This window comes from Arvicola amphibius, chromosome 5 (assembly GCF_903992535.2).
Source record: "Arvicola amphibius chromosome 5, mArvAmp1.2, whole genome shotgun sequence".
NCBI classification, from domain to species: Eukaryota; Metazoa; Chordata; class Mammalia; order Rodentia; family Cricetidae; genus Arvicola; species Arvicola amphibius.
This window is the reverse complement of record NC_052051.1, coordinates 32,415,669-32,481,561: the sequence shown is the minus strand read 5'-3', so window position 1 is coordinate 32,481,561 and position 65,893 is coordinate 32,415,669. Positions and strand designations below refer to the sequence as shown.

The window sequence follows — 65,893 nt, the reverse complement described above, 5'->3', positions numbered from 1 at the left end:
CCCCAGATTCAGAAGAGTGAAGCAAGGGAATAGCCAAACATCTATTTTTAAAGAAACACTTAACATGTTTGGAGCTGGTACCTAGCGGAAACCATTCTAAAGCAATCAGCCCTAAGTATAGGGCAGAACTGACTTCCTTCTGCTCCCATCCCCACGAGTCTGATAAATATAAAACAACATTCTGGTTTGGGGTTTGAGGTTCTCCCATTTTGCTTAAGAGCTATAAAAAGATGAGAAATATAAAGAACACTAACAGATGAGTCCACTGTTTCCCTGACCCCATTCCCCTCCTCAGTGAGACAAACATCAGCATGTTTGGATCTTTCTAATGTATACCTTTATAGATTTAGGACATGGGCTGGTCTGCAGGAATAAGAATGTTTTGCTTCCTTTTTTTAGTTTTTAGGGTTTTTTTTTTAATCTTTTCTCAGTGCTAGGAATTAAACAAAGGCCTTTCATGTTCTGTATGAGTGCTATGCCCTGCCCTCAGCAATTAGTTCTCAAGACCTATCCAGGTTGACCACATGTGAATGTGGTGCATTTCATCATCATCATTGTCATCATCAACATTAATATTACTATTTGAGATAAGGTCTCGACAAAGCTGTGTCTGTCCTGGAATTCACTGCATAGACCAGGCTGGCCTTGAACTCACAGAGATCTGCCTGTCTCTGCCTCTCAAGTGCTGGGGTTACAGATGCATGCCTCAGCCAGCACTGGCATTAGTTTTAAGTACTCTGTGGCGTTCCCTCATGATCACTGCCATGCTAATAAATTATCAAGTTAAGTTTTGACGGTGCTGACAGTGCTTCTGGGAACACTTCTTCCGTGCTTTCCAGTATGTGCAAAGCACGCGCTATACAGTGCAGTAGCTGTATAATAGTGCATTATAGCTGTGGCTCTGTCATTTACTAGCTCTGTAACCATAGGCAAGTTACCCAGGAACTTAGGAACATATATAAGTAAACATGCATGTTATATGTAAACAACATATGTTATATATAACATTTATTTGTTCATGTACCAAAACTTAATGAAAAAAGAGTCCATGAATTTGAAAGAGAGCAAGGAGGGGTATATGGAAGGGTTTGGAGGAAGGGAAGGGGGAAATGGTGTAAATATATCTCAAAAATACAAGAAATAATTAAAATATTTCTCTTCCAAATGAAATTATCAATTTAAACACCCACAAGCAGTGTCTAGTTTTCTGACTTTTCCATATCCCCATCAACAGAAAAGTTGCAAGACTTTCCCCCATTCTGATAGGCTGAAAATAATCCATTTGAAAGACTATACATTCTCTGAGTTCGAGGCCAGCCTGGTCTACTAGAGCTAGTTCCAGGACAGGCTCTAGAAACTACAGGGAAACCCTGTCTCGAAAAACCAAAAAAAAAAAAAAAAAAAAAAAAAAAGAAAGACTATACATAATTGTTTGCATTTAGAACAGGATTGCCATCTAGTGGTGCCCAGTGGCACTGCAATTATGATGCAGGAGCCAGAAATGTAGACCTTCCGGTTTCTCTAGGAATTGGGTGGACAATATAGGTCTGGTTTGGTTTTATTTACCTGTTTTGTTTTGTTTAATTTGTTTGTCTCAGAGTTTCTCAAGCTATCTTCATACTACTGCTCGTCCTGCCTCAAACCCCTGTGTCTACCACCGAGGACCAGCTCTCTGATTGGAACAAGATGGAATGGGTGAGTTTTCCATCATCTGGTCTCTATTTTTTAAGCCGCTGTACTTCTCATTTTTCTACCACGGTGGTAGAATTTTTCTCTAAGTCTCAGACGAGGGAAGCCCTGTCTGCAAACCCAGTCAGGCCTCTTTCAAATGAATGCATCTGGGTCACAGCTCAGACGAGGGATAAATTAGGGATGAGGCCGGCTATTTACCAAGCCAGCAGGGGACTGCAGCTCCCTCCCACCAGGGTGGACTGCCATTGAGCACGACTAACCTGCAAATGGGAGGTTACCAGTAGGGTACAACTCAGAGCTGGCCGCGTTGCCGGAGAATCCTGGTTCGCATCCTTCCAAATGAGCCCCAGCCTATCTGCTGTGAACACTACGTGCCCTGGCCTGAAAGGACCTGGGAGTGCTTAAAACGCTAGGCAGCAATTAAAGGAGGCGCAGATCGAGTTTACGTGTATTTATGCGTTCTGTGTATGTGTGCCCCTGCACGTCATGGCACACACGGAGCAGAACAACTGGAATAAGTCGATTCTCTCCTTCCGCTGTGTGGGTCCTGGGGATCAAACTCAACTTTTCAGCCTTTTCCGGCAGGCACCTTTCCCATGGAGCCATCTTGCCAGCCCACAGATAGAGCTTTTTTTTTTAAAGATCTGTACAAAAATGTTCATGGAAAGTGAGGTGTCAAAAGTGATATTTCCAAAATTCATGTAACGTGGCTTTAAATTCTGTGAATAAATGAATGGGATGCTAGAAGGCTGGGAAAGGAAAGAGCACTAAGTAGCAACTTAGAGCCGTTTGCGATTAGAAACATCCACCCCAGCCAGTCTGAACAGCTCACCGCTAGGCTCATGCAGATTTTGAAACTTTCGCTTGTACTGAAGCCTTTTTTTTTTAAGATTTATTTTCCGTGTGTGAGTGTTAGCATGTATTTATGTGCATGTCTGGTACCTTTGGAGGCCAGAAGACATCAGATCCCCACACTGGCGTCATAGAGGCGACTTGAGCTCTGCCATGTGGGTTCTGGGAATCAAACCTGGGGCCCTGGCAAGAGCAGTCAATGGGCTTAACCACCGAGCCGCCTCCCCAGCCCCTGAATGGGTGCCTTAACTGGAATAACTTCCCGTGTTCCCTTTCCCCAGTCACGTCTGGACTGTGTAAGTATGGTGGAGAACAGGAAGCAGGAGCTGCAGAAGCTGACAGAGGCTCAAATCCTAGTCCTGTAATGGTGAGTCACCTCACCTCTCTGTGCCTCTTTTCTTTCTTTCTTTCTTTCTTTGTTTTTTCTTTTTTCTTTTTTTTTTTTTTTTTTTTTTTTTTTTTTTTTTTTTTTTTTTTTTTTTTTTTTTTTGGTTTTTCGAGACAGGGTTTCTCTGTAGCTTTTGGGGCGTATCCTGGACTCTTGTAGACCACGCTGTTCTCGAGCTCACAAAGATCCACCTGCCTCCGCCTCCCCAGTGCTGGAATTAAAGGCATGCACCACCACTGCCCAGCGTTTGTTTTGTTTTTCGATATAGGGTTTCTCTGTGTAGCTTTGGAGCCTGTCCTGGAACTTGCTCTGTGGTCCAGGCTGGCCTTGAACTCACTGAGATCCGTCTGCCTCAACCTCCCTAGTGCTGGGATTAAAGGTGGTAACCACCCGGCTATCAGTGCCTATTTTTCATTGGTGGTTTAGGTGGATTCTAAACTCAGAATTGCTGGAAATTTAACATGGGAAGAGAAATGACCCTGAGAAAATATTTGTCCCTTTCTTCTAGGAACTGGCTCAGCCCTTCCCTGAACTCCAGGGATGCCACTGTTCTTACACTGTTTCTGCACTCTGCCCTCTGTCCCTGTACTGTTGCCGGGGGTGGGGGGGGGGGTTGGCCTCCCAGAGCATGGGAAATGCCTACAGGGCTGGATAATGCACAGTTTTAGTACATACATGCTGCTTGTTCTATGAACCGTGTGTGTGTGTGTGTGTGTGATATAAAACTTGAATAATGGACAAGCGAGAGGGCTCAGTGGGTGAAGGTGCTTGCCACCAAGCCTAGTCATCTGAGTGCAACCTCCAGAAGCATTCACGCGGTAAAAAGAGAGAGCTGACTCCACACATGAACTGTGAGACACACGTGCACCCCCATACTCACTAGGTAAGTAAATAAGTGTAAAAATAAAGTGAAACTTGAAAAACCACAAAATGTGTCGCAGGAGACAGGTGGGCACATGGTTCAAATTCAAGTAAATAATAGACATAGTCAAAGTCATATAGAACCGTACCTTAAAAGAAAAATAAAAGGGCTAGAGAAGAGACTCAGTGGTGGAGAGTATTGGCTTTTCTTCCAGAGGACCCAGCTTTGATTCCCATCACCTATGTGGCAGCTCACAACCATCTGTAACTCCAGTTCCTGGGAATCAGATGCCCTCTTCCGGCCTCTGAGGGTGCCAGGCATACACATGGTACACAGACATACATGCAGATAAAACATCCATGTCTATAAAATAAGCTATTACAAAAGAAAGAGATAAGAAAATGGACAAACGGCACAAGAAATGGCCCTGCTCCAGGAAATCAGGGAAAGATCTGTAGGCCAGAATTGTTCACCAGATAGTGTATTTAGTGCTGGTCAGGACTTGGGAGGGGCTGCGAACACAGTGATTCAGATGGTATATGCAGCGCTAGAGACCTCAGACAGTGAGTAAGGACATGATGCTGGAAGTCCCGGTACTGTTGAGTTATAAGGGGGATTAGTCATGATTGGCCAGAGCGACAGAAGCAATGGGACACGTAGACAGATATGAAAGGATTTATTAGGGGAATTTGCTCACATAACTTTGGAGGTTAAGAAATCTCATGGTATGCCAACTGTGAGCTAGGGAACCAGGGAAGCAGAACTGTGGTTTAGGTCAAGTTCAGAGTCCTGAGAGCCAGGAAGCTCAGCCTGAGGTTGAGGGTCTGAAACCCAGGGGCCACAGGTGTTAATCCTACAGTCCCAAGGCCAGAGAGCCTAGAGTGCTGATGTAGGACAGAAACTGGTCTTCCATCTCCAGGGTAGACAGTGAATTTACCTGTCCTCTGCCTGTTCCTCCATGCTGAACATCCAGACAACTGGACAGTGCTTCCTACATCCAGCTGCCCCACCCCACCAAACACACACACACACACACACACACACACACACACACACGTAAAGGTGGAACCTCCTTAGCTCACTGATTCAAATGCCACACCTGACAACACCCCTACACAAAACAATGCTTTACTAGCGATCACCAATCCAAATGTCAGCCTCTTACCACAGACCCAAGAATTTACAACTTGAGGATGTTTTCTGGATACAGGTAAGGCCAAGGTCCATGAAATTAGCACACCTGATCAGATCTTTATGTTGCTGTTGTTTGCTTATTTTGAGATGGCCTTAGCTGGCCTAGAGTTCGCTAGGTAGACACAACTAGCCCGGAATTCACCGAGATCTGCCTGCCTCAGCCTTTGGAGTGCCTTTTTTTTTCTCAATTTTTTTTTCTGTGGGAGACTTTTCTGCTTGCATGTCTGCACACCACAAGTGTACCTATAAGTGGGCTAGAAGTGGGTGTTAGAGTCTCTGGCCCTGGAGTTACAGTTGTGCGCTCTCATGTGCTGCTGGGAATCAAATCCGGGTCCTCTAGAAGCGCAGTAACATCCCTTAACTACTGGGCCATCTCTCAAGCTCCATTCTCCCCTTTTCTCTTTAACTTTTATTTTATTATTTCACAATTATCAGTGTTTTGCCTGTATTTATGTCTGTGTACCACGTTCATGCAGTGTCCAAGGAGACCAGAAGGAGTTGGATCTTCTGGAATTTAAGTTACAGACAGTGATGAGCCACTTTGTGGTTACTGGGAATCAAACCCAGGTCTTCTGGAAGAGCAATCAATGCTCTTAATTGCTGAGCCACCTCTCTTGCCCACCTGGGCAAATTTTTTAACTTATGAAAATTGGGAGCCAGTGACTCAGACCAGACCAAACCAGCCTTGGACCATGTTCTTTCTGTGGTCATCCAGAGGTGCCCACAGCAATGACCTGCTCGTTAGCCACCTGTTATGGCCCTGTCTTCTCCTATGAGAGTGCCCGGGACCAAACAAATGACTATATTAGGTCAGCTTTGGGGAACCTCAGATGAATACAATGGGTTGGTTATCGCATTGGTGTGTGGGTGAGTACGCATCCCAGTGAAGACAGAAGCCAACCCGTTGGCTGTCCCCTACCACACAGGGATGCTCCCACAGCGTGTCTAGACTACGCAGGAGCACGTGCACAGCTAACAGTTCTAGCACAGGAAAAAGCACTTCTCAGCTGTCCCCGCCATCCTGCTATTTGTCATTCTATCCATCTGCTGTCCCTGAGAAACACTCACCCACGTCAGCTAAAATGGTACACTGGGCTTGGAACTGGCTAAGGAAATGTCAGGCTGGCAGAAGAGAGGAGAAAACCAAAATAGCAATTGTGTGGACAGTGGTGGCAACACAGATCTGCCCTTCTGGATGGGGCAGAGGGAGCACAGGAGGCCTCTCATGGGGCCGTGTGGACTCGGAATGAGCTTTGGGAACCTAGCTGCTGGCTCAGGGCCTTCCCACCCATCTCCTCCTGGATACCTAGGCACCCTTGGCCCTTTCCTGGAACCAGCCCTTCGCATCAGCTACTGCTTCTTGTACCTCTGCAAGAGCAGGGCTTTTGACATTAGAAAGAACTAGATTTCTTTAAGATTGATAATGACAGGTCTGTAATCCCAGCACCCAGGAGGCAGAGGCAGAAGGATGGTGGGTTCAAACCTAGACTGGGTTACATAGCAGTACCTTACCTCTCCAAAAATAAACAACCAGTTGCTGTTTGTTTCCCTATTGGTTTTCTGGTCAGTCTTCCTTGTAGTAGTTGAACAAAAATTCGCGAATTCTCAACTTGAGGTCAGTTGTAGGAGGGCTGCCCCAGGTCAGTGTGTACCCACTCCAAGGACTGCAAATCTGGTGTTTATCTCTCCAAGGAAAAGGGTTGTCCTAACCACACAGCTGTTTGGATCTTAGGCTAGATAATTATACATTCGTTTCATTCAACAAATATTTACTGAGCTTATTTTGAGCTAGATGTTGCCCAGGCTCCAGCAATAAAGCAATGAGCAAAATACACTAAACTTCCTATCATTTGGGAGCTTCCAGTCCAGCAAGGAGTCAGCAGGTAACAGGTACAGCTACAGATGCAAGGACATTGAAAATGCCGCAAAGCCAAGCGGGGCTGGGGTGTGGCTCAGTTGGTAGAGCCCATGACTAACACGCACAAGGCTCTGGGTTCAACCCCCGGCATGACATAAAATCAGACATCTTCAGCTACACAGCAAATCTGAGAGCAGCCTGGGCTACATGAGACCACATCTCACTCTAGAAAGAAGGGAAGAAAAGGAAGGTAGAGAAGGAAGGATGGAAGGAAGAAAAAGAGAAATTGGAGATCCTGTTTGAGCTGAGGTGGTTGGAGACCTGACCTTCTGCTGGGATGCCACGGAGTAACTGGGCAGGTGGCTCTTTAGTTCCTTGTGGGCTGATGTCACCTGGGTCTTAATTGGCAGTTCATTTACTTCTGAGGTCTTGGCAGAGATGACTGGAAAGTAGCTCAGGTGGGGTTGCAGACCACTGTGTCCTTCCATGTAGTCACTGTGTCCTTCCATGTAGTCACTGTGCCACCTTCCACATAGTCTTAGGGCATTTCCCTTTCTTTGGAGCCAGTCCATGTGGACTTTCTATCAGGGTAGGCAGACTTCCATGTGCGTGCATGTAGGCAGGATCTCATTACATAGACCAGGCTGGCCTCATACAGTCTTCGTGTGTCAGCCTTCTGAGTGCTGGGATTCTAGGCACATATAGCCGCATCTGGCTAGACTTCTTGTCTGGCAGCTCAGAGTTCCCAAAAGTCAAATTTCCTGAGACATCTGGAGACTTCGCCAGGCACTGCCTTCTGCAGTTTCGGTTGGCTAAACTGAGTTACAGGGCTACGCTAGAGTTTGTCTGGGGAAACAATTACACAAGGCAGGCAATGTCCGAAGGCATGGCTCACTCTGTACCAGCCATCCAGAAATCCTCACTGTGTATACAGAGGTCAGAATATGGAGAAAAGCCAGTAAGAGGCTGGGAAGAGGGTCTGCGACAAGGACGTGTGAGGGAAGAGTTGAGTGAGCAAAGACTAGAGGAGCTGGCAATGACGCAGGCAGCCAGGAGCTGGACCACCTTGGCCCTAGAAGCCATGGCAGGGGATGCTGCTGTCAATGTGGCAGGAAACAGGTAGGGAGCTTAATTCTCATCCCCCTCATTGCAGGGTTGAGTTTGGATTAAAGTCTCCCATGGACTGCTCACGAAGATCTCCCAAGACCACCCTGCATCCTACTCCTGTAATTTCCTCTACTTGAAGAGTTCTCCATGGCAGTGGTAAGTACTCCATACTATAAGGATCTGTCTTGTTGGCTGTCTGTCTTTCCCCTCTAAAATGTCAACTCCAAGCAGTCAAGGACCTTGGTCTGCTGCAGCTGTGGGCCCACAACAAATGATGGCCTGACGGACTGATGGCCTGACAGACTGATGGACTGACGGACTGGTCAGCCCCCCCTGCAGGCCCCACTGAGTCCAGCATGGCGTTCAGTGCACGCCACGGCCTGAGCCAATAATGAATGTCTCGATTTGCTCGGCAGCACAGTGGCTTTTAGGGTTCCGCTCAGCTTACACACAAGTCACCTTCCAGTAAGCAATCATACAGGGCAGAAGAAAACGAAAGAAAAGGAAGGCCCTGGAAGCAGCCCAGACGGCGACGAAAGGTCCCAGGACAAACCCTCATTCACCTGACTCAGGTACACTTGATAAGCTGGCTGCGGGACAGCTTAGCCTGGAAAGCCCTTGTTGAAGGAGGCGGGGCCAGGACAAGAAGGAAAACAGCTGCTGCCAGGGAAAGGAAAGCAGAAACCCAAAATGGGAACAGGAGGCGCTCTTTCCAAGCAGGCCTGGGAACCCCAGCAGGTCCGGAGGCTGTGCCTGCAAACTGGGTGGCAACAGTTAACGTCTGTAACGATGGTTACAGCGATTTGTTTGTTTGTGTTCTAGACTGGATCTCACTAGGTAGCCCAAGCTGGCCTTAAGCTCACTGTGTATTCCAGGCTAACCTCAAACTCAGAATCCTCCTGCCTCAGCCTCTAGAGTGCTAGAGGTATGCACCACCACCTGGATTCATTACATTAATCGCAATCAATAACACATAAAATAATATAATGAGAATTTTTCCTTTTATGTGTACATGTGAGCACCTGCATTATGTAGATACACCGTCTGTATACCTGATGCTCCTGGAGGCCAGAGGTGGGAACTGAACCCTGGTCTTGGAAGGCTGCAAGTGCTCTTACAGCTGAGCCACCTCTCCAGCCTCCGTTACACCACACATAAAGGAGCAAACTGTGTTCAGCGTTCTCAGTTTAAGACGAGGGCAGGCACATATTTAAGGGAAAAATATTCAGAACAGAGACAGTGGCTCCGTGAATAGGCTCTTCCTCTGCTGTATGCGACATCATTGAACACAGTCCTGGTCGGGTGTTTTGTCGACTTGACACAAACTAAAGTTATGTGTGAAGAGGGACCTCTGACGAGAAAATGCCTCTATCTGCTTGCCTTCAGGTAAGTTGTGGAGGCTCTTTCTTTATTGTTTTCATTTTTATTTATTTTTTATTTTTGAGACCGGGTTTCTCTGTGTAGCCGTGACTGTCCTGGAACTCGCTCTATAAACCAGGCTGACCTCGAACTCAGAGATCCAACTGTCTGTTTCTCCCTAGTGCTGGTATTAAATGTGTGGGCCACCATGCCAGCTTGGCCTTTTCTTTTTTTTTTTTTTTTTGGTTTTTCGAGACAGAGTTTCTCTGTGGCTTTGGTGCTTGTCCTGGAACTAGCTCTGTACACCAGGCTGGTCTCGAACTCACAGAGATCTGCCTGCCTCTGCCTCCCGAGTGCTGGGATTAAAGGCATGCGCCACCATCACCCGGCCTTGGCCTTTTCTTAATTAATGGTTGATGTGGGAGGGCACTGCCCACTGTCAGTGGTACCACCCTTGAGAAAATGGTCTTGTGTTATATAAGAAAGCAGTAAGCATGTTCCTCCTTGGTCCCTTCTTCAGTTCCTGCTCACAGGTTTCTGTCTCGAGAGCCTACCTTGACTTCCCTGATGATGGATTCTAACCTGTAAGCCAAATAAAGCCGTTCATTCTCAAGTTGTTTTTAGTCGTGGCCTTTATTGCTGCAATAGACAGCAGGCTAGGACGGTCCGGTCCCCTACTGGATCCTGCCACTGCCCTTGCTTTCCTACGGGAGCTCCATCTTTCTGTCACTGTGACTCCAAAAAGGGCTGTCGTTTTGGAAAGTGGAACCTTTAAGAGATGAATGAATCTTAGTAGAGGTCTTTGGGTCATGGAGACAGCCCTTGGAGGGGGTTGTAGAGTCCCCAGATTCTGCCTCTGACTTCCTTCTTGGTGACATGACCCATACACACACTTGCTTCTGCTGGGAGAGAGGACTCCCTCCAGGTGAAAGTAGATGCAGGCATCATGATCTTGAGCCTCTCAAACTTTGAGCTAATGGAACATGGTGGTGCATTCCTTTAATCCGAGCACTGTGGAGGCAGAGGCAGGCGGATCTCTGTGAGTTCCAGGCCAGCCTGGTCTACCAGTCGGATTCCAGGACTACCAAGGCTGTTACACAGAGTAAACCCTATCTCGAAAAACCATAAATAAATAACTCAGACTTTGAGCTAAATTATCCTTTTTAGTATAAGCAGCCAGTGAACTTTAGTCTCGATTATCCAAAACCGACAACCTGGAGCATCTGGGTAGGTCTGTGAGGACATTTCAAGAAGGGTTAACTGAAAGAAGACTCTCAGTGTGGGAGGCACCTTCCATGGCTATCCCAGACACAGAGATATGAGGAAAGCAGCAGTTGCTTTTCCCTGAGTGAGTGAATCTGTCCCTGCCTATTGCTGCTGCGTCCAGCAGATTCCAGCTTTGGCTTCCAGTGTGGACCGAAAACTAGCATCTTCCCAGGAATCTTCCAGGCCTTCTGTGCCAAGTTGGGACTACTAAGGCACCTACTAGCTTCAAGGACAGAGCCGCTACAGTGTTCTGTAGTGCGTAGCCATTGTTGGACTACCCAGCCCCTTCACATAAGTCAGCTGAGCAATCCCCTTTTATAATACATATATACACTCAATGGCTCTGCTCCCCTCAAGAACCCTGCCTAATACACAATCTATGACAGGTGTTTTACTATAGCAAAAGGCAAGCACTGCCCTTAACTGAGTCCACATGACCCTTCAGCTTCTGCATGGTGTGAGTGCAGAGAGCATCGCACTCTGCGCAGCACCCAGACTCCTCTCTCCCCTTAGACTCCACCATCGCGCAGTGTGCTTTTGTGCTGTGAGGCACACTAGCCGCTTGAAAAGCTCTGAGCCTGCGCTGATTCACGACCTCCGTTAACCCCGCTTCGGTCACGGTCATCCCATCTCAGTTGGCGTTGTCTTAATTCCTAGGGTAGCTTCCAGCGGAAGGCCAAAGCTTCGGAGTCATTTTGGAGTCCTCTCTTCTTCTCAATACCAGGGTAACCACTCAATTACATAAACCGGAACTGCCCCCGGACAAATAAAGATGTATGGCCTATCCATTAACCCATATTCAACCCATCAGCAAATCCAGTTCGTTCTATTTTTAAAAACATAGCCAGCACCCGGCCATTCCTCACCACCTCCTCCACCGTCCTCCTAGCCCAGGCGTTTCTTGTGTCCTGCTTTATTTTTGCAAAGGCTCTTTAATTGGTCTCCCCACTTCCACCCTTGCCTCCCACCCCCAAATCTGTTCTCTCAGCAACCAGAGCAAGTCCCCTGCAACACAAACAAGAACATGTTGGCCCTGAGAGCTCTCCATACTTTCGACTCTTGTTTGGATTAGTGTGCCCTGAAGGTTCATATAGAAGAAAAGAAGACTTGGTCCCCAAGGTGGTACTGTGACCCTTTATGAGGCAGAACATTGTGGAAGGTCATTGGGTCTCTGGAACGTTGCCCTTGAGGGGACTTGTAGGACCCTGGTGGTCCTTCCCTTTTAGCATCTGGCTGAGAGGTGAGCTATTTGCTCTGCCACATTCTTTTTATACTTGCCACCCAGCACCCCATCCAAGGCCCAGCTAAATGGGTCCACCTCATCTTAGACTACGACCTAAATCGCCATACCCTGCCTATCCCCACCATGACCTGCTCCCAACCCTAAGACCTACTGTGTAGCCCAGGCAAGCCTTAGCTACCTTGGCCTCCCAAGTGCTAAGACTGCAAGAGTGAACCACCATGTTTGGCAAAGCTTTTCTTCCTTTTTAAGTTAATTAGCTCGGGAGTTTTCTTATGGTAATGTGGAGATGGCTAATAGTTTCCCGATTCATTCAGAAGGAAAGCTGACGTCTGCCTATAGCAGTGATCTGCTCCCCACCCCACCCCCACCTCCCTGCTCCCATCTGTCTACACGACTCCCCATTACTTCTCACTCCACACATGCTCCACTCATCCTCTACGGATATGTCAAACACATCCCCACTGTGTGTCTTCCTGGCCTGGGTCTCTGTTGCTCCCTCTGGCTGGAACTCCTCCCCAGGTAGCCACAGGGCTTCTTCCCTCATTTCTCTCAGGTTAGATGTCCCTGTCCCCCTAACACTACCTCCAGTTTATGCCAGACCCTCTTTGCTTTAAGGTGACAAACGATGTTTTATAAAAATGGCCATTGCAATATACATTTTCCTATCAGCTCTTCAAAAACTGTTCCCCAATTCAAAAGGGTGTGAGCTTCCTCTCCTAGAACAGGGACGGCACATGGTGACATGGCAGGCTTGGTAGCACATACCTTTACTCCCAGCACTCAAAGGTAGAGGCAGGCAGCTCTCTGTGAGTTCCAGGCCAGTCAGGGCTATAGAGTGAGACCCCTGTCTCAAAAAGCAAAAAGAGAGAGAAAGAAAAACGGCAGTGTAGGTAGCAATGATGCAGGACTGGCAAACTCCAGTAACCTGTAATTCAGCCTCTGCCTCGCTCAGCTTTTAACACTGACCCTATCAAGCTGGGTGTGAGGGCACATACTTGTAATCCCAGCACTTGGCTAAGGCCGGAGTATAAACTCAAAGCCAGCCTGGGTTGACTAGTAAGACCCAGTGTCAAACAACAAAAAGTATACCATGTCCCAGATGCTCACATAGATCACACCGACCCCAAGGGCTGACGCATAAGGAAAGGAACAGGAGATGCCACCCAGCAGATAACACTCACCACCGGGTGAGTGACTGATAAAGCCTTCAGACGATGCCAGGGTCCAGCCTTGCAGTCTCCCAGCTAAAGCCCCAGATATCTGAAAGACAGAAAAAGCCATCCTCTGTGCACCTGTGCTGTGCCTTCCTCAAACCCAGACCCACGGAGTCTGTAAATTCTGTCTCAGCTAGTGATGTAGTCATAGGAACCGACCACCTCATTCAGTGTCCTCTACAGCATCCAGTGTGAGATGGACTTGTTTGTCCGTCATTTCCACCCTAGAGAATCAGGGACTGGCATGATGGTGCACACCTACAGTTCCAGCCATGGGGAGGCTAAGGCAGTAAGACTGGCACAAGGCTAGCCTCAGCTACATAGTGATTCTAGACTACATGACACTGTATCTCCAAATAAGCAAAGAAAACAAAATAAATGAAAGGACACTGGCCTGCTTTCTTTTTCTAGCCTTAGTATCTAGAAAAGCCCCTAGCATACCATAGGGACTAGAGAAATATTTGTTGAACAAATGAATCCCTGCTAATTAAAGAAAACTGCTCCTTACTATAATTCGCACACCTTCTGCTGAGGCATGTGACCTTTTCCTGAAGAAAGTGTTCTCTGGTGTGTTTTGGACTAGCTCCCTGTTAAAAAATATCTCTTGTCAGCCATCTGGAAAATGATAAAGTTGGATCCATAACTCCCACTATAGCCCAGGAAATAGTCCAAACAGATCAAAGATTTGTATGCCATAAAATGAAGCCATTACAGTCCTAGAAAAACGCACGGCAGAATTCTGATGTAACCTTGGTGTCAAAAGGCCTTTCTGCCTATGGCTTGACTTCCAACAGCAGCCATAGAAGAAAAAAGATGGGTCCAATGACACAACGTAAAACTTCTGCATGGAGAAAAAGACCATTCATCGTGAGTGAAAGTCAAAGCTAAATGATACTCTAGGAGGAAAAGAATCAACTTTAATCACAAAGGGATGAACTTCCTGGTACATCCAAGCATGCACATAAACAAAACACTCTAAAATATCAAACAGAAAAAGGACCAAGAAATTGGGCGGTAACTGGATGCTAAGCTGCACCCTGAAACAGCTACAAATGGCTCTTGATAAGACAAGACATCCAGCCTTCCTCTCACACAGTGAGACAAATGTCAAATAAAACAACACTGAAAAACTATTTCTCTCCTATCAGATGGGCAGAGAGCCAAAACCACAGCAATACAATGTTGGCACAGTGGCAAGGACATGGGTATACGCACAAACTGCAAATGAGCACCATCTCCTTGTAGGGTAATGGAGCCCTGTTCACCAGTGTACAACACCCAGAAACTTACACCACCAAAGGCCAGCCTTCTTTATATACATATACATATACGTATACATATACATATGATAGTGTTTGCCTATTGGAGGCATGACTCTGGGTTCCATCCACAGCACAGGAAATTGAAGGGGTGAAGGCGGAAATAGGCAAAAAAAACAGGCCAATAACCTGTGGAAAATGGGCACTCAGGCAGTTCACAGAAAAGGGAACCACAAATTGCCCATAATGTATGAAACTGTTAGCCCTGACAATTGCATTTCTGGGAATTTATCCCGAAGACAGGATTGCATTTACGTGAACTGACACATATATAAAGTTACTCACTGTTGCATTCTCTACATAGTAGCAAAACATTGGAAGTCACATAAGTGTCTGTCACTGAAAAACTGATAGCCTACAGTATGGTGCCTCCAATCAACACTAGATAGGGCTTTAGTTTTTATAATATTATCCATTTTATTTCATTCATTCATTTTTTTCTAGAGTGAGTGTGTGTTTGTGCATGCATATGCACACGTGTGCACATGCGCGCACATGCGTGTATGAACACACCACACCATGCCTGTGGAAGGCAGGGAACAACTTGAGGGAGTCAGCTCTATTCTTTCATCCCGTGGGTTCCAGGGACTGAGCTCAGCTATGCAGACTTGATGCGAAAGGCCCTTCCATGCTGAGCCATCTTGCTGGCCCTGATATGTACTGTTAGAAGAGACATTCAGGGGAGGTGACTCAGCAGCTAAGAATGTGTACTACAGTGATGGCACACACCTTTAATCCCAGCTCTCAGAGGCAGTGAGTTCAAGGCCAGCCTAGAGAGTGAGTGCCAGGACAGCCAAGGCTACAATGGGAAACCCTATCTAAAAATAAATAAATAAATACACACATTAATATTTGCCAAAAAAAAAAAACCCAGAAAAGTAACACAAAACGCCAATTTTATTTGCATCCTATTAGAGTTCCATCTATCTTGTGAAATAAAATCCTCTTTCTTGTGGGGGAGAAAGCTAACACTGTCTAACTATGGAGGAGAGACTGGGCAGATGAGGAACCAAAAATTTGGAGGTACCACACTTTCTCCACTATATTATTATAAATATTCTAAAATTAATTTGCAGCACCTGATACACTTCTTAAATTCTAAAAGTAGGTCCTTATCAGAATGCATGTGTTCTGAGGAGGGTCAGAACCTGCAGACCTTAGTTTTTGGTTCATTTTGGTTTGGTTTGGTTTTTTAATCTCTGAGAGCCCATCACTCTGGTCCCACTGCCCCGCCTTGGAGACCTCTGAGTGAACCATATTAGTCACAGTTACTGTAACTGGAAATGCCCTGAGGTCATGCCCTCTGTGTCAGGCACATGTGATCACTGGTCCCTTGCTCCAGGTGGCACTTCTAGGTGCCATTCACGCTCCAGAACCCATTATACCAGACTGTAGCCGGATTTCTAGGGAACCCGGATCTTCAGCTTGTTTCTACTTCTTGTTAGAAGAACAAGGTAGACCTTGTTGCCCTCACTTCCTTATTCCTTTCTCCCACAGCCACCTTCACTACGTCACCTGTCCTAGAAACCCTGTCCCATTCTATGCTTCTAGGAGCCAGTCTATGACATCCATAAAATGAGTCACACTGCTGGGCTCAATAGTAGATTTCTAGCCGGGTGGTGGTGGTGCACGCCTTTAATCCCAGCACTCGGGAGGCAGAGGCAGGTGGATCTCTGTGAGTTCGAGGCCAGCCTGGTCTACAAGAGCTAGTTCCAGGACAGGCCCCAAAGCTATAGAGAAACCCTGTCTCAAAAAAACAATAAAAATAAATAAAGTAGATTTCTTTTTCCAAAATGAACCCCCCAGGATGACAGCCACCTAAAATCAGCAACAGCCAGCGCTGCTTTCATGTATTGCCAGAATACTAACCCAAAGCTGGCGTTGTTCGATAGACACAAAGCAGGTCAAAACTCACAGGTCCGATCCCCACCACCAACAGACCCAAGGCTTCAGAGCCGCCACTACCACCAGGACTAGTCCCCAGGTCAAGCCTGGACACATTGGCTGAATTGCCTGACAACTGGCTGAGCAGGTCAGGCTTGGCTAGCAGGGTTAGGATGAGGTTGGGATCAAAAAGTCAAGAGTGGACTACCAAGCTGAATGTGGTGGGTGCAGGACTGTAATCCCAGCAACTGGGAGCCTGAGGCGGGAGGAATAGGAATTCAAGGTCACTCTGGACTACTGAGACCTTACCTCAATTTTGCTCAGTGGTTAAGAGAACTTGTTCCTCTTGCAGAGCACTGGAATAACACTCATACACATCAAATAAAAATGAAATACTGAAAACAGGCCGGACGGTGGCGGTGCATGCCTTTAATAACAGCACTCGGGAGGAAGAGGCAGGTGGATCTTCATGAGTTCAAGGCCAGTCTGGTCTACAAAGTTCCAGAACAGTTAGGACTGTTACATGGAGAAACCCTGTCTAGAAAAGCCAGAATAAAATAAAATAAAATACTAAAAATAAATTGAGGGGTTGGAGAGATGACTCAGTGATTAAGAGCACTGTTGCTCCTGCAGAGGACCTGGATTCCATTCTCATGGGGCTCATAATTGTAACTCTAGTTCCAGGGGATTCAGTGCTCTCTTCTGGTCTCTGTTGGCACCAGGAGTGCAAGCAGTGTATAGATATACATTCAGGCAAAACACCATACACATACGATTTTATATATATATATATATATATATATATATATATATATATATATATATATAATATATAATGAAAGGGGGTGGGTGGTTTGAATGAGAATGGCCACCATGGGCTCAAATATTTAAATGCTTGGTCCCCAGTTGGTAGAACAGTTTGGCAAGGATTGGCAGGTCTGGCCTTGTTGGAAGAAGTGTATCACTGGGGGTGGGCTTTGAGGGCTCAAAAGTCCATGACGCTTTGTTCTCTCTCTCTCTCTCTCTCTCTCTCTCTCTCTCTCTCTCTCTCTCTCTCTCTCTCTCTCTCTCTCTCTCTCTCTCTCTCCCTGCATCTTACTGTGTAGAAGGATATAAGTTCACAGCTACTGAACCAGCTTCATGCTTGCCTGTCTGTCTGCTGCCATGCTCCCCACCATCATGATGGTCATGGATTCACCCTCCGAAACTATAAGGTCCAATAATCTCTTCCTTCTTTTGGTGGGGGAAGGGGGGTTTCATAACAGGGTTTCTCTGTAGCCTGTCCTGGAACTCACTCTGTAGACCAGGCTGGCCTTGAACTCATAGATATCCACCTGTCTCTGTCTCACCAAGTGCTAGGTTAAAGGCATGTGCCATCACCGCCCAGCATAAACTCCTTATTTTATAAATTGCCTTGGTCATGGTGTCTTATCAGGGTGATAGAAAAGTAACTAAGACAAGTAGTTGGGGAGATAGCCCAGTCAGTTATGTGTTTGTTGAACAAGCCTGAGGCCCTGAGTTCAACCCCCAGCTTCTGTGTGACGTACTGGGATGGTGGCACGAACTTGAAATCCTATCACTGGGGAAACAGAGAGAGGTAAATGATCACCAGAGCTCACTGGCCAGTCAACCTAGCCTAATTGGAATGCTCCAAGTCCCAATGGAAGACTTTATTTCTAAAAACAAGACACTTGAAGAACAATGCCTCTGGCTCACCTCTGGCCTAGACATACACACCTCCAAAAAAAAAAAAAAAAAAAAAAAAAAACCTCTGACGTTTAAAACAATTTAATGATTTATTTTTATTTCATGTACATTAGTGATTTACCCTCATGTGCGTCTGTGTTAAGGTATTGGATCCCCTGGAACTGGAGTTACAGACAGTTGCGAGCTGCCATGTGATGCTGAACCTAGGTCCTCTAGAAGAGCAGTTAGTGCTCATAACCACTGAGCCATCTCCCAAGTGCCGCCCCCGCCCCCTTTTGAGACAGGATCTATGTAATCTTAACTGTTCTAGAACTTGTTATATAAACCAGGCTGCCCTAGAACTCACAGACAGAGATCGACCTGCCTCTGCATTCCAAGTTCTGGACCCCCAAAAAGTATGCTCTACCATATCAGCTGTCCCTCCCCCCAAAAAAAGTCAAGAGAGAGATGACTTTGCCTGTCATGTAAAGACTGAAAGTTGCCCGCCACAATCCATTCCCCCACTTTGTCACAGATAAGCTTTGTTGAGAAAGCTGTACATCCACCCTCAGTTGGTATAGCTACATCCTCCCAAGCATCCACCACAAAGAAGTATAAGAGTCACGTGCCTGTATAGCAAGAATATCCACACAGTGAGAGGAACCTTTTCCAGACACGTACAGAAGGCTGTTTCTGACTGGCCACTGCCACTCTCCTGGGGAGTTGCTGGCACAGCACATATACTTGGCCCGTGCAATCACAGACATTTTGGAAGGGCCCAGAAACAAACACCCTTGGGAGTTCATGGGGTTTCCTCTGCCTACCCCTTGAGAGGGCAGCCAGCTAGGCTTCCTGCCTCCTAGATCTGCAGTTGCCCCCAGCAGTAACTTACCCCTTCTGCGTCCTTTACCAACTGTCTTTCCTTCCTATCACCCTTGCCCAGTGCCTACCCAGAATCAGTTTATTGAAAAACCAAATCCAAGATGGCTACCCACTGTTATATTGGCTTCAGCTAGTATGTATTAGCAACATCCCAGGAATGATAGGGTGACACGAGGAGAAACTGGGGTGCCTGGCATGCCACACAATTAACTGGACATCTCTGTAACAGAGTTGTCTGATTTTTTTTTTTTTTTTTTTGGTTTTTCGAGACAGGGTTTCCCTGTAGTTTCTAGAGCCTGTCCTGGAACTAGCTCTTGTAGGCCAGGCTGGCCTCGAACTCACAGAGATCCGCCTGCCTCTGCCTCCCGAGTGCTGGGATTAAAGGCGTGCGCCACCACCACCCGGCTGAGTTGTCTGATTTTTAAAAAGAAACTTATTTTTTATTTTACATACCAATCCCAGTTCCCTCTCCCTCCCCTCTTCCAGCTCTCCCCACTCCTCCTCCTTCCCCCACTCCTCAGAGAAGGTAAGGCCTCCCATGGGGAAGTCAACAAAGTCTGTCCCATCAGGGTGAGGCAGGACCAAGGCCCTCCCCACTGTATCTAGGCTGAACAAGGCATCTCTCCAAAGCAAATAAGTTCCAAAAAGCCAGTTCAAGCACTAGGGATAAATAAATCTTGATCCCACTGCCAGTGGCCCCACAAACTGCCCAAGCCACACAATTGTCACCCACATTCAGAGGGCCTAGTTCCTACACAGGATCCCCAACTGTCAGTCCAGAGTCAGTGAGCTACCACTAGTTCAGGTCAGCTGTTTCTCTAGGTTTCCCCATCATGGTCTTGACCACTTTTCTCATATTATTGCTCCTCCCTCTCTTCAACCGGACTCCAGGAGTTCGGCCCAGTGCTTAGGTGTGGATCTCCGCATCTGCTTCCATCAGTCACTAAATGAAGGTTCTGTGATGACAATTGAGGTAGTCATCAATCTGATTATTAAGGCCAGTTCAGTTCAGGGACCCTCTCCACTATTGCTTAGAGTCTCAGTGAATCTGATTATTTTTAAATTCTCTCTTTCTGTGTGTGTGTGTGTGTGTATGTGTGTGTGTGTCTGTGCGTGCGTGCGTGCATGCATGCACATGCACACAGTAGAGTAGGTACCAGTGGAGGCTAGCTTTGTGGATGCCAGGAACCAAACTCTAGGCCTGAGCAAGAGCACCTAACATGTTTAACCACTGAGTCATCTCTCCAACCCCAAGCTGTCTCATCTTAACCAGTACACCTGCCCAACATCCATTTTTCCTTTGAATCCCATCACCCTGGTTTTGCTGGGGTGTAGCTAATCTGCTTACTGTACCTGATTTAGGGGCAGTGGGAGCACACGCTTCAGGCCTTGGCCAAGAGAGCAACACGTCCCAGGGCACAGAGATGGTTCAAGGTGGGTCCCAGAACCAAATTTACCACTACCTCAGGCAAAAAGGGAACCTGTGTGCTACACCAGAGCTCCACCTGAACCTCCTACAAAGTCATGGTGTGGGGTGGGATGGGCAGAGGGGGAATCTTAAAGATAGGGGGGCAGCGGTGGTGCATGACTATAATGGCATACCTAGCTGCTTGGGAGACTTAGAATTACAAACTCAAGGCCACCTTGAGCCAGATCCCGTCTCAATGCATAACACAGAAAAGATGGAGGGAAAGGTGCTGCTGCTATTTCTTGAGCACTATATCTGGTCATCCTGACCTTGAGCTTTTGAAAAACTTTGCCCCTATAGGGGTGGGGCGTGTAGGTGCCGTAGCCTACATAAGGGGGCTCAAGGACAGCTGTGGGAGCCAGTTCTCTTCCATGTGGATCATAGAAGGTAATGGGCTTAGTGCGTCTGACTCAGCAACAAGCACTTTTTGCCTGCTGAGCCATCTCAGAGGCCTAGAACCTTAAGATTTGAAGCCCTGATTCCAGCAGGTCTTTCTGAAGGAGGCTTCTTGCCAGATCTTAGTCATGGAAGAAGTATGCAAACCATTGCTAATGCTGTTTTAAACTGGGTCTCTGTTACCAACAACTGAGCAAACTGTTTAATAAAAGACTAGCCCTAATGGTAATGACCATTACCTTATTCACAGTTAAAGGGGCAGCCAGCCACACACTTCCAGCCAGAGCAGATCACTCTGGCACTGTCACCACCTGCACAAGCGGGGCAAGGCTGGTCAGCTGACTTTCAGACTCTGGCAAGAGCTAGGCGCCCCGTCAGGAATGAAGACTGCACCCTGGGCCATATGAAATCCCAGTTCAGCTCCTGCCACTGTTGATGCCTTGACCATAGCTGTTCAACTGTAGCTCTGAAGCTGCAAGCCAGCCACCCATCTGGTGCTTCAGGACGGGCGGGACAGACACCTGCGGGATCTGCAGATGGCTCCTGAGCTGAGCATCCTCAGGCTTCTGGAGGAGTGATGACCTTCAGAGCCGCCCTGATCCCTGTGCCTTTCTCTGCATCGTCCCGGTTGAACCGGAAACCTTTTCTCTGCTTTAAAGGAAGAATGAGACAAAGAGGCGTTTTGCCCAGATCTGAAGGCTTGAAGGTCTCCGCACTGACTCACAGAAACGGGGTTGCTGCCCCCTGGGGTGTTTTACAGATGTTCCAGATGACACCTGCACAGTGAGGGGGACCCAAGTCAGTGCCTGACACATCACTAGGGCTCCACAGATCTCTCTTCCAAAAGCAAAGCCATGGTTGGAAGAGAAATGGTAATGTATCTCGTGTCCGGCCCTTGGCGTAATGCCTGGCTCAGAGCACAGGAGAGAAAAAAGGGGAAGAAGGTGGAACTGAGGGAAGAAAAGGCAAAGAGAGAGGGCAAGAAGGGGAAGGATGAAGTGCAGAGAAAGGAAAGAAGAAAATGGCCCTGTCAGCCACAATTTTCCCTAGACCAAGGAGCCCAGCCAGGGTCTAGAGACACTGGGCAATGAAAGGCAGGGACAACATGTATCATGACTTCCCAGTCAATCCAGGGAGGGTCTGGGCCTTTCCTGCTGCCCAGTGGCCATGGAACCCACCTCCTCACCCACTCAGTTCGCAGCTTCCCTAGCTCCTCCGCTGCGTCCAAAGGTAGGCTGGCCTGTTAACCTTTCCCACATCTAGGAATGGAACTCCAAGGTGAGGAGAATGTAGTGTTGCTCAAGGTGGTTGCATTCCCAGTCCAGCACCCTGAAGGAAACCTGTCTGCTGCCCAGCCTCCCAGCAGGTATGCTCAACAGGTGTTCTTCATGCCTGGGCTAGTTTCTCATGCTCCAGGGATGTCACATGCTTCACCTAGGGCCAGCCTCCAGGGAGGAAGCAGGGCCCTTCATCCAGCGAGTCCTAGGACCACAGGAACCCCTCTGGGGTCATCAAGAGAAGAGAACAGTTGAGTTCTCAAAGGTTGTGCCTCAAGGTTCATCAATCCATGAGCCAGCCACCTGTCAGTTTTATCCCACCAATTAACCATTTGTCTTACCCAACTGACAAGATTGGCCTCTTTAAATCCTCTCCACCAAGACAGAGCCATCAGCCTCTCTCCAGGCAACTGAGTCCAGTGTCACGTCAACCCTCAACGGGAGAGCTGAAGCTCAACTCTATTTTGTTTTTTTTTAAAAGAGACATTTCACACGGACAGTTCATTTATTAAAATAGTTTCTGTAAACTCTTTCAGAAGAATATACATTTTTCCTTGCTTGAGTAGCGTTTCAAGGCACCATAAGATGATGGTCTCTTTAAGAACACCCCTCTATTCATGTCTGAGAATTCCATTAGAAAAAAAATACACATAACATAGACACACACACACACACACACACACACACACACACAAGAACCCGTACGTGATCTCAGCCACCAAGAAAACAGACACACGGTACAGGGCCTGTTGTGGCAGAATGATTGACAACTTTGGGATGCATCTTACCATTGATGTCCCAAAAGAAAAGAGAAGTGGACTGGGTATTTGTCACTAAAAAGAACTGGCGGGGCAGAGGAGAGGTACACCTCAGAACCGAAAGTCCGAGTAAACGTGGCACCGGGCATCTCTCCTCCACTTTCTCTTGCTCTTCACTTTTTCTCCTCCTCCTCACTGAGGGCAGAATTCTCCTGTAGCGGGGACGTCATCTTGTTCTGCAGAAGGGCTGCCAACTTTTTGGAAGTCTTTTTGAGAAACGTGCTACCTGGATGGGCACTGTTCACGTGCAGATACAGGTCCTCCTGGGTGGGGCCCGTATAGCCGCAATCCTCACACACATAGAGTTTGTCCCGACGCTGCTTGTAGGCATACTGCTGCTGCACGCCGTGGATCTTCTTCAGGTGGGACTCCAAAGAGCACCGCTGGGTGAAGGCCTTGTAACACACATCACATTTGTAGGGGCGGATGCCTGCAAGGATGAGGGGCAGACACATCACCAGCTGGTCAGAGCCGAGCCCAAGAGACCCTCCTATGAAGCCATTAAAGTTTCCCATGACCAAGATCATTGCCAATGTGAGGAAAATGGGACCAGAACCATCTACAAGGGTCCTGGCGTCTACACGAACAAACCTAACACAGGTGGGTGCCAATAAGGCAGAACCCAACACTTGACACGGGGAGAGTTATATTTTTCCTACTCACCCACCTTAATGGTTTCATCTTTTAGTGGCAAGGCAAATTATGTAAATGATTTAATTTTTGTCTTTTTCTTAAGATTTATTTATGTATTTTATGTATACGAGTGCTCTACTTGCATGTATGCCTACATGGCATCAGATCACATTATACATGGTTGTGAGCCACCTTGCGATTGCTGGGAATTGAACTCAGGTCTTCTGAAAGAGCAGCAAGTGCTCTTAACCATTGAGTCATCTCTCCAGCCCCCACGATGTTTTCATTTTGTGCACAGTGGGTTTTCCTGGAAACAGACCCTGAGACAAAGATCCTAGATTAACTTTATTGGAGAGGTCATTCCCGGAAGCATAGGTTAGGCAATGGAGAAAGACACAAAAGGGAGGAAGCCAAGCAGGGTGCATTGTGCAGAGCGTCACCGGAGACGGTGCAGAGTACATTTACACGGTGCTGAGCGTTGCAGGGAACAGATGAAATGGACTAGCGGGAGGTGACTGGGGTGACAGACAGCTTAGCTGGTAAAGCGCTTGCTTTGTAAGCAAGCCCAAGATCTGAGCTCCATCCCTAGAACCTGTATTTACAAAGCAAGAGATGGGTGTGGCTGCTGACAGGTTCAAAGGAACTCCGTTTGATTAATGTTAAAACTCTGACCTTTAGAAGAAGTCTTAATATAACAATAACATAGTGGGAGGGAAAGAAATCTGAAACATTTCTCATTTGCTCGGAACTTGTAGTCATGCTAAGTGCAAATGCCATTCGTTTACAATGGCGTACACCTTCAATCCCAGGACTGAGAAGCAGGAGCAGATTATCTGTGAGTTCAAGGCCAGTCTGAGCTACTATGAAACCCTGTCTGTGGTTTCTAGAAATCCTTGCCTGATGGGTGAATCCCTGGCACTGACTGGCCAGCCAGCCTAGCTTCACTGCAAGTTCCAAGCCAAGTGAGAGACCCTTTGTCAGAAAAGGGGGCTGTGGAAGGTGGGCACACAGTGATTGTCTAAAGTAGTTAGCCACCAACGCTGACTGTTTGGACACCAGAACTCACATGGCAGAAGGAAAGAACTGGCGCCCATTAATTGTCCTGTGACCTCCAAATACACATGGTAGCAAGCATAGGCAGGCACACGTGTGCACATATGAGAGAGAGAGAGAGAGAGAGAGAGAGAGAGAGAGAGAGAGAGAGAGAGAGAGGATAGAGGACACCTGGTGTCATTGGCTTACCTCTGGCCACCACATGTTTGTGCTCACATATAAATTATCTCTAAATTATCTTAGTTTTGCTTTTCAAATGAAATGGTGTATGCAGTGGTGGCCTGCAATCCCAGTTAGTTCGTGGGGCTGCCCGGGCTACTCTATAAGGGAGACCCCATCAGACAGAGGTAGGGGGACATTTAAATCTAAAATTAAAATCAGGTTCAGAAGCCAATGCCTATCTCAGTACTTGGGAGGTGGAGACAGAAGGATCTGGAGTTCAAGGCCAACCCAAGTCACATGACTAAATAAGCCCCAGATCTCAATAACAAATAAACAAACATTTTTACAAAAATCTGAAAAGGCCTTCCTCACCTCATTCGTGTCTCATCTAGTCCAGTCAAGAGCTTTTTGCAATTGTTCAAGCTTTATACAAAATTAGGAATACATAGGTACAGGTACATATTACTAAATATATTTTAAAATATATTTAATGGCTCTGCACATGGTCTGAACAAGGACTTCTCAGTTTCCTAGGAGACTCTACAGCCAAGATTGAGCAAGTAGGTTCACAAATTCCTACAATTCTCTTCAGACCCAGCTAGGGCTGGGTTTAGTCTGAGGTAAGAGAGGTGCTTGAGGCAGCACAGCAGAAGTCCTCACCAATCACCAGGAAGCATATGCTAGGCCAGTGGGGCGCTGCAAGCCTGTAATGCTAGCACTTGGGAGGCAGAAGGACTAACAAGGCCTGAAGTCAGCCTGGGCTACATAGTGAGAAGCTGTCTCAAAGACCAAACAAAAGGCAGACTCCCGGTTCTCATTGGGGCAGAGCTGAGAAATTTGTCCTTTGTTGTTGCTGCTGACAGGGCTTCCCCTTGTCACCCCAGTTGGCCTGGAACTCACAGAGGTCCACCTGCCTCTGCCTCCTGAGGGCTGGGACTAAAGGGGTGCATCAATCACACTTGACCTCCATTAGGATCTTTTCTTTTCTGAGTCAGGGTTTCTCTGTGTAGCTTTGGAGCTTATCCGGGAACTCCGTAGACCAGGCTGGCCTTGAACTCACAGATCTCTGCCTGCCTCTGCATCCCAAGTGCTGGGATTAAAGGCATGCATCACCACCACCTGGCTCATTATGATCTTTTCAAGCACTGGAGAGATGGCTCAGTAACTTAGAGAACTGACTGTTCATCCAGAGGCCCCAGGTTTGGGTCCCACATACACAGGATATCTGACGCCCACTCCTGGCCTCCATGAGACCAGGCCTGTGCTGTGCACTACACAGATATATGTGCAGACAAAACACCCCCTCCAAAAAACACCACATACACACTTATAAATAAATGGTTATTTCACACACAAATAAAATTGCTTTGATCCTATTCACACCCAACACTATTAGCTACTTTTCATCCTTCCCCATTGCTTTCCTCTTCTCAAATGGTCCACTTTCTACTTAGAAAAAAAAAAGCCAGTCAGTGGTGACATGTCTTTAGTCCCAGCACTCAGGAGGCAGAGGCAGGTAGATCTCTAAGTTTGAGGCCAGCTTGGTTCTACATAGAGTGAGTTCCAGGACAGCCAGGTCTACACAGAGAAACCCCATCTCGAAAAACCAGAAACAAAACAAAACCAAACAAAAAAACCGAACAAGTCAGATTCCACATAGGAGAGAAAACAGCAATATCTGTCCTTTGGAGTCACTCATTTCTCTTCACACGGGGATTCCCAGTTCCAGCTTCCTGCAGATGATGTAATTATGCTTTTTTTTTTCAAAGGCTATGATACTCCATTGCATATATATGAAAGAAATGAATGCTTCTGTGCTTCTGGCCCTAGGCGTGGAGCTTCCTACTCCAGCAGTGAGCCGGACCACACTGGGCCGAGCCTGTGCAGAACCCCATCACTTTTCCCATAGAATTTAACACACAGTCTGCACATGTCTTCTACAGACAGAGCACCCAGCAAGGGTTAGGAGATTTGGGGGGGGGGAGGGGTCCTGCATCACCTGGTCAGTAAAGAAAGAGTCTGACTAGGAGTTTTTTCCCAAGAGGGTACAGTATAGGCGTTGAACCTGGTTTTGAGGCTCAGTGCCCCATGATGTAGACACAGAAGGAGACAGACCATAATAGCTCTCATTATGACACGTCCACCTTATAAAACTGATCCCCTTATAAAACTGATCCCTGCACCAATGTTCCTGCTTCCTCTTCGGACCCTGGAATCTCATTCCTACAGACAGATGTCTTGGGAATTAGCTCCTTGCTCCAGAGCACTGCTGTTTCCCACTCCTCCAAGTGAATGAAGGCGGACTTGTGTAAGGTGGGGGGATCCATAGTAAGCTCCCCTCCCCTGTCGTCCTCTGTCTAGCAAAAGCCAATCTTGTCCTAGTCAGAACAGGCTGGGAACTGAAAGCACCATCTGTTGCCAGACATAATTAACCTACTGACACCTACCTGAGTTCCAAAGTCCAAGGCCATTGAAAAGCCAGGCACTGCGTGTCTGCCACTCATTAACGGAGTCCACGGTCAACCTGTTAACCCCTCCACAGCTCAGTCTCCTCACCCACAAAATGCAGACAGCACTCACACCCAGGGATGGCTGGTCTAAGGAAGAACTGCGCTGTCCCAGGCACGGGACCTGGTAAACTCAGATACAATTTAAATGTTTGGAATCCAGCAACGCTGTGGAGTCAGCCGCCATATCCCTAAATGTTTAGCATTTGTCCTTCAATTACACCCTTTTTTTATGTATTAGTCTTTCACAACAAGAAAAAAGGATTAAAAAAAAAATGTGTTCCCAGGTGACTAGCAGAGATATCCCTCACTGACCGATCTTTTGAATTCTGTATTCTAGGCCTTTTTTACCAAGTTAAAAAAAAAAAAAAAAAAAAAAGGTCTTTTGGGGGGTTAACAAAGAGTTCTGAGATGTTTATTCCTGACCCTGAGCTGAGCTCATATTCCACATCTCCAGGTAAATCCCTCAGTACCGGAACTTTCTGTCTGCTTCCCTTTCTCAGGTCAAGCGTTCCTTTCCTGACTTTGCTCCAACTGTCAAAAGCAACAAGAAGCTTTGCTACTGGCCTCCCTCTGGGAGGAGACGTTGAGGGCGGCCTCCCAACAAGGTAAGCAGGCAATGCCCATAAACCCAGAATGTTCCTGCCCTTTGGCCCAGTAAGTTCACTTGAGGGAAGCTACGTTAAGAGATGGACTCGCACTGGTGGACAAAGGATGTACAAGAAAAAATCATGGTGGGCTGGGCGGTGGTGGCGCACGCCTTTAATCCCAGCACTCGGGAGGCAGAGGCAGGCGGATCTCTGTGAGTTCGAGGCCAGCCTGGTCTACAAGAGCGAGTTCCAGGACAGTCAGGGCTGCTACACAGAGAAACCCTGTCTCGAAAACACAAAAAACACAAACAAACAAACAAACAAAAATCATGGTGGCATTGTCAGAATAAAACAAAACAGAAGGCGGAGGTGGGGGGAGGGGGATGACAACCTGAAAATGGAACCGAGTACTTCTATTGGGGAACTGGACAAGGACTGTGCCTGTGGTGGAAATTCTGTCGTGATCCTGTATTAAATGGACAGTGATGAAAAAGGATCAGGCACACCCACTGCGTAGACGTCAAGCGAGGCCCGAGGTCTAGTTCCCCTGACAGCAGCTGCGTGCCTTAGAAACGTCCAGGAGACAAGACAAACGGCAGATCGCTTTCAGAAAGAAGCTAGGACTGGCTGGAGGCTGGCCTTGAAAAAAAAAATCGTATTTTCAATTTCCCCCATACAAATATATTATCTTTTCAGCTAAAAAAAAAAATGTAAGTTAAACTAAAAATGAAACCGTTGAGGAGGCAATTCCACAGGCGAGCTGGGGCTGCTGGGGAGCGGATTCCAGGCTTCCTCCGCTAACAGCCCTGCCTTAGACTTCTGATCTGCATTTTTCCCAATCCAGGCAATCCTTCTCCTGAGGCTCCAGACAAAGACACCATTGTCTTCTCGGCTTCAGTCAGGCTGCGGTTTGTTTGCCTTCTGGCCTCTCTCAATGTAGCCCCTGATTTAAGATAAGGTAAGAGGGCCCCCTGTCTTGTGGGCAGCCCCTCCCCAGACCTGACCTCAAATTGGAATTCCTCAGGTTCTCTCTTTGGAACTCAGTCCACAGGAAAGGCATGAGCCTCTTACTTCATCTGGAGGTTCAAGGTTCTTTTTACTTTTTTCCTGTAGCCCAGGTTAGCCTCAAACTCCCTGTGCAGCTGAGGATAACCGTGAACACCTTGGGAGTTTGAGGCCAGCCTGGTCTATATAGTGCATTCTTGGTCAGCCAGAATTACATGGTGAGATCCTGTCTCAAATACAAACAAACAAAATTCCCACAAAATGTATTGTTTTTATTTTATGTGTATGATCCTACATGTATGTACATGTACCATGTGAGCGCAGTGCTTGCATAAGTCGGAAGGCATCAGACCCTTCCCAGCACCTCCTCCCGAAGAACTGGAGATACAGATCCTGGAAAGCTACCGTGCGGGTGCTGGGAACTGAACCCAGGTCCTCTACAAGAAAAACGAATGCTCAGTCTGACATCAAATTTCAGTAATCCTCCTGCCTCAGCCTCTGAGTGCTGGGATTACAGGCATGAGCCACCACACCTTGAGAAATGTGAGTTATCATTTTCCCAGGCCCAACCAATCCTCACTCCAAGACTTAGCAGAACCCCACTCATGTGCGTGGCCTTATCAGCCACTTATGGGGGCTGACTCGCTATAGCTTTTTATGCCATCTGAAGTCTTCGGCCACATAAACCTTCATTTTACCAAATACAAAAATAGAATACTTTCAATAAATACTGTATCTGAACAACAAGCTGGCACTTGAGGCATCGATGTGTGCGCCCACCAACTCCCAGGTGCTGCTGGTCCTCAAACCACACCGCGCAGTGTAGCTGTGGACACCTGGTGTGGGGTGTGCAAGGGCTGGCCAGTAATTCTCACTCAAATACACAGATCTCTCTCCCCCAAACAAATCATGTTTGCCAACAGACAGCCATTCTTAGAAGTAACCTAGCTGGCCTAAGTGTAGAACGTTCTATAAAAGCAGATCTGTGGCATTTTTCTCAGGCTGTGAACTGAACATACATGTTTGTTCCTTTAACGCTCAGGGCTTCTCTGTCTTGATGTGGGTGAGTCTGGCCTCTGTATCCCTGTCCCTGACACTGGACAAAAGCAATCGTCTCTGTCAAGTATACAGAAGATAGTGTTGGCTCCTCACCCAGACCAGCTTCTTGGGCTGATGCATAGCCCCAGTGGCCATGTGAGCTGGCAGCTAACAGCTCCTGGGTGTCCCCTTCTTCAAAGATTGAGCACTAGCAGCTAACTTTCCCAACGCCTGGGAATGAAATGTTTTCAGTATTTCTTTTTTTTTTTTTTTTCAGTATTTCTTTTTTGTTTTTGTCTGATTGAAATGGGTACGGAAAGGTCCCCCACAAACCCGTGCACCGGACAGCACTGAGGTATCCTCCAAACCCCAGAGCCCTCTGGGATAGGGCTGAAGCTAACACATTTTTTCTTTCCCAATCTTGACAAGTTCCTCCCAGGAACCCTTACTTCAAACATCATTTTATACAGAATAGCTTCCAGGGCACAGGACTCAAGACTCCATAGAATGAAAACTGCCACTCATTTACTGCTTTCTGTTGTTGTTAATTCTGGCTTGTTTGGTTTTGTGTGTGTTGGGGGGGGGTTGTTTGTTGCTTGTTTAGAACTCATTTTGTAGCCCAGGCTGGCCTGCAGCTTCAATCCTTCCTTCACCTCCCTACTGATTACAGGCATGTACCACCACAGCCAGCTACCAACACATTTGTTTTTAATGCTATGGAAGTTTTCCTCAGCATCACTGAGTTTATTTTAATAACACCACGTCCTCACTCCCTACTCCGGACACACACACAGACCACAGAGAGACAGAAACGGTCAGAGACAGAGAACCCTATGGTTACTTCTTTCTTGGTAATGTCATACCCCAAATAAGGATTCCCAATCCTTTCTTTCATCTATTTGGATATTAACATAAGACATTTTCAGGCTCTTGTTTCCCTGAGCCTTTCTCAGAAAGTTTCCTTTGTACTCTGAGTCTTTCCTTGGACGCCCTCCCAGCTCCTGGGATGAGAAGTCATGTAGTTGGTGGCGGGTGAGAGGCAAGGTTAGCGCTATGGCCCACTCCTGTCTTTGCTGAACTTAACATTGCTAACCATTCTCTCATGGAGGTTCTTAGGATTCTAGCCAGGTTTTTAAAATGCTAAGGCTGGGTCCTTTTGGACTCCATGCAAACATATCCCTCACTCAGCCGTCTGCTGTGTTTGTGCTGAGTGCCTGTATCTTTGATTCTGGCCTAAATACACTTAGAATAGTCAGTAGCCAAACTGTGATGCTCGCAGCTTATCCAAAGGCAAAGACCAAGTTTCCACTAAATCCCAGGACGATCTTCCAGAGCCAGTGAGATTGGATCACATGAACTAACACACCTGAGAACTTTCCAACGTCGTTTTTTGTCGTGAAATCATGCTGATGGTTGGTAAAGGCCCGGAGACAATCACAGGCCTGGCCTCATCCTCCAGCCCCTAGTACCACCGTTGCCTACCCAGATCAGTGACGACTCGTGGCTATCACCAGCTAATACAAACGTAAGCCCCCAGCTGCTCTTTATGAGCCAGCAGTCTTTGGAGGCATACTTCCCTCAGAGTCTGGTCATGGAAATGGGTTCCAGTCATTCCCATAGTGCTACTTGTTGAATACTTTGAAAGCAAAAGTTACGATTAAAATTCTAGAAATGTCTACTCATCAATTTCAATTATTATAGTGCTATCCAATAGAAATTACAGGGCGAACCACTTTTACTAATTAGAAGTCGTGACAGTGACTCCCTTGGAGGAAAGCAAGTAAGAAGGTAATGCGGGCTAGAAATATTCTGATTTTTTTTAAACTTCATTTTAATTGTATACATCTAGATCTAGGGACCTGTAACTTATGCATTTTTCTGGACATGTAATTTATTTGTTTTTTTTGTTTGTTTTATTTTTTTCGAGACAAGTTTTCTCTGTGTAGTCCTGGTTGCTCTGTAGGCCAGGCTGGCCTCAACTCAGAGATCCACCTGCCTCTGCCTCCCAAGTACTAGGATTAAAGGTGTGCATCACCACCACTGCCACCACTACCTGGCTGGATATGTCATTTCAACAAAAAGTTCAGTTTAGAAAATAATTTTTTTTTTTTTTTTTTTGGTTTTTCAAGACAGGGTTTCTCTGCAGCTTTAGAGCCTGTCCTGGAGCTAGCTCTTGGATTAAAGGCGTGCGCCACCACCGCCCGGCTTAGAAAATAATTTTTTTAAAAAAAAAAGTATAGCCAGGCACGGTGGCACACGTCTTTAATCCCAGCACTAGAAGCAGGCAGATCTCTGAGTTCTAGGCCAGCCTGGTCTACAGAGCAAATTCCAGGATAGCCAAAGCTACACACAGAAAAACCCCATTTTGCTATCTACTCTACCTGGAGAAGCCTGTATCTACTCTACCTGGAGATGGCTGTATCTACTCTATCTGGAGATGGCTGTATCTACTCTACCTGGAGAAGCCTGTATCTACTCTACCTGAAGATGCCTGTATCTACTCTACCTGGAAATGGCTGTATCTACTCTACCTGGAAACACCTGTATCTGCTCTACCTGGAAACACCTGTATCTACTCTACCTGGAGTTGCAGAATTTTGAGCAGAGAAGTGGCATTCTTGTAATTTTCCTCCAGGACTTACTGGGCCAAAGGTACAGACTGTGCCTCAAGTGGAGAAGCCTAAAAGCCAGATGTGCCTAAGATAAAACTAATGAAGCTTGTGACCAATCAGCAGGTTTGCAACCGAGGCAAAAAGTCATCCCCCAGACTCTCTGAAACACACAAGAGGAGGCCTCAAATCCAGACTGCCTGAGTTGGAAAATGGGCTCTGTGTAGCTCAGTGGGGGGTGCTTGCTTAGCATGCACAAAGCTTTAGGTTCATCCCGAGGAGGAGAAGGGAGAAGAGGAGGAGGAGGATCAAGAAAAGTTGGGAAGCCAAGGAAGAGGTCCCCAGGAAAATGCCTGCTCCATCAGGAAGCTCAAGGCAGCTGTTCCCCTGCCTCAGGAGGACCAGGAGGCCCGAATCAGGCTTACTTCAAGAGGTCAGCCAGGCACAGTGGTGCATGCCAGGCACATCTTCAATCCTGGCGCTTGGAAAGGCCAGGAAGGAGGTTGGAGAATTCAAGGCCAGGTCACATGACAAGGCCTTACCTTAAAAAAACAAAACCAAACCAATGACAATAATAAAGCAAGAGTCAAGAAGGAGGCACAAAATATTTGAAGCTGGTCCTAAGCATCCCATTCTGCAGTCAGACTAAGGGGGCTGCGTTACAGTAGAGACTTTCTGTGTTGGCCTCCCTCAAACCTGGACATCGTGCCCACCCTTACAGGTGCAAAACCAGGCCATGAGAGGTGGCCCGCATGCGACAGGTGACAAGACTGGCAGGTGAGGGCACACGGATGGACGACAAAGGAACCGGAAGTGAGCAAGTCGCGTGCGCAGCCTCACCTGTATGTGTGCGAACGTGCCTCTTTAGGTCGAAGGTATCGTTGAAGCCCTTGCCACAGAAGGTGCACAGGTGCCTCTTTACCTGGTTGTGGCACTTGAGGTGACGGTTGAGCATGCGCTGCAGGCGGAAGCTCTTGCCACACAGGTCACAGTTGTGAATCACGGAGTCATTGCACAGGCCTGTGGTAAACTGGGAGCAGAGAGAGAGTACGTGAGATCACAGGGGGCTCATTTGGGAAACCAGACGTGTTCTCTCTAGGTCGAGCCTTGTGGCTTCTGCTCCATCTAAGGGCAAGCAAGCTCAGCTCTGAGAAAGGTGTGAAGACGCCGGTACTGGGAAATGGTTTTGCACAGCATCCTTCCTTCTATCTCCGCACTATCTTAGAGTTTCTCTGTGTAGCCCTGGCTGTCCTGAAACACTCTCTGTAGACCAGGCTGGCCTCAAACTCACAGAGACCTGACTGCCTCTGCCTCCTGAGTGCTGGGATTCGAGGCATGTTACAGCAGCCTTTTAACAAGACACGGACATGTGATCACCTGACTGATGAAAAAGACATCCCCTTAAGGGAGAAGCAAGGTTCTCAGTAGCTAGAGCCCCAGCAGCCTGCACCACGAGGAAGAAATAAATGCTGAGGATGGAAGAACAGAAGGAAAGGGTCTGGGCCCTGTTGTCAAGGGCTCCCAAAGACAGACACAGTCAGCTCTTTTCTCTGCGCCTTTGAGTACTGGTCCAGACTCCAAGAAATAGAAACAGGACTGGAGAGGTGGCTGACTGAGGAAAGGCACTTGCTGCCGACCTTGGTGACAGAGATTGATGACCTGAATTTAACTCCTGGGACCAACACAGCGAAGGTAGAGAGCCAACTCCTGCAAGCTGTCACACACCATAGCACACACACCCCCCCAACAATAAATAAATGCAATTCAAATTTTGAAAAAAGGAATAGAGGAAGGATGGAGATGATGACCAGGGCAGGGTTCATGACTAAAGAGAGAGCAGAAATGATGTGTCAATTCTGGGATACAGGACACCTGGTAGCCTCACTGCCATTTTCTCAAAAGCCAGCCTCCATGTCTGAAGCCAACGGAAGCCAGGTTAGCCATGAAGAGAGCCAGAACCCCACAAAGAGGGCACCGCGGTGCTAGCCAGGCACCTTCTAATCCAACCCAGGGTCACCACTACCTAACCGAGTTGTCCCAGACAACACCATTCAGATGAAAACTGCCTAGCTGGGCCACGCCCCAGGTCCAGATACCCAAACTGTGCACAAATAAAACCATTACTTGGGAAAGTGACTGGGCCAGGATTCCAGAGCTTTATCATCAGTTGTGATCACAACTGAATTCCAGCCTCCAGCCTGTCCCCCATCCTCAGCGCAGGATTCTCAGCCACCTCTGCTGTCTCCCTGGACAAACACCGGACTGACCATCGATGTGATGTGAAACACCAGATCTGATGTGCTCTAAGGTCAGATGTGCCACCAGTGGAGACCCTCGAGATGGTCCGGCTGTTCTGCCAGAACTGCCTGTAGGAAGCCCAAGGATTGGAGGTGCAATTCGGCATCAGGCACTCACCTGGACATGCTGGACCTGCGCTCCAGCCCAAGTACTACCAAAATAAAAAAAGCTGGGCGGTGGTGGTGCACACCTTTAATCCTAGCACTTAGGTGGCAGAGGCAGGCTGATTTCTGAGTTTGAGGTCAGCCTTGTCAGAGTGAATTCTAGGATAGCCAGGACTACACAGAGAAACCCTGCATTAAACAAACAAACAAACAAATAAATGGGGGAGTTAGTGGAGGGGAAGGAAGGAAGAGGAAAGAGAAATGAGGTTGGGTACTCGTCCTTAGAGATCAGTCATCCCTTGACACGAAGATGGGGAGCAGGATCCTGTGCAAACACTAAATCCTTAGGTGCTTAGGCCCTGATTTAAACACTGTGGCGTTGGTTATCCTCCCATCTACATCTACAAGACCTAGACAGATGTCTATAGAACTTTGTACCAACGGAGAAACTTTATGTGACTAGTGTTAGGCTGTACTATTTAAGGAATAGGGACAAAAGACAAGAAAAAGATCTTGGCACGGACACAGTGTTCTTTTCAAATGGGTTGAATCCACAGGATGTGGACGCCCCGGGTATAGAGAGCTGCCTGGACTTCGCTCCACTCCATTCCAGATAGCATATTACATTTACACTTCTGAAGAGTTCATGCGGACTCCTCCACTCAAGGCCCTGAGGACAGAAAGCCCGTGTCCACTCACACCGCTGCCTCCCATTCCCCCATGCCCAAGGGCAGTACCTAGTACGCTGGGCAGCCGAGAGTGACCTCAGGACGCAGGGAGGCCGTAGGATGCCTGGAGAGGCTTTCCTAGGCTGCTTCCTCTCCTGTTCACTCTCACTGGCTCGGAGCCAGTGTCTGCATTAGCACTGAAGTGATCGACGGGCCCTATGGTCAAAGCACCGCCAAAGTGGCTTTTTCCCAAAAAGATGCCATAGTTGCTGGGATGTGGAACACCAAGGGAGAGAGAGGGTGGCAGAGAAACCAAGTCCTGTGGCCAAGCAGAAATGAGAGGGGAGATAAGAAAATGGTGGAAAATAACCATCTGTCTGGTTCAGTGTGAGCTGCCAGGGCCCGTCACAGGAGTGTGGAAAAGGGCAGTGTCCACCTTGGGGACCCAATGGGTAGGATCTACTCCACAAGCAAGAGAGAGCTCTGAAGACAAAGGAGAAAGACTAAATGAGGCCCACTGAGTACTCTAGGCTTCTAAAGGACACAGCTACAGAAGGCAGGGTCACCTGACAGAGAATAAAGAACTCCCAGACAAGACAGAGGCAACTGAAGTGTGGTGGGACACTCCTTTATTCATCTATGGCTTTCGGGGAGGTAGAGGCAGGTGGACCTCTGTGAGTTCAAGGCCAGCTTAGTCTACACAGTGAGCTCCAGGACAGTCAAGGCTACAAAGGGAGACCCTGTCTCAAAAATGAAGGAAGGAAGGAAGGAAGGAATGAAGGGCTGGAGAGATGCCTCAGAGCACTGGTGGTTCTTCCGGAGGACGGTCCCAGCACCCACCCACATGGTGGCTCATACTGTCTGTAACACCAGTGCCAGGGAATCTAATACCTTCTTCTGACCTCCATGAGCACCAGGCACACACATGATCTATGTACATACATGCAGCAAAAATACTCATACACATAAAACAAGTAAGTACTTTAAAAAAAAAAAGTACTTAAAAAAAGTACTTAAAAAAAAAGGAGACAGAACAATTGGCTAAGGATCACTGTCAATAACTAGTTTCTGCCAGATTGTACCACTTCTCATAAGGGAAGGGGTATTTGGTTTGTAGGTGTATTTCAAGTGTGGTGCTTTAAAATTTGGTCTATAATAAATAGCAAGAGACTGGACGGTATGCCTATTAGTATGGGCTTCAAAATAAATGTACTAAGTCCTAAGCAGTCCAGCAGGGGCGTCTACAACCTCCAGAGAAAGCCACCAAGAACTACCCAGCCATTCCACAGATATAGAAAATAGGCTATACAGCTGGGTGGCGGTGGCGCCTGCCTTTAATCCAAAGCTACAGAGAAACCCTGTCTCGAAAAACAAACCCCCAAAAAAAGAAAGAGAGAGAAGGAAACAAAATAGGATATACATTATTTTAGCTACTCAATTTGGGTTTACTTGCACAGAAGAAATGGATTAGCTAAAACAGTAACAGTGGGCTGGAGTGATGGCTCAGCAGTTAAGAACACATACTGCTTTTGCAGAGGACCTGAGTTCAGTTTCCATTACTCATGCTTGACAGGTGACTCACAACCACCTATAATTCCAGCTCCAGGGTATCTGACCCTGTCTTCTGGCCTGAGGGCACCCGCAATCATGTGCACACGATCCCCATATGCACATAATTGAAAATAAATTGACTGGAGAGATGGCTTGGTGGTTAAGAGCACTGGCTGCTCTTCCAGAGGCCCTGGGTCCAATCTCGAGCACCCACATAATGGCTCACAACTGTGTGTAACTTCAGTCTCAGGGGACCTAAGACCTTCTCCCGGTCTATATGGGTACTAGGCACTCACGTGGTACACAGACAGCCACACAGGCAAAATTCCTATACATATATAATAAATACATTTAAAAAATAAATGAAAATAAAATCCTAAAAATCAACAACATATTTTCTTCCAGATTATCAGTTTTGTCATACTGCTTGCATTTTTTCCTTGTTAACTTTGGAGCTGGAGATGGAACGTTGAGTCTTTGTACATCAAAAACCCATTCTTACCACGCAGCTGCATCCCTAGATCCGACGTGCCATGTTTCTCAGTCCCCCCTCCCAGGACACAGCAGACATGACTGATTCCTGGACCAGTCCTCCCTCCCCAGGTCCTGCGTCTGCTGTCTGGGCTATCTTTATTATGCTCCCACAGGTTTACAACTAACATTCTCTCTCCTCAGTGTTCAAAGCCGAGCACTCTGATTTCTTTACTTGGCTCTACAGGTAATATGCCAAACTTACATCATGAACCAAAACTTAGACCAAAATTACATCTTAACCACGTTAATTATAAAATGACTGTGGCGGACGGGGGAGCTAGCTCAGTAAGCGAAGTGCTGACAAGCACGGAGACTTGCGTTAGAGCCTCAGAACACCTGAAAACGACAGATGCCGTGGAATATGGCCGAATCCCGGAGCTGGGGAGACAAGAGAGAAGGATTCCAGTCTCGCCTGGCTGGTGACCTCCAGCACAGGGAGAGAGACAGCATCTCTGAAGATGACACCCAGGGTTTTCTCTGACCTCCACGGGCTGAACCCACACATACGTGAACAAGCTTGCACCACTCCCACAAATGCACAACAAACAACCACAGAGAGGCAAGAAATGCCAAGAGATTGAATAGATCTTTAGCTCTGACCATCTGTGTGACATGAAATTCCATTTAATACCTTAGATCAGAATAGGTGTGTTGCAATCCCAGCACTCGGGAGGCAGAGTTGGGGGATTTCTGAGTTCAAGGCCAGGCTGATCTATACAGTGAGTTCCAGGACAGACAGGGCTACAGAGAGAAACCCTGTCCTGAAACACCCAAACCAGAACCCCAGATCAGCTCCTCTACACGTAAACACACTAAGAGGTACCACACAGTCTCCTCAGGAGTGTGAGAAGCTAAGAGCAGAGCCAGTTTCCCGGCTTCCCAAATTCAACACGTTCTTTCCTTCCCTCAACCCGAGGATGTAAGCAAGCAATATAACTTCTCTCCGTCTTAATTTTGTCACCCACAAAATATGAATAATGGCATTTGCCTCTTGGGAGTAAATTAAAGAATTAAAGAGAAGAAAGCTACTTATTTTTTTTTTAAAAAAAAAAAAAAAACAGTAGCAAAAGTAAGTCTTACTACACTCAGAGCGGTTCCAAATTTCTATAATGCTAAATTGAAAGTGTCTGAGGGCGAATGAGAGGGCCGGCTGCTTTTCAATTTTGCTCTCTCTCATGGGAGAGAGAATTCTCCTTTACTGTGAGCCATAAGCCCTGAATTCTTCACCCAAAATTCTGCAGCTAGCCCACATTGGCTTCGACAGGAGGTGGTGGAAGCCTTTAATCCCAGCACTCAAGAGGCAGAGACAGGAGGGTCTCTGTGAGTTCGAGGCCAGTCTGGTCTACAAGAGCTAATTCCAGGACAGCCAGGGATATTACACAGAGAAACCCTGTCTTGAAACAAAATAAAACAACAAAAAACAAACAACCCTCCCACCCCACCCCCCCAAAAAAAAACAAAAAGCTGTGGTAGAATCTGACCCCAGCAATGTACAAGAAACACAGACTCTGTTCCCCTCAGGGTCAGCATCATTTGTTCTTCAAAAGGATTTAATTATTTAATTTATTTTTTTATTATTACAACACTGCTTGGCCTATTATTAGCTCATGCTTCTTATTGGCTAGCTCTTATATCTTAAATTAACCCATTTCTATTCATCTGTGTATCATCAAGTGGTTGTAGCCCACTGGTAAATTCCATCTGGCATCTGTCTCCTGCAGCAGCTACATGGCTTCTCACTGACTCCGCCTACTTTTTCCTCTATCTCTGCTTGGAATTCAAGAATTTACTTAATTAAAAACGTTTTTAGATTTATTTTTTTAGTCTTTGTTTATTAATGCTTTGCCCACGTGTGTGTCTGGTACTCTTGAAGCATACAGAAAAGGGCACCACATGCCCTGGAACTGGAGTCATGGAAGTTAGAAGTCACTTTGTGGATGCTGGGAACTGAACCTGGGTCCTCTGCAAGAGCAATGAGTGCTCTCAGCAACTGAGCCAGCCCTCCAGCCCCCTACTTGTGTTTGAAATGGAAGCTATTAATGCATTTAACTACTAGGTGCTGTTTCAGGTCTCCAGGAGGGGGATCTTCTGGAAATGCTCCCCAGCCTCACCTTATCTGAAGTCAACACTTTGCTAAGGCTTATTAGTGAAGTAGAGAAACTGCCACAGAGGCTGGGAAATGACATCAGCCTGGAAATTAATTCAGAGCAAGATAAAGAGAGGATGAGCGATTCGCCAAGCCTAGGACTTGGCTTGTCTCTGCTCACAGCCCTGTTCTCTGTTGGATCTCAGCTTTCATCTAATAAAAGAAGCCAAATTCCAACTAAGTTCTAAAAAGCAGGCCTCTCTGGCCAAAAACAAAACAAAATACAAAAACAACAACAAAAAAATTCAACCCACAACAAACCAGTTGTTATGTAAGGACTGTCTGAAGTATCAGCAGCATCCAGGGAGGCAAGGACCTGAGCTGGAATGACCAACTTCCCAGGTGTCTAAGATTATTGCCTGCCAAACTTCTAAGGGAAAACTTACCCAGAAGGGAACAGCTCTTTATGTTCTTGGGATGCTTCCACCGACCAGGCCACTAAATTAATGCTCTTGTGTCCACCGGAGAATTCTGAGTCCTGGACACTTTCTGGTGGCCACTTGGACAAGATTTCCACTGTCATGTGTGTCCCCTACACCCACCTGCTCAAAACATGCTAATTACGTTGCTCCAACTCCTTTGGGACTCCTGGGTTCATGTACCATTCATTACCTAAGGCTCCTCAACTTCTGCACACGACAGAATGGACCTCCTCAAAGGACACGATGATAAAGGGAATAGAAATGGAGCCAGAGAGATGAGATGACCCAGTGATCAAGAGCAATTATTGTTCTTGCAGAAACCCAAGGTTCAGTTCCTAGTGCCTACAAACTGTCTACAACTCCAGTACCTGATGGTACTGCGTCCTCTTCTGATCTTTGTGAGCACCTGCACAGACATCATGCACACAAACTCACACAGCCAACACACACATGAATAAAAATAAATAAAATCAGGAAGCCAGACTCGCAAATAAATAAGAAACCAAGACTTTCCGGGCACTGGTGCTAGACACCTTTAATCCTAGCGTTTGGGAGACAGAGGTAGGCATCGGATCTCTGTGGGTTCAGGGCCAGCCTGGTCTACAGAGTGAGTTTCAGGACAGTCAGGGCTACTAAGGGAAACCCTGTCTAGGAACAAACAAACAAACAAGCAAACAAAAACAAGACTCAAGGATATGGGACTGACCTGTGGCTACACGGTTTATAGATGCCAAATTAAGATTTTCAATTTCTGCTCCCCCCAGATTCTGCGCACACATCTTCCTCAAGACAAGGGTATGGGTCTGGCCATAAATCCTCATTTCTTATCTCGTATCACATGAGGAATAACTTCATATTCCTTAACCTATGACTCAGATAATAGCTCAAGCGTCCAAGTTACACGTCGACTATGGCAAGGCACTACCGTAACACTGAAAAGACCCCTGCCCACTAACAACTATCAGGAACTTTGCGAAAACTCTCTGGGTTCTACAGTTCTTCCCTGGAACGAGGGTCCCCACAGGATAGCCTCCGAATGGCTACTCTCAATATATACACCAACTCCCTTTTGCCAGCCTTCTTCTACTGCAAGGTTACAAACTCCCTTTCCCAAATTCCCTCGAACCTAGGATCTGAAGCTTAAGTTGGGCTCTATCAGCTACACAACTCGGAAATGATGTGGATTAGGCCCCGAGTTAACCGAGCAGAGGTAGGCAGGAGTGAAGTATCTGACCCTGGATTATTAGCAAACGCATCAAATTGCAGGGAGTTGGGGGGGTGAGGGTGGGGCAGAAGAGAGAACCCTAACCCAGCAGCTGCCTCAGAGCTTTGGTTCTGCATTGTAGGCTTCTGAGTCATTCCTTGGAGTTCTACATCCCTAGTTCATGTAGTGCCGTGTAATTACCCATTCTTTACTTAAAATAGCTGCAGCGGATTCTGTTTTCTGCAACTAAACCTGCAAGGTCTCTTCCAATAATAAAAATCCACTTCATCTGCATTCAGGTTTAAAACTGTGGCAGAGGCTAGAGGTATATGTGTCTGCCTAGCATGTCTGATGCCCTGATTTGAAGTCCCAGCATTGACTCCAATTCGTTCGTTCATTCATTCATTCATTCATTCATTCATATTTCTCTATTTCCCTGAGTTTATCAAGCATTTCTTCACATTTCCCTTTTCTTCTTGCTTCCTATATTACTCCCTGTATATGACATAACTCCTGTCTAGGTGTCGTGGCCTTCTTCCTTCCAGGTCTGTATTTTTGTTTTCTGTAGGCTGGTGTTCTCCCATGAGTCATTCACTTAACTGAGTGCTGAGGATACAAGTCCAGAAGGCCATGTTCCTGACTTTGCCGAGTTTGCTCTTAAAGGAGTTTGGTTGGCCGAATGTGCAGCCAGGAAGGTGCTCAGAAGCCCAGGGAGACAGGACAGGCAGCGATTCTACCTACATGCAGTTTTCCTTCTCTTCTGAAAAGTAAAGCGTTTTCTTGGTTTTTGATTTTTTTCGAGATTTTGTTTTTTTCAAGATACGGTTTCTCTGTGTAGCCCTGGCTGTCCTCAAACTCACAGAGATCCACCTGCCTCTGCCTCCCAAGTGTCTCCCACTGTCCAGCTAAAAGTACAATGATAGTTTTAACTATTTAAATAGATGATTCAAAACAATATTTAGAAATGATTAATAATTAACATGAAAATTCCTTCATGAAACCCAGAATTATGAACACTCATTAATTAAAAGAGAGGGAAAGAGAGAGAGAACATCAACAAGATGGCTCAGCTGGTAGAGGCGCTTTCTCCCAAGCCCGAGGACCTGAGTTCAAGCTCAGGACCTATCTAACAGGAGAGAACTGTCTCTCAGAGTGGGCCAAGGCACGCACACATACACAAACTAAACAGAAATATGGATCAAAGCAATTGTTAAGAAATAACCAAGATTACTGAAGAAGCCAGGCGGTAGTAGCACAGGCACTTAATCCCAACACTTAGCACAGGCAGAGACAGGCAGGTGGATCTCTGTGAGTTCAAGGCCAGCCTGGTGTACAGAGCGAGTTCTAGGACAACCAAGGCAGTTACCCAGAGAAACCCTGTCTCACTTCGCAGGGTGTTGGCCGTTTACGCCTTTAATCCCAGCAGACAGGAGGGTCTCCACAAATTCAAGGTCAAGCCAACAAAGTGAGTTCCAGGACAGGCTCCAAAGCTACAAAGAAACTCTGTCTCGAAAAAGCAACAAAAAAAGACACTGAAGAATTTGTCGATCAGTTGATGATCTTCATTCATAAAGGAAATCAACAGTTCTCATTGTTGGGTTTTCTTTATTTGTTTTTTGGTTTTGTTATTACTTTTTCCTTTTTTAAGACAGGGTCTCACTGTGTAGCTATGGCTGTCCTGGATCTCACTAAGTACACCAGGCTGGCCTTGAACTCACATAGATCTGCCTGCCTCTAAAATGCTGGGGTTAAAGAGTGCACCACTGTGCCCAGATATATATGTGTGTGTGTGTGTGTGTGTGTGTGTGTGTGTGTGTGTATACATATGTGCATATATACACACACACACATATAAACATAATTATGTGATTACACAGCTTGGCTTGCCAGAGACTACTGCTTTCAGCTTCCCAGGTGCTGGGATTATAGATAGCCTGGGTGCTGAAGGTGATAGGTGTGCACAATCGCACCAAACAGGAATCAATTTATCTGACTGTCCTAATATACTATCCCTATGAAACCAAACAGAATGTGAGGGAAAACTCTGTCTCTACAGAAATATGCCTTCTTCTGGGTGATGGTAGTGCATGCCTTTGGTCCCAGCACTTGGGAGGCAGAGGCAGACCCATCTCTGTGAGTTCGAGGACAGCCTGGTTTACAGAATTAGTTCCAAGACAGCCAAGGCTACACAGAGAAACCCTGTCTTGAAAAAACTAAAAACAAAACAAAGCAAAGAAATATGTTTTCTGGAGGTCTCTTAGGGTGTGACTCAATGGGAAGGCACGTGATTAGCATGAGCAAGGCCTCAAGGTCAATATCGGCTACAGCTAACAGATGAACAGAACTGGAATATCACTATTTTGCAATGCCAAAATATTTATGCCCTAAGCATCAACAGCTCCTACCATCCCAGAAAGGTAACAAACATGCACTGCCTGTTTATGGAACCCAACCCTTCACCTTCTCACACACACAGTGACATGTTCAAGCCAAAATCAAATAGCTGATCAAGCACACAGAACGGTGCTGTCATGTGCAGCTTTCTATGATGGGAAATCTCTACCCAGAATTGGCCAGTTCAGCAGCACTAAGGACTTTCTCTATGTGACTTAAGCTACATTTAACAAGGACTGTCCTGCTGGATGGTGCGCCCTTATCCCTAAAATCCATTTGAAGTTAACGGAGACTGAGAAATGCCCAAGGTAACTAATTGAGCAAAATCCAGTGTTGGGACCTCTACAAAGCAAAAGACCCCTTGCTCCAACAATTAACCTCCAAGTACATAAAAACGGGGAGGAAAAGGTATGTAAATTAAAAGCAACTAAAGGCCATGCCAAATGTCAATCACAGCGTGTGGACATTACAGGGACCTGATTAAACAAACGGGAGGAGGCGAGTAGGCATTTACAAGCCATTTAACAATGTGAACACATAATTCAAGTGGGTGTGATTGGGGCACATTTGGAACCACTTATAATTGAAATACAGTCAGCCATTGCTTAATGATGGACCCATTCCGAGAAAAGCCTGCTTAGGCAATTTTACCACGGCATGGACATTACAGAGTGTATTTACACAAGCTGAGCCGGCTAAGACGTCACACAGTATTATAACCTCACAGGACCACAGTTCTATGTATGGCCCGTAGTTATGTAGAACATGACTGTAGTATATCTGAAAACCGCTTCAAAGTCTTATATGGGAAGGTGGGGGACAGAAGCCAGTAAGGACAGGCTGGGACGAAGTGACAGATATTTTTGTCCTTGAAACTCTTCATAATTAAAGTTGATAGGAAAAAAGGACACACATTTGACACATACTGTCACCACCCACTAGAGAGCCAAATAAAAGGTGGAATACTTTTTCTTTGTTATTGTAACAAGGTCTCACTCTATAGCCCTGGCTGACCTGGAATTGCATACGTAGACCAGGGTGCCTTTGAACCCACAAAGATGGGCCTGCCCCTACCTCCAGTGCTGAGATCAAAGGCTTGTGCCACCAGCCCTGGCTATACTTCTGCAGAACTCACAAGGGAGGGGAAGGCCAAAAGAGAACAGATTAGGATGGGGTGAGAACAGAAATTCACCTGCTAGTCCCTACTTGCACCAGGGTCCTGCCAGTCACAGTGAGTCAACTCACCAAGTTTGCTCTAGACTTTTGTTTGGGGTAAGACTTATAGACAGAGGGCACCTGTATGCCCAGGGTTTGTCTAGCCCACAGTTAGGGATCTGCAAATGAGGTCCTTGACTGGAACCCCCAGACAGATGCATCTCCCCACCACAACCTGCTTTTTTTTAAAATTACAGAATCCTTAAAGAGATCACGTCACAACCTGCCCCAAAAGCCTGCAATGAAAGGTCGGACAAGCAGGGATGAGCTCCATCTTCCCAGCGTGGTTCCAAGCCTTCTTCCTAGACCATTCACCACAGCCAGCACTACCAGGTGGTCAAACCCCAGGTGCCCGGTGCAGGGCAGTGCAATAACAAAACCTTCACCTCGGGGCTGTCAGATGACTTCCTGTGGGGCAGTCAGTGAGGGTACAAGAGTGCTAACGGCTCCCCACTCTGTTTATTCATTTAACTCACACAGTTGTTCACAGTGGCTTCGAGGAGTAAGATGTCCCCAGTCTTCCCTCCTCAGAAACCTTCAAAAGCTGCTCCTCTGCCCATGTAGGAACCCTCTTCTTGGCTTGACCCTTTGACCGCTCTTGTCTTTTCCTAGTCTTCACTCCCAGCTCCATGCTGCCATCTTGTCCCTGATCCTAACTGGCACATTTCCTGTCCATTGCTCCCCAGAACACTGATTCCTTACTCAAGCACAGGGCTCAGCCCACATCACCCTAAGAGCAGCCCCTTCATTTCCACAGCCCTCGATCCGTATCAGAAACCCTTCCCAGCTAAGCAATGACATCTTTGCTGGCTTTTCCCGTTTGGTCCTCATTCTCCTCTACAGAGGGGCTGCAGGTGTTTCCCCGCAAGACCAGAGACCATCATGGTGAGCGAGCATACACTGCATTGCACCCTTTGCTCATTAGGCAGACAGCACGAATATCTTCATCTTACAGGTAAGGAAACCAGAGCCCAGAACAATGAAAACCTCCCAAGCTTGCACAGTTCTGCAGAACTTACAGATGCAGTCCATAGACACGTAACCACTACTGCTAGCGTGTTCTGGAAGGTACACACTGGAATAGGGGTGTTTTATCTCTTGGCTGTCTTGCACACAGCAGACATAACGTATGCTGCTGGATGTTTTACTGTGGTTTTTTTTTTTTTCCTCTCTGGGTAGGGTACAGGCTCAAACCTGCCCTTTCTTTGGTCCTACAAGCCCACTGCCCAATGTGTGTTTTCAAGTCATTAAAACTGTACACATGGCTGCAACTCAGTTAGATGGTGCTTGTCTAACACGGAAGGTGGGGACGATCATCCTCATTCTTGAATGGCTTTTTCCTCTTCCAATCAAAACAAAAACAAAAACAAAAAGCAAGCTTTTTTGTTTGTTTGTTTTTTGAAACAGGTTCATTCTTTGCAGCCCTCTCTGGCTTGGAACTCCACGATATAGACCAGGCTGGCCTGCAACTCAGAGATCCATCTGCCTCTGCCTCCTGAGTGTTGGGACTAAAGGCATGGGCCACCCCACCAGGCTAAGAAACTAATTCTCAGAGAAATTCTTTGAGTTCTGTATCCCGGTGAAGTAGTCACATACTGTGCTAAGAGGTGGGCAATTTGATCAGTCATTTGAAAACTGTCCATACCAGGGCAGATATTTTCAGTGGCTTTGGCAATCCTAATACCAAAATGTCTTCAGTGCTGGCCTAGAAAGGAAGGGTAGGAACCGGACCACTTTCAATGAATAAAAACTCCCTAGGAAATGGAAAAGTGTGAGTAGGGAGCAGGTTGCTTGTTAACGGTCTGCAAATATGCCCCAAGTCCCTCCCCCAATACAGAGGCAATTTATCTTAGAAATGACGGGTTTATTGACTCCCTTAATCCAAAATTCCAACACTTGTGTCAGCCCCAGGCAGAAAAGAGATCTTCCAAAAATCTCATGAGACTGGCTTCTCTCCTTACCGAGATGGCGATGGAGGAGGGGCAAGCTAACGAACTACTATCCTTCCCCAAACAACCTTACAATTGTCTTTCTAGCCTGGCGATAAATATGCAAGTGGGGCGCTTTGTAGAATTTCCCAAAGGGCAAGAGCTATCCGCTTCAGGAAAACTTTTCCCTCTCACTTAACCCCGCCTGGCCCAAAAGCCTCCGGACCACTCACCCTAAGCCTCGGCGCACTCTGCGAAGTATAGTCGTGGCTCCCCCGCCCTCCCCCGTCCCCCCACCCAGCTCGCAGCATCCTCAATCCTCAAGTCTTTCCGGTGCTCTGGCCTCAAATCCTAATTCAGAACCATATGCTTCCCGGCCTACCCCTGGGGAAAGAAAAGACTGCTTTCTCTATCCCCAGCCTAACCCTTGGGCTCACCCTTCCCTCCCTGCGTCGGCCTGGGAACCTGGATAGCCGATACTCTGGGGCACCCTAGAATTATGGCTCACTTTGTACAAGGTGGCACTATAGCCGGCCAGGCTAGGACCTGGGGTTTATGCAAAAACCCTGCTGCCTCCCCTCCCCCTCTAGCTGGCCGTGAGTCAGCGGGGCAGGATTCCTTAATCCTGGGGGTAGCGGATACCCTTGAACAGGTGGTCATGGAAGTTCCACCCAACAAAGCGCTGATGGCCACCCAGATAAGACGTTGCCTTCTATAGCTTTTGAGGGGGACATTCCAACCCACTAGGGTAGGAACGTTTAAAAAAAATTCTGCAGGTGAACCCTTTCATCTTTTACCCACTAATTCAATTCTTGAAGATTTGAGAGAAAAGGCAAATCTACAGTGCCCTGCACAACCAGCTTCCAGTCTAACAGGCTCCACCACCAGGGCACTGGGAATAGCGGTGACTGCGAGGCTCACTGTGTCCCAAAAAACAAGGAGGGAAACACAACTCTCAGGACCTCGAGGTGCCAAGGACTGCGTCCCAGAGGGCATCACGTCTAAGATCTCGGGTCGCGCTCCTTCTCCACCCGAAATCTTGGGTCGCCTAGTTAATAGTCTGGCTTTGGAGACAAGGTGGGCATCTGAACCCGGGTAGCTGGGCCACTGCCAGCGTCAGACAGGGCCACCACCCTGGGGGCTGGATCCGCTTAAGATGCTGGCAGCCCGGGCACTGTGGCACAGAGGACTGGTCGCGCGGAGCCTGGCTGCCGCCCAGGGGCAGGTGCAGGAGTGACGGCCGGCGTGCGGCGCCTGGGCCCCCGTACGCGGGCGGGCGCGGCAGGGAGGGGCGCCGGGGCTCCGGAGCCGGACGCCAGGGCGTGGTGCAGGTGGCGGCGGGGGCAGAGTCGACACCCTACCTTGATTTTTGACCTGGCAACCGGGCGCTGCATTGCTGCCAGGTGTCCATCGGGGCCTTCGGCGTCGTGGAGCTCTGGAGTTTCAGGCTCCGGCGCGCGCGGGGACGAGCTGCTCTCCGTGCCTCCGGGCTCCCCGGCGCTGCTACTGCTGCTGCTGCTGCAACCGCTGCTACTGCCGCCGTCGCTGCGGCAGTCCTCGGGGGGGTCGGGGAGCAGACAGCCCAGGCTCACTGCGGAGGGAGGGGGCCGCACCCCGACACTCAACCACACGCGGCGTCACGCCCGGGCGCCCACGGCAGTTTGACCTGCGGGCGGTGCCGCCGCCCCGCCCCGGACCTGGGCACCTCGCCAAGTGGGCGACGTCCCGAGGGTAGACGAGTCAGTCGGGCGATCGGCCCCTCGAACTAACTTAGGGTGCCGGGAGAGCGGTCCTTAGGCCACCCCGGTGCCCACGAAGCACCAAGGGCCATGCGCCGCGGAGAACCCCGCGCGCCAAGTTTTCTCTCGCGCCCGCGGAGGCGGGTGTGCCCTCGCCTTGCCTAGCTCCAGAGAGGTTAGCGGACCTTCACGTGCGGTTTAGAGGACATAGGGGGCAAAGAAACCCTCAATACCTCCCACCCCCTTTCAGGGCCACCTCGGCCCGAGCTGCAGCCAACGGTCCCGCCGCCAGGCAATTAGCCCTGTCTAGGGAGAAAGCACCGAGCGTCCCAGGTTTCCCAGCCTGGTCCTCGATTCTTCCTCCCGCAAGAACCCCCACGACCCCAGTAGAGAGGGGGAAGGGGTAGGAACGTCAGCCCTGATCGCGAGCAGGAGGGCCGCGGCGGTCACCCTGCCCCCACCCGGGGAGCCCCGCAACCAGGCCGGGACCCCACGCTCCTCACCTGGGATGTAGGTGTCTGCCCTTTTGTCATCCGGGAGCTCATCCCAGCTGCGGACCGAGACTCCCGGGCTCCTCCTCTTCACCAGAAAGACTTTGGGCATGGTGGGATCCCCTCTCCCGACCGCGGCCCCCTCCTCCCCGCTGCTCCCCGCTAGTGGCGGTGGAGGCGCCTGGATCCCCCGGCTCCCGGAGTCCGGAGCCCACCTTCCCGCCTTGCCTGCCCTCTTCCTGCACCCCCCGCCGCGCTGCCTCGGCCTCTCCCCTCTCTCCGGGTGACTCGCAGCCTCCAGGCTCGGCGACACCTATGCCTTAAATCGCCCGTTGAGACCACGCCGGGGAAAAAGTTTCATAAGGTGGAATAGAAAAGGCACCAGGAAACTTGGGAGTGAGCATGCGCCCTGCAACATAACGGTGTCAACAAGCTCGCTACCTGTCCGACCGGTTCCGGCGGCCGGGGCTGCCTGATCCAGCCCTACCTTAGGCATGAATGTTTGCAAAAGAATTTAACGTCTGATTCTTCCCCCCCTCCTCTTTTTAAAAAAAGGAAGAACATTTTTAAAATCAACCCTCTGCCTCATACCTCCATCACGTGCACTTTATAAAATAAACTCTTTAAAACAAGCCCCAGGTCCACTGCCTCGGGCACCCCTCCCACGAGTTGGGGTCTCCCACGAGTTGGCCCCCACCTCCAAAGTGGATTTGTTTCGGTCAAGCAAGCCAGAAATTGGCTCTGGACCTTGTGGGACTGTTTCCAGGCTTTCCGGAATCTCGGTGGTCGGATATGGAAGGGTCCTCAGGACGCTTGTCAGGTAAAGGGAGGGGTGTTGAGAGCTTAAGTTTCTTATCATCTGGAACACCCCTCAATAAGAAATCTAAAAATCTTGCATCTTTGGAGCACGTCGCTTTCCTGATCTGTGCCACTCAGTCTAAGAAAATAAAGCTGGTATTACCAAAGCAGCTTCCACCCCGAAACCTTGCACCCCAGGTGTCCCTTCACCCAAGATAAACGCACAATCAAGACAAAAGCCAAGTGCAAGTCACGAGAAAGCTTATTTAAAGCGAGTCTCTTTAGTCCTCAACCTGTCCCATCATTGCCTACGCTAACCACTGGATCCTCAAATTCGGAGGCAAGAAAGGACCCATCCAGGAAGCCAAGGATTGAAAATTGATACCACCCTCTCTCCTCCACCGCCGTTGAAGACGGCGGGAAAGCTTTGAGTTTTTTGCTTTTAGGGTTTTTTGTTTGTTTGTTTCATTGTTTTTGTCCCCCCCCCCCCCCTCGTTTATCTTCCCTCCTGAAGGGAAGTGTGGGGGGAGGGGGCGTGGATGTGTCTGGTAAAAGATACTAAGTTTATAGGGGAGGCTTGCTCACTTTGGGGACCCCGATACCCCTATACCAAGGCGTTGTTGCGCTGCGCCCAGAACAACCCACACAGCCACCGCCGTGGGCGCCCGGCTCCAGGGGGTGAGCAGACGAGTGCCAGCTGCTGGAGGCTGCCTGGCGCGTCTAGCCAGGAGTGCTCAGGTGTCTGTGGTTCATAGAACCGCCAGCCTCACCTGCTCATAACACGACCCGAAGCGCTCCCGGCCCACATGGCCCGGGGAATCAATACAGAGGTTGTCCCGATCTTCTTCCGCCTTTGGAATGGCCTTTAGGGATACAGAAGCCTGGTAACGGATTTCTGGACTTGGCCTGCCGTATTCTCACGGAGCACAGAGAGGGGGCGCAACTCGGGCGAGGCTGTGCAGGAGGATAAGGCGTTCGCACCATGATTACCGATCTGTCTGTCTTCAAGGATTGACCCCATCTGGGATCAGCTCTGGATTCAGGTATCCTCCGAGAAAACTCGTCTAAGAACGAAAAGGACTTTGATCCTGGTGAACTAGAGGAGGGAGACATGTCTATAGCGGCACAAGAAAATGAGGCTTGTTGGCTACGGAGTTGATGGCGCAGCTTCTGGGCAACTCTGCAGATGTATTTTTATCTGCCAACAAACTGGAGACTTGCTAGAAAGAAGGAGCGTGGTGAATGAAAGAGTAAAAATAAAACCACGAAGCCACAGAATTATCCTCCATCTTTAAAGATTTTGAAAACTTCATTCAAAATTCCTTATTTTTATTCAAGAACCAGTCAATTCTATTGATAAAGCTAGCATTTCTGCCTCCCTCCTTCAGTGATTTCAAATCACTGAACACCTGGGTCATTGTTTTTGTTATTTAAAAAGATCATATAGACTTGTGGTTTATATGTTTAGAAATCTTAAAAGGCTTTGCAAACTTGAGAACACTGGGAATGAAGAACAACAAATTTGATTTTATTCTACAATTTAAGGGGTATACATCTATGATATATATTTGCTAAATGTTTCTTGTTTCTTTTTAATGAGAATAATTATTTTTCATATATTCTGTTCACGGTTCCCCTCCCCCCATTTGCCAAATCCTCTCTAAGAAGTATTAAAAGAATCCTAATGTGTTTTTATTATTTTTAAAACTCAGTCTTGATATGTGTTTATCAATATCATTAACATACAAAGGACCAGCCTCTGCATTTAATGCAGCCTCAAAAGCAGTATGCAAACAGATCTTATTAAAAAACAAAACTTTAGGCTTGAAGAAGCAAGAGATGAGAAACAGGATATAACCCACACCCCATGAAATACTGAGGATGAGCATCTTGTATGGGATCCTTAGAATGCGTATCCAGCTCAATTGAATGCTTCCAGTACTGGAAGGCTCTCTACCTCCAACAGCAATGTCGTCTGTGTTTAGACTTATCTCCTTCAACTTGTGTTTCCATCTCATCTCTCATTCTGTCCTGGAGGTGACACATTTTTCTTGAGTCCTCTCCTCTGCCTCTTCTTCCCATAGTTCAAGTTCAGGTCAGCAGATTTACACAGTCTTAGTTAAGGTTTTTTCTACAGAAACTGCTGTCGGGTTGAAAATAGACAGGTACAGACCTGCTCCGTGGTACTCAGAACACACGGCTATAGGAAATAGGTTGCTGCTGGAGGAGTAGCTCAACTGTTAACGGACAAGAAGTATTCTTTCTCTCTTTGTCTGTCTGTCTGTCTGTCTGTCTGTCTGTCTTTCTGTCTGTATCTTTCTCTCCCTCTCTGTCTCTGAGTGTGTGTGTGATAAACAAATTCACCTGCACAGACAACACCAGAAAACACAGTCTAATGCTGGTCTCAAGCCTCCATTTATTATTTTGTCAATTCCCCTACAGGTGCGATAAAATAGAAAAGAAGTCAAGCTGGGCATGGCTGTCCAGCTTTTAACAACTTTAATCCCAACCCTTGAAAGGAAGAGGCAGACAGATCTCTGAGTTCAAGGCCAGCCTGGTCTACATAGTGAGTTCCAGGTCAGCCAAGGAACACCATTTAATGGGGGGAAAAAGTCAAGATACAAGGATTTTAATGGAAAAAAGATACGACTAGCATTTATTATAGTCAGTTTGGATATCTATGTGAGAAACCCAGCAGAATCTATGAGTATATTATTAAATTAATAGAATTTAGAAAGGTAGGTCATTGTATAGAAGATAGGAGTGTGCCGTGACTACATTTCTTTTAAAAAATAATTATTTATTTTTAACTTACGTATATTATCACTCTCTGTGTAAGGGTGTTATAAACCCTGCAATTGGAGTTACAGACAGCCATGAGCTGCCATGTGGGTGCTGGGAATTGAACCCAGGTCCTGTGGAAGAGCAGCCAGTGCTCTTAACTGCTGAGCCATCTCTCCAGCCCCATGACTACACTGCTAAATGCTGACAGCAGTCAGGAAAATGAATCGATGAAGAGGAATGGTCACAGTGGTGTCAACAATATGAAGATCCTGGAAATACGACCTTCTAAATGTGCAGATTTCTTTTGGAGAAACTGAAAGACATTACAGAAGATACTGATCAGTGGACAGACCATATGACAGACCAGGGGACTCCAAACTGGGAAGAAAGCACAAGTCCATCTGGAGAGTTCTTAAATTTTCATTTCCTTATTTATTTTGGCGTACTAGAATGCATCCCCAGTGCTCACCTATGCCATGCAAAGGTCCTGACACTGAGCTGCAGCCCAGCCCTCATACACAGATTTAATACAATCCTTTAGAGTACTTGGAACAAAAGGTCTTTCCTGGTTTGTAACAAACGTCTTCCAAAGTTCCGTGGGAGGCAGGAGGGGTGGTGGCGCACACCTGCAATCCCACCACTCAGGAAGCAGTGGTGAGAGGACAGCTCCAAGGTTTCTGGTAGCCTGGGCAAGTAGTAAATTTCAGACCTACCAGGGTGGCATAGAGACTCTAAAAGTTGTGGTGTGTGTGTGTGTGTGTGTGTGTGTGTGTGTGTAAGAAGAGCCAGTGTTCCTGAAAAACTAGTGTATAGACCCAACGTAGGCATTGTCTGGACTGCTGGCTCCCAAATAACCACACAGAGACCCTTTTATTAATTATGCATGTTCTAATGTTCAGCCAATAGCTTAGGCTTGTTTTGGGTTTTGTTTGTTTGTTTTGTCTTTTTTAGACAGAATTTCTCTTGTGTAGCTTTGGAGCCTGTCCTGGAACTCGCTCTGTAGACCAGGCTGGTCTCGAACTCACAGAGATTCGCTGGGATTAAAGGTGTGCGCCACCACTGCCCAGCCAACCTAGGCTTGTTTTTAGCTAGCTCTTATAGTTTATATTAACCCATTTATATTAATCTATGTACTACCCTAAGGCTCATTTGCCTCATCTATGTGCTTTTCATGCTGCTTCCTCTCATCCAGTTGGCGACTACCCAGACTCTGCCCTTCTTCTCCCCAGCACTCTCTGCCCTCAAAATCCTGCCTAGCTATTGGCCATTTAAGCATTTTATTAAGCCAATCACAGTGACATATTCACACAGTATAAAAGAATATTCCATAACCCGATGGATCAGATGCCAATAGAAATATGTAAAAGGAGTGGCCTGAATGTCCCCAAGCTCTCACCTGGTATTCTATAAAATGTGCAGAGCTCCCAATAGGAGCAGCTGGGCCTTTCCCACTTGAGCCAAGAATCTACTCAGTCTGTAAACACAGTGGAAGTTTTCTGCAGAAGTCTCCGTGTCTCCTCATCTGAGGCACACTGTCTCTGAAAGGCAGTTACCTGTACAAGGGCCTTCCCTCCCTGTAGCCTTTCTCAGTGGCAAACTGCTTTTTCCAGCTCTAAACCTATGTGGTTCTAGACAGGCTGGCTCCACCCTACCTGTGGGAGGTGGACATGTTACCCAGCTAATCAAAGCCTCTGTCACCTTGGCTATAGTGACTGCCTCAGTGTCAAACACGAGACCCAAACAGAACCAGCTCTGAAGATGACCAAAGGATGAGAGCTCTGTCCTCCAGGATGTGGAGGGTGATCAAGCCTGGGTAGGCAGCCCCCTAAAAAGGATGCTGAGAAAGGAAGGGAAGGCTGGAAGTGAGGTCTTTTCCTCTCGAGCTGTGAAAGCACGGTGAACTTTAGAAGAAATTGCTAAGGTCCTAGGTCCTCACTGTTCCTGCAGTCACAGCTCTGAGCAGCCCCTGGTGTATACAGAGAGCTACCACCCTGCCAGTGACATCAGAAAGGGCTGCTAACACTGATATTTACTCTAAAGGAGGGTAACCCTTCAAGTAGGATGGTCTGAGATCTCAAAGTCCTTTTCTCCTCTTCCTTGCTTTCCCCCACTGTTATAGACTAAGATACACATACTGTCTCCCATGAAGAGGGTATCCTTGTCTCCCATGAAGAGAGTATCCTTGTCTCCATTCATGAGAATCATGAAAGAAACCATGAGTGTGACCTTCCCTAGAACAAAGGTCTTTATAGGTAAATTAAGGATTTAAGGTTAGACTACCCTCAATTATCTGGGATAATTATGAGAGAGAGAGGCAGACTATACAGATAAAAAGGATGCCTTGTGATCATGGAAGCAGAGCTTGGAGTAATGGCACCACCAGTCAGGAAATGTTGGTGGCCACAGGAACTGGAGAGGCAGAAGTATATTTCCCGTTGATACCCTGGTTTCAACTCTAGGGTACAGATAGAGGACTTTTGTCCTCAGAACTCTGTAAGAGTGCATTTCTGGGTTTATTTATTTATTTACATTTGTAAATTTTTATTTGTAATTTGTAATTTTATTTGTAAAATTTGTAAACGTTTATATGTCTTTGTGTGATGGGGGTGGGGGAGGTGGGGGTGTGCCCTTGCAGAGGCCAGAGGAGGGCTTCAGTGTCCTCTCCTCTTTCTCTTTGCTCTTCCTCTGAGGGTCTCTCACTGAACCTAGAGCTTATGAACCTCAGAGATCCTTCTGTCTCTGTTCCTTCAGTGTTGGGGTCACAGGTGTTCATAGGACCATTCCCAGTTTTTTATGTGGGTGCTGGGATCCAAACTCGAGTTCTCTAACTGCTGAGCCATCTCTCTGCCCCACGTGTCTGCTGCTTTAAGCCACCAAGGTTGTGGCAGTTACTACACCCATCTATTTCAAGAGGATGATGAGCACTGAAGAAACTCGTTATGGGATTTGCCTTCAGTGTGACAAGGCTGGTCATTTGGATAAGAAACTGCTCTTGCCTGGACTGCTTTAGGCTATGCTGTATGAACTGAATATACAGGACCCACAGAAAAATGACTGCCAATACAGGTGGAACTGTCTTTCAAATTTCTTGCTTCATGGAAAAGTCTGCCAGATACTATGGTCCTGAAGGCTGAAGATGGATGCACCAACATTACAGAAGAACTTTGGGTGACTATCCAGGCAACGATATGTTCCTGTCAACTCTAGAGTTTTGGAAGTTGCTTACAATGTACTTTCTGTTTACTTAGGTAAAATTATATCCTTCTGGGGTCTTTGAAGAGTTAAAGACAGATAGTTATAGTTTTCCTTAGTTATGATAAAAGACAAATCAGATATAAAACTTTAAACTCGCCGGGCGGTGGTGGCGCACGCCTTTAATCCCAGCACTCGGGAGGCAGAGGCAGGCGGATCTCTGTGAGTTCGAGACCAGCCTGGTCTACAAGAGCTAGTTTCAGGACAGGCTCCAAAGCCACAGAGAAACCCTGTCTCGAAAAACCAAAAAAAAAAAAAAAAAAAAAAAAAAAAAAAAAAAAAAAAAAAAGAAAAAAAAACAAAAACTTTAAACTCACAAAGATAGAATAGATATTTTCCTTAATTTGCCAAATGTAAATGGACTAACTATTGTAACTATAATTCTTGCTTGATAAACTGTTTTGTATTTGTAATTTTATTATGTTGAAGTTAAAACTGTTCTTTTTATTTAGATAGAAAAGGGGAGATGATGTGGGATTCCCCCTCTGTATGCTGTGAATATGTTTTATTACCATTGGTTAATAAAGAAACTGCCTCAGGCCAAGTGGTAGTGGCACAAGCCTTTAATCCCAGCACTCGGGAGGCAGAGGCAGGTGGACCTCTGTGAGTTCAAGGCCAGCCGGGTCTACAGGAGCTAGTTCCAGGACAGGATTGAAAAGCTACAGAAAAACCCTGCCTCAAAAAACCAAAAAAAAAAAAAAAAAAAAAAAAAAAAAGAAGAAGAAGAAGAAAAGAAACTGCTTTGGCCTATGGCAGGGCAGAATATAGTCATACTGGAAGAGTGAGTAGGCAGAGCCAAAGGGACACCATGCAGCTGCCGAAGGAGGACCAGGAACCTTTCTGGTAAGCCACAGCCTCGTGGCAATACACAGATTGATAGAAATGGGTTAATTCAAGATGTAAAAACTAGCTAGAAATATGCCCAAGTCATTGGCTCAACATTGTTGTAATTAATAATAGTTTCTGTGTGCTTATTCGGATATGGACATCCAGGAAACGAATGAGCAGTTTCCGCTTATACTCCTGGCGGCCAGAAGAGGGCGTCAGGTTCCCAGCAGTCACGCCATGGGACATTGTTTCATCCAATGAGTCATACACAAAATTCAGCTCAGGTACAACGTATGGATGTTCTGCAGCCACCTTGTAACAACGAGGATGCCAGCATGGTATTGAAAACCCAAAAGCCAGAGTTGTCAAAGCAGAGAGCCTGAGCCTTTGAGGGCTCGAGCAGCTGAAAACAAGGCTGCAACCGTCAAGTTCATTTAGGGAGCGGAAGGAAGGGCTTTCTGTTGTGTAAGCCGGTTCTATTTTTGCAGCAACGAGAACCCAGCACTCGCAACACGTTAATCTTGATGAAGCCTGATTTGGACGATATCGGAGAGAGAACGTTCTTCTCTCCAGCAAACCCCTAATATTCATTAGTCGTCTAATACATGTAACTTATTTCATACAGACATCAAGAAAGTTCATTATTCAGTCTTTTCCTTAATGATACAGGGTTTTGTGCTGCTTCATCTGGGTAATGTGTCAAAGTGGAATTCTTCTGGGTATGGAAACTCATAGCTCTAATCTTAGCAAGAGGGTCACAAGTTTACGGCCAGCCTGGAGTGCAAATAGTGAGACCTTGTCTCAGAAATCCTATAATTAGGAACTAGAGAGACGGCTCAGCAGTTTAAAGCAGTAGCTAGTGGGGACCTGGGTTCAATTCCCAGCACCCATGAGAGAGCTCACAACCATCTGTAACTTCAATTCCAGGGGATTTGACAGCCTCTTCTGGGCTCTGAGGGTATCAGGCTCTGAGGGTATGGTGCATAGACATACATGCAAATAAAATGTCCATATACATGAAAAATAATAAAATTAAATTAAGAAATTAAGTTCTATGACTAGGGAGGCAGCACGGTGGTCAGGTGCTGGCCTAGCAGGCTTGCAATTACAAGCACAGGCCTTAATTCCCAGAGTTACCAAATTTCCTTCAGACTACTTTTTTTTTATTTTAGACAAGATCTCACTGTAGCCTGGGCTAGCTAGCCTCAGACTTACTGAGATCTGCCTGTCTCTGCTGCCTGAGTGCTGGGATTAAAATCGTGTGCCACCACAACTGCCAGCTTCAACAATTTATCACTAGCATGTGTGTATGATGTGTTTGTATGTTTGTGTGTGTGCGTGTGTGTGTTCATGAGTGAGCAAGTGCCAGACTGCATGTGGAAGTTAGATAGAGGATGGCTTCTTCCAGTTGGATTCTCCTTCCACTTCGGGATGCAGGGATTGAGCTCGGGCCACCAGGCTTGCAGAGCAAGCGTTTTTACCTGTTGAGCCACAGGGCTTGTGCTGAGTCCCCATCAACACTGCTGAGTTCCTGCTGCGCTCAGATCAGTGCAGCGCCTGAGGCGCCTGCGTGCTGAGCAGGCCGTCTATCTCGGCCCACGCACAGCGCAGTAACACATCTTCCTGGATTAGTCTCTACCCAGCAGCTACCCACCTTCGTGGATCAGTATCCACACGGCGCAGTGGCCCGTCCCCCTGGGTCCATCCACGCACAGCGCGGTGGCCCGTCTTTAAAATTCCCAACCTAAGGACCAGAGAGGTGGCTTACCAGTTATGAGTGCTCAATGTTGTTGCAAAAGACCTGGGTTTGGTTCCTGGCACCCACGTGGGTTTGGTTCCTGGCACCCAAGTGGTGACTTGAAACTCCCTGGGACTCCAGTTCCAGATTTGACCTCCCCCGGCTCCTCCCCCACTCCATACATATACACTCCATGAATATATACTCATGCAGGTTCATACACATACATATTAAATAAACAAACAGTAAAAAAAAAATCCAACCCAGAAATGGATGGGACGCCATCTTCAAGAGACAACACAACAGGATCCACACTACAGGACCGGTAAGTGGCGCAAAATTTCCTGGGTCGCAAGTCATCTCTGCCACCTGCCGGGATAATAAGAGGGCAGGAAGCACAGCTGGGAAGCCAGGCTAGGCAAGATCTGGGAGATTCTTACAGAAGAAAAAGGACTCCAGCCGGGGTGTGATGGCTCGTGTCCGCAATCTCTTGTTGAGTGGCTTTTTCTGGGGGGGGTAGGGGGGGGAGGGTACATGAATACACGTCTATTTACACTAGTCTGGGCACCAATGACAAACCCGAGAAATGATTCCACACAAGTCTAGTCTAGTGGATCGGGGAGTTAGTGGGGTTACTTACGGGAGTAGGGGGTCTCAGACGCAGCTTTGTCATTGAGAAGACCAGCCCAGACGACTGTTGTGCTGATTGCCTCTTGGAGCCCTCCAGTGTCTGCTACTGCAGTGGTTTGAATGAAAATGGCCCCCATGGGCTCAGATGGAATGCTTGGTCCTCAGCCCATCAATTGTTTGAGGAGGATTAGAAGAATTAGGGGGTGTGGCCTTGTTGAAGGAGGTATGTCACTGGGGGTGGGTTTGAGATTTCAAAAGCCCACACCAGCCCCCCCCCCCCCTCCTGCCTTGCTTATCAGGATATGAGGCTCTCAACCACTGCTCCAGTGCCATGCCTGTCTGCTTCCTGCCATGATGATCGTGGACAAAACCTCTGAAATGGTAAGCAAGTCTCCAATCAAATGCTTTGTTTTATAACTTGCCTTGGTCATGGGATGCTGTGATATTTTGTTTGTGTTCTGAGAAATAAAGCTTGTCTGGAGATCAGAGGGTGGAGCTAGCCACTAGTTAGCCATAGAGGTCTGGAGGTTTGTATAGACAGACAGGAAGTGATGAGGCGGGACAGAGACAGAATCTCAGCCCTTTTTGGTCTGAGAATTTGTAGAGGTAAGAACTCTAGTGACTGGCTGCTCTACTTCTTTGATTGTTCAGCTTTCACCCTTTCTGACGCTGGGTTTTTAATTTTTTAAAGATTTATTTATTTATTTATCTATTTATCTATTTATTTATTATACAACAATATATGCCTGCAGGCCAGAAGAGGGCACCAGATCTCAATATAGATGGCTGTGAGCCACCATGTGGTTGCTGGGAATTGAACTCAGGACCTTTGGAAGAGCGGTCAGTGCTCTTATCCGCTGAGCCATCTCTCCAGCCCCTGACTCTGGGTTTTTATTGTTAAGACTAATTAGGCTTGTGCTTCAATGGCATCTCTTCACAGCAATAGGACAATAACTAAGACGACTACCATGGAGAAGCTGAGGGTGGTCATCTCTGTCCCTTCTGCTGAGTCCTTCATGTCAGAGACAGGCACAAACCAGTGGAGTGCATCACTCTCAAGATTGACAGCTCTGCCTCTTGTACCTCCAGCCACTTAGACCGCACCCACAGCCAACGTCATCGATAACAACTTTGGCATCATGGAGGAACATATGGCCACAGTTCATGTCATCATTGCCACCCAGAAGATCACAAACAACGCCTCTGAGAGAGATGGTGAGATGGCCATGGGGCTCCCCATTCTAGCATACCTGTGTGTTCTAGAGCTAATGAAGCAATCACAGAATTGGATGGGAAACCTGCCAACGTAGCCTTCCATATTCCTACTCTTCCTGTGCCTGTAATGGATCTGACCTGCTACATGGAGAAAGCTACCAGGTATGATGACATCAAGAGGCGGCAACTGCCAGAAGTGATGGCACATACCTTTAATCCCAGGACGAAAGAGGCAAAGACAGGCAGATCTTGGTGAGTTCTAGGTTAGTTGGGGCTATAAAAGGAGACCCCGACAAAAGCAAAAAAAGTAACCCAGGCATCCGAGGGTCCCCTGAAATACATCCTGAGCTATATACCAAGAGCTCTGTTGTCTCCTGCAGCTCTAACAGACACCACCATTCTTCTTTTGATGCTGGGGCCAGGATTGTCCTCCAGGGCCACTTTGTCAAGCTCATCTCTTAGAGTGACAATGAGTTTGGCTAAAGCTACTGAATGGGAGACCTTGTAGTCCATATGGCCACCACGAGGAAGGAGCCCTGCCAGGACCACCACTAGAAAGAACACTAGAGGAAGGGGGTGCCCCTTGACTGATGGGGAGTTCCTGGTCCAACTCAATCCCCAACACTGAGCATTTCCCCTCACCGTCCCCATCCCAGAGCCCCAGAAGAAGGGGAGGGGCTTAGGATACCATCAATAAAGCTCACTGCACTACCACACCCCCAAATTCATACTTGGTCCAAGAGGCCTTGAGCTGGAGGGTGGATGGTCTGACCTTAAAGGCCATCCCCAGTGACACACTTCCTCCAACAAGGCCACACTTTCTAATTCTTCTAAGCCTACCAAAGAGTTCTACTCCTTGGTGACTAAGCATTCAAATCTATGAGCCTACGGGACCCATTCTTAATGAAACCACGACTGCATCTTTTCAGTTGGTTTGTGGTATTCCACTGAAGGAGATTTTCAACAAAGGTCACATTTCTTTTATGCTTTAAAAATAATTTTTTAAAAAAACCATTCCTGTTATTTTTGTCTCTCTATTAACTTTCTTGAGTCTAGTCCACATTTAAAAGTACCCATTGGCTTTCTCTTTCAGTTATTTTATTTTTCAATTTTCACTTGGCTCTTGGTTTTCCAAGATGAGTTGGAGGTCTCTCTGTGTGTGTGCCACATCACGTGTGTAGAGGTCAGAGGACAACCTGTGGGAGTCGGTTCTTCCACCAAGTGGGTCTGAGGATAGAACTTAGGTCCTCAGGTTGGACAGCAAATGCCTTTACTCATTGACCTACCTGGTCTGCCCCTTAATTCTTTTTCATAGATTTCAACTATTTCTTCCAATTCTCTGCCATCTGTTCTCTCTTTTTTTTTCTCTTAGGCCTTTTCTCCAGGAGCAAAAAGAGTTCAGGTCAGCTACTGCAGAAGAATGCAGTGCTCACATTTGTTTTTTGATTTGTTTTTGGTTTTTGTTCTTTGAGTCAGGGTTCTCTGTGTCACAGTCCTACCTGTCCTGGAACTCACACTGTAGACCAGGCTGGCCTCAAATTCACAGAGATCCGCCTGCCTCTGCCTCCCGAGTGTTGGGATTAAAGGCGAGCGCCACCTCTGCCCGGTTTAGTTTAGGGTCTCAGGTATACACCCAAACTCCTAATCCTCCTGTGTCTACCTCCTAAGTTGAGGTTCCATCTGTTCCTCTTGACTAGTGACGACCATATCTTCGTATTGTTCACAGTTGTTTTTGCTCAGTGTTATATACGTACTTAGCAATCAGGAGCCTGGCTTCAATCCCCAGGCCCCTCAAACAAAGATCAAAACACTAATCTCTAGATTATTCATGTGGTATTCATTCCCTATTTTTTTTTTTTCTGACTACTGTCTCCTTTTTTTCTTCTGAGTGCATACTAAGATTCTGTTTGCTTGGTTCTGAACAGGGTCTCATGTATCCCAAGGTGGCATTGAATTCACTATGTGACCCTGAATATTTTTTTCTTTTCTGAGACAGGGTCTCACTCTGTAGCTCTGGCTCTCCTGGAAATTTACTATGGAGACCTTGTTGGCCTCAACTCACAGAAATCCACCTGCCTCTGCTTCCCAAGCAATGGGATTAAAGGTGTGTGCCACCACACCCAGCAGACCTTGAATTTCTGAACCTCCTGTCTTTATCTCCCCAGTATTGGAATTATAAGTATGCAAACCACACCCAGTTTTATGTGGAGCTGAGGATTGAACCCAGGTCTTCCTGTAAGTTTAGGCTAGCATTCTATCAACTAAGCTAAGTCTCCAGCCCCATAGGTATCCTGCATGAAGGATTTAGAGCTTCGGGTGATGGGTGTATCTCCTCCAGTGTCTCTTTAGTGACCTGTTCCAAAAGTACACCCCTCCAATGCTTTTAAGATTTTTTTCTTTTCAATCCTCGAGGATAGGGACTGTCTTGGAATTTGCTCTGTAGACCAGGCTGGCCTCAAACTCAGAGATCTACCTGCCTCTGCCTAACAAGTGCTGGAATTAAAACCACCACCATTCCCGGCTTTGCTTTTTTTTTTTTTTTCTAAGATTTTTGTATTTATTTCATGTGTATGTGTGAGTAAATGTCAGTGTCTTTAGTTGCCAGAGAAGACCAGCAAAGGGAACTAGAATTACAGGTAGTTGTGAGATGCTCAAAGCAGGTGCTAGAAACTGAACTTGGGCCCTCTTCAAGAGCAGCAAGTGCCCGGAGGCCATCTTTCCAGCCTGATGCTAATACTTTCGATTGTAACTGCTGTGTGCTCTTCAAACCCTGCCCTCTGGCAGGTCTTCCATTTCTTTCTTTCTTTTTTTTTTTTTTAATGGTGATATTCTGGGGTTTTGTTGTTCGTTTTTGTTTCAAGATTGGGTGTCCCTGTGTAGAGGTCTCTCCTTCAGGCTGGTCTTAAAATTGTGGCACTTCTCTGATCTCAGCCTCCCAGTTGCTGGAATCACAAGTGTGAGTCACTACACCCAGCGGCGGCAGGTTTTCTGCAGCTCTGGCTCAACCCTGGAGGTCAGAAGTCTCACAGTGCTCTGTGGTTTTGGATACTCTAGGACGGAATCTATATCCTTGTTTGTTCTGAAATCCTCAGCTTTGCTTGGCTCGCCTTCAAAGTCACGATAATAAGTCCATCTTCCTCATACGCATCAGTCTGGCCTCTTCTGTCCTCTCTTCCACTTCAAGGGCTCACCAGGGCCCCTCTCTATTTTATATGCAGTTGTCTAGCTCTATGTCAAGAGTTTGCTCTGAAATTCCACCTTGGTCAGCTAAGTCAGAGCAGGCAACCACCCAGGGCCAACCTGAAATGTAGACCACTGAGCACATGTCCTGGTCCTTTCAGCATGGTCCGTAGGCCGTTATTATGCTTATAGTTAATTTAAAGGCAAATAGTTTAAGTTTAGATTTGAGAATTTGTCTTTTATGCTGGTTAAGTGAATGTAGATTTATGAACCTTTAATTTTAGGGCTTCCTGATCTTAATTGCTCATGGATCATTGTGATTATGTCTTAACTGATCAATTTACCTTTATTCTCAAATGCCATTATTTCATGGTTGCTGGGAAGCAAGAGAAATAAGAAAGGACATGGGAGAATAGTTTGGGTCTCAATATCCACTTCAAGGGCACATCCCTAATGACCACCCTTCTTTCCAGCTGGTCCTGCTCCCCCCACCCGCAAAGATTCCATTCAATAGTACACAGGCTGGAGACACTTAACCCCTTTGGAGAACGTTATAGATCCACACTACAGCAGACTGTAAGCACTCAGTATGAGTACCAGGCCTTCACCTCTGCAGCCTTCCCCCCTCTGAGCCATAACCCCTATGCAAGGAAAATTCTGCCAGACCTGCTTAGCACGCCTCAAAATGGCTTAGATCATTAAAAAGCAAGCAGGTAAAACCTCAGAAACAGTAGTAGTGTAGACACACAAACCCCAGGAACAGCAGCAGTGTAGACACCCTTAATAGAGAAGTCACACCGGGAGGCGGTGGTGCACGCCTTTTATCCCAGCACTTGGGAGGCAGAGGCAGGCAGATCTCTGTGAGTTCGAGGCCAGCATGAACTATGAGAGCTAGTTCCAGGACAGGCTCCAAAGCTACACGGAGAAACCCTGACTCGAAAAAACAAAAACAAACAAACAAAACAGAGAAGCCACAACTAACAGTCCTGGCCTGGCCTGGTGGGATCACAGACAGAGAAAAACTGATGAAAATGGAAGGAGGTGTCGAATTTAGCTAACAACAGCAAGCATATCCACACTGGCTCACCAGTTGTGATGGGTATACCAAAATAATGGAAGATGTTAAGCATAGGGGAGTTGGGCCTGGAGATGACTCAGCAGTTAAGGGGGTTACTACTGCTCTCCCAGAGGACTGGGTTCAGTTCTCAGCACCCACACAATCGTGTTCAACTGTCTGTAACTCCAGTTCTAGGGGATCCAATGCTCTCTTCTGACCTTCACAGTCACATATATGGAACTGTTACACTCAGGCACACACATAAAATAAAAATAAATTGAATAAAAAGAATGGGGAAATTGGGTATAGGATATAGGAAAATAAGTGCTTCTACAATTTTTCTGTAGGTCTAAAACTTTTTTAAAAAAAGATTAATTTATTTATGTATTTTGTGTGCACAGTCTGCATGTATGCCTGTGTGCCAGAAGAGGGCATTAGATCCCATTACAGATGGTTATGAGATGCCATGTGATTGCTGAGAATTGAACCTGGGACCTCTGGAAGAGCAGCCAGTGATCTTATCCCCTGAGCCACCTCTCTTGCCCCTAAAACTGTTTTTCAAAAATAAAGATTAAAAATTCCAAGTTCTCAGCTGGGTGCACACCTTTAATCCTAGCATCCAAGAGGCAGAATCAAGTGGATCTCTATGAGTTGAAGGCCAGCATGGTCTACATAGTGAGTTCCATGACAACCCGAGCTACACAGTGAGACCATGTCTCAAAAAACAAACAGCAACCACAAAATCCCAAGTTCTCATTTTAAAAGACAAAGACCCTTGGTTTGTTTCAATGTCACTTATAAACTCTTGTAAAAAAAAAAAAAGTGATGGGAATTGTTTAGAATGAATTAATGAGAATGAAAGTAGAAACGGATATAGAAAGATGTTCAATTGTCACATGCCACAAACTCACAGACTAATTCAATGAATGTTCTGTAAAGATGAGTTGCGTGGCTTCTTGGCCTTTGGTTAGGTCAAGCGTGGCAAACATGAGCTTCGGTTGCAGCCAGGATTGGTGGGAACTGTAGATTGAGCAGCTTTCCACACACTCTGCTTTGGGTGCCATGCTGATTTTTGTTTTTCCCCTCTCATCTTTCATGATTGTTTCAACCTCTACTCAACAGTAGAAAACCAATAGGTTTTTAGTAATTGCCATCAGCTAACTAAACAATACATAGGGTGTAAGACCTTGAGGGGAGGATGGAAATGGATGTTGCAAAGGCATCTTGGATTAGTTTCTTTTTCTTCCTTCCTTCCTTCCTTCCTTCCTTCCTTCCTTCCTTCCTTCCTTCCTTCCTTCCTTTCTTTATTTTTCTTTCATTTTTCAAGACAGGGTTTCTCTGTATAGCCCTAACTG

At 47.0% G+C, this 65,893-nt stretch overlaps 1 protein-coding gene across 1 annotated transcript; it reads right to left on the bottom strand.

Moving 5' to 3' along the window:
- Positions 1–22,591: 22,591 nt before the first annotated feature.
- Ovol2 (ovo like zinc finger 2) lies at positions 22,592–49,168 on the bottom strand. The gene is made up of 4 exons (XM_038331701.1): positions 49,069–49,168; positions 48,188–48,417; positions 33,203–33,392; positions 22,592–23,195 (listed from the first exon to the last, which is right to left on the bottom strand). The coding sequence occupies exons 1-4, from the start codon at positions 49,166–49,168 to the stop codon at positions 22,879–22,881; spliced, it is 837 nt and encodes a 278-aa protein (XP_038187629.1). The 3' UTR covers positions 22,592–22,878.
- Positions 49,169–65,893: the final 16,725 nt, after the last annotated feature.

Bases quoted from the DNA above. Each gene is read 5' to 3' on its own strand.
- Ovol2 (XM_038331701.1), bottom strand. From the start codon at position 49,168: ATGCCCAAAGTCTTTCTGGTGAAGAGGAGGAGCCCGGGAGTCTCGGTC. The intron at 33,393-48,187 runs GTAGGGTGTCGA...CTCTGCTCCCAG, and splicing joins TTGCCAGGTCAAAAATCAAG to TTTACCACAGGCCTGTGCAA. The intron at 23,196-33,202 runs GTGAGGCTGCGC...TCATCCTTGCAG, and splicing joins GCACGTTCGCACACATACAG to GCATCCGCCCCTACAAATGT.